General features: G+C 48.5%; 4 protein-coding genes across 4 annotated transcripts; 2 read left to right on the top strand and 2 right to left on the bottom strand.

The window, feature by feature from the left end:
• Positions 1-9,732: 9,732 nt before the first annotated feature.
• LOC146334598 (uncharacterized) lies at positions 9,733-10,643 on the bottom strand. The gene has a single exon (XM_084824746.1). It carries the CDS (start codon positions 10,641-10,643, stop codon positions 10,173-10,175), a length of 471 nt encoding a protein of 156 aa, XP_084680872.1. The 3' UTR covers positions 9,733-10,172.
• Positions 10,644-20,319: 9,676 nt separating this feature from the next.
• On the top strand, positions 20,320-23,188 carry LOC146334599 (uncharacterized). The gene is made up of 2 exons (XM_084824745.1): positions 20,320-20,406; positions 21,713-23,188. The coding sequence occupies exon 2, from the start codon at positions 21,734-21,736 to the stop codon at positions 22,202-22,204; it is 471 nt and encodes a 156-aa protein (XP_084680871.1). The 5' UTR covers positions 20,320-20,406; positions 21,713-21,733; the 3' UTR covers positions 22,205-23,188.
• Positions 23,189-45,001: 21,813 nt separating this feature from the next.
• On the top strand, positions 45,002-45,793 carry LOC146334600 (uncharacterized). The gene has a single exon (XM_084824190.1). The coding sequence runs from the start codon at positions 45,013-45,015 to the stop codon at positions 45,511-45,513; it is 501 nt and encodes a 166-aa protein (XP_084680316.1). The 5' UTR covers positions 45,002-45,012; the 3' UTR covers positions 45,514-45,793.
• Positions 45,794-61,126: 15,333 nt separating this feature from the next.
• LOC146334601 (uncharacterized) lies at positions 61,127-61,921 on the bottom strand. Its single transcript, XM_084824154.1, has one exon. It carries the CDS (start codon positions 61,905-61,907, stop codon positions 61,407-61,409), a length of 501 nt encoding a protein of 166 aa, XP_084680280.1. The 5' UTR covers positions 61,908-61,921; the 3' UTR covers positions 61,127-61,406.
• Positions 61,922-71,420: the final 9,499 nt, after the last annotated feature.

Consider the following 71,420-nt stretch of genomic DNA (forward strand, 5'->3'; position numbering starts at 1 on the left):
TTGGTGGGAGGCCGTGTCCTTTGTATGCCTGAATGGGGCAAGAATATGGTATGGAGTTCTTCCATTCTGAGGCCTGCATGTTAAGAAACTGGAAAAACATGGGTGGCATTCGGCTTTTAAAGATAAAGTGATCTGACACGAGAGACGTGGCACAGCACCAAACACTGCTGATTTCTTCATGCAGTTGATGCACCTCTAGGGAAAGAGATGTCTGGTGTTACCCCAGTGGCTAAGCTGGTGCAACAGGTTTCCTGGGAAGGGCTGACATGCAAACAGATGCTATTTGTGTATCTTGATGGGTCAATCTTGTAAGCGGGCCAGCTGTGATGGATACTGACCATGAAGCACTGTCCTGAATATATATGGCAATTAAACCATGCCAGAAACTTGACCATTGAAGCACATCCGGTCTCCAGCAACCTGATGGCTGGCGAAGTCGGGACAGAGGTCATGTGGCGTCTTGTTGCAATGAAATACTGGAACGCAGCCCCTTCATGGATCACTGCCTTGTTGTGGCGAAGGGGCTTGCGTAACTCAGTGAAGCCATAAGCTATGCCGTGCAGGGCCACCCAAGACGGACAGGTCATGGCAGAGGGTTCTGACAAAATGTGGTCCACTGGAGAAGGAAATGGCAACCCACTCCAGTATTCTTGCCAAGAAAACCCCATGGAACGTATCACAAGGCTAAAAGATATGGCGCCGGAAGATGAGCCCCTCAGGTCTGAAGGTGTCCAATATGCTACTGGGGAAGAGCAGAGGGTATTTCCAAGTAGCGCCAGAAAGAGTGAAGCAGCTGGGCCAAACCCGAAAGGACACTCAGCTGTGGATGTGTCTGGCGGTGAAAAGAAAATCCGATGCTGTAAAGAACAATATTGTTTAGGAACCTGGAATGTCAGATCAATGAATCAAGGTAAGCTGGAGGTGGTCAAACATGAGATGGCAAGATTGAACATCGACATCTTGGGAATCAGCGAACTAAAATGGACAGGCATGGGCGAATTTAATTCAGGTGACCATCATATCTACTACTGTGGGCAAGAATCCCTTAGAAGAAATGGAGTAGCACTCATAGCCAACAAAAGGGTGGGAAAAGCAGTACTGGGGTACAATATCAAAAACGATAGAATGATTTCAGCACGAATCCAAGGCAAACCATTCAACATCACAGTAATTCAAGTCTATGCCCCAACCACTGATGCCGAAGAAGCTGAGGTTGATCGATTCTATGAAGACCTACAACACCTTCTAGAACTAACACCAAAAAAAGATGTCCTCTTCATCATAGGGGATTGGAATGCTAAAGTAGGAAGTCAAGAAATCACCGGGATAACAGGCAGGCATGGCCTTGGTGTACCAAATGAAGCAGGACAAAAGCTAATAGAGTTTTGCCAAGAGAACATGCTGATCATAGGAAACACTCTTTTCCAACAGCATAAGAGGCGACTCTACACATGGACGTCACCAGATGGTCAATATCGAAATCAGATTGATTATGTCCTTTGCAGCCAAAGATGGAGAAGCTCCATACAGTCAGTAAAAACAAGACCTGGAGCTGACTGTGGCTCAGATCATGAGCTGCTTCTTGCAAAATTTCGGATTAAATTGAAGAACGTAGGGAAAACCACTAAACCGTTCAGGTATGACCTCAGTCATATCCCTTCTGAATATACAGTGGAGGTGAGGAATAGATTTCAGGGATTAGACCTGATAGACAGAGTGCCTGAGGAACTATGGATAGAGGTCCGTAACATTGTTCAGGAGGCAGCAACAAAATCCGTCCCAAAGAAAAAGAAATGCAAGAAAGCCAAGTGGCTGTCTGATGAGGCTTTACAAGTAGCTCACAAAAGAAGGGAAGCGAAAAGCAAGGGAGAAAGGGGAAGATATACCCAACTGAATGCAGAGTTCCAGAGAATAGCAAGGAGAGACAAGAAGGCCTTCTTAAATGAACAATGCAAAGAAATCGAGGAAAACAACAGAATGGGAAAGACTAGAGATCTCTTCAAGAAAATCAGAGATCTCAAGGGAACGTGTTGTGCAAAGACGGGCATGATCAAGGACAAAGAAGGCAGGGACCTAACAGAAGCAGATGAGATTAAGAAGAGGTGGCAAGAATACACAGAAGAACTATACAGGAAAGATCTGAATGTCCCTGATAGCCATGATAGTGCGGTCACTGAACTTGAGCCGGACATCCTCGAGAGTGAAGTCAAGTGGGCCTTAGGAAGCATTAGTAACAACAAAGCTAGCGGAGATGACAGTATTCCAGCCGAGCTATTTAAAATCCTAAAAGATGATGCTGTTAAAGTGCTGCATTCAATATGCCAACAAATCTGGAACACTCAACAGTGGCCACAAGACTGGAAAAGGTCAGTTTACATTCCAATTCCAAAGAAGGGCAACGCCAAAGAGTGTTCAAACTACCGCACAATTGCGCTCATTTCACATGCCAGCAAGGTGATGCTCAAAATCCTACAAGCTAGGCTTCAGCAGTATGCGAACCGAGAACTACCGGAAGTCCAAGCTGGGTTTCGAAGAGGCAGAGGAACTAGAGATCAAATCGCCAACATTCGCTGCATCATGGAGAAAGCAAGAGAATTCCAGAAAAACGTCTATTTCTGCTTCATTGACTATGCTAAAGCCTTTGATTGTGTGGATCACAACAAACTGTGGCAAATTCTGAAAGTGATGGGAGTACCAGACCACCTTACCCGTCTCCTGAGAAACCTGTACGAGGGTAAAGAAGCAACAGTAAGAACCAGACATGGAACAACCGATTGGTTCAAAATTGGGAAAGGAGTACGACAAGGCTGCATATTGTCACCCTGCTTATTTAACTTATATGCAGAGTACATCATGAGAAATGCCGGGTTGGATGAATCAGAGGTCGGAATTAAGATTGCCGGGAGAATTATCAACAACCTCCGATATGCAGACGATACCACCCTAATGGCAGAAAGCGAAGAGGATCTCAAGAGCCTCTTGTTGAGGGTGAAAGAGGAGAGTGCAAAAGCTGGTTTGAAACTCAACATTAAAAAAACTAAGATCATGTCATCTGGCCCTATCACTTCCTGGCATATAGAAGGGGAAGAAATGGAAGCAGTGACAGATTTTACTTTCTTGGGCTCCAAGATCACCGCAGACGGTGACTGTAGCCATGAAATTAAAAGACGCTTGCTCCTTGGGAGGAAAGCTATGGCAAACCTAGACAGCATAGTAGGAAGCAGAGACATCACCTTGCCGACAAAGGTCCGTCTAATCAAAGCTATGGTTTTCCCAGTAGTAATGTATGGCTGTGAGAGCTGGACTATAAGGAAGGCTGAGCGCCGAAGAATTGATGCTTTCGAACTGTGGTGCTGGAGAAGACTCTTACGAGTCCCCTGGACTGCAAGGAGGTCAAATCAGTCCATCCTAAAGAAAATCAACCCTGAGTGCTCATTGGAAGGACAGATAATGAAGCTGAAGCTCCAATATTTTGGCCACCTAATGCGAAGAGAAAACTCCCTGGAAAAGACCCTGATGCTGGGAAAGACTGAAGGCAAAAGGAGAAGGGGACGGCAGAGGATGAGATGGCTAGATAGCATCACGGATGCAATGAATATGAACTTGAGCACGCTCCGGGAGAGAGCGCAGGACAGGAAGGCCTGGCGTGCTATGGTCCATGGGGTCACCAAGAGTCGGACACAACTGAACGACTGAACAACAACACTGGAACGCAGGGCATGCGGTGACTGCAGATTAGATACACAGCTCAGTGCCAGGAAAGGCATGCCTGGGACTGAGCCTTGCACGGTGGATGCAGTTATTCAGGAAGAGACTGAATTTACATTTACATTGTGTTTTGGGGGTATGTGTGTCCTAGCGCTGCTGTGTGTCACACCACTGTCTCTGCATGATACCACTACAGCTCTCTGATCTTTTCTTTCAGGCTCATCTCCAGCTCTCAGCCACAACAGACTGTGCACCCACCTGTGCCATCCCATCCTGTGCTGCCAGCCCAGTCTTTGGTTTTGGATCAGTGGGTCTTGGCTCTGGCGGTTGGGGCGGTTGGCGCCATGGGTCTGTCGTGCCCTCAGATAGTCTTGGGGTGCTTCCTGGAGTCAACCCACCATGAGTCAACTAGATCCCACCAGCAGAGGTTGTGATCCAGCCCCCCCCCCCCCCGTGTTGTGACCATCCCTGGACCCATTCTCTCTGCTGGCTGTGAGCCTGTTGCCATTGGAGGCAACAGCCTGTGTGCCATTGGACATGATGGCAGAGGATTTGATAGCACTGGTCTTCTTGGTAGGAACCGTTACAGGTCATTCGGGCCTAGAGGCAGTATCTGTTGTCCCATCTGCTATGACTAAGTGCCAAAAATACAAACAAAAAGATTCACGGCAGAACCTGCAACCCTGGCTTTCGATGTCCTGAGCAGCTTGATGTCAGCTTAAGTTGACTGGAGATGGGGGAGTGTTCAGGATCCCTGGAAACCAGGCCTGTATCTATCTTTCATGGATCTGTTCTCACTTTCAATGTATGCTACTACTATAGCCTGGAATTTATTTTCTCATCTGATCTGTCTTTATAACTCTGCCTCTGCAATTATCACCCACCTCAACTGCTGTATCAGAGTAAATGGGCATGTATGTAATGGAGGGAGGAATGAATCTGCTACAATATATGGATCCCTCTCTCTTTCTCTGTGTCCCTTTCACACATGCTTTTTCTGCTTTGTCCTGTTCAAAACTGCTTATTGGTAATGTGTTCGTTCAACAAATCATTTTCATTTCTCAGAAAGCTCATCCTGCGTCATATCCATGACCTTTTGGTTTTATATGTCAGTCCTAGTCTGTATGACACCCTCTGCTTGGTTGGATCAAGGGGTTCTCAGTCCAGAACCCTGTTTCCAACAGTAGAGAGCTGGACACTCGAGAACTGCCAGATGCTGGCAATGGTGAAGGGGGATAGCTTGTGGAGAGGAGCCCCAATGCATCTCCAGGAAGAACAACAGAGCCTACAAATTTGTGGTACATCAGCAGAAGTCCTGGAGCACCGCTGTGAGACTCCTTCGATCATAAGAACATAGTCTGAGAGCAATTGTCTTGCACTTGACTGACATGACTAACATTGGTGTGCTCCCTGCTGCCTTCCAGTCATGCATCGACTAGGATTAGCATCCACATACTCATTGCCAGGATGGCATTCCCAAAGGTGAGCTGACTCCGCATTTCATGATACTGGATTTCAGTATTTAGCTAGATCACAGATCATCAGGAAACACATCACATGCTGTATTCCAAGAGCAAAGTGCTCAGAAGGGAATTGTGAGTTCACAAAATTCCTCTTATTAACATTCGTCAGTTTTAGACGGAGGACTGTGAGGTGAATCTTTAACTCCAAAATCTGAAGCTGTGTTGACATGATTCCAAATAAGATAGAAGAGAAGGCAAGATAGACAATGGTTGCAAGCAAAACAGAATTTCAAATGGTTTTGTTGTTTGCTGTTTCTACACTTTGTTTAAGGAGTTTCTCACCCAAATAATACTTCTGAGCTAAACCCAAAAAGGGTGGCAGAAGTCACTGAGGGCATGTGCCTTAGTCCTTCGAGAGTACAGTGGTACGTCCTGTGAGAACTGATGTTGGGTTTTGAACTTACCCTTTCGTATGTATTGAGACATTCAGAAATAAAGGTGGGGTCACCACGTGGTTCCTTACATAGCGAGTACCCGGCAGAATTTGTCAGTGCTACTGATCTTGCTGTTCAAAAAATGGAATGAGCGTGACCCTAGTTCAATCCATGTATTTTCATCTCACCTCTTCATACTGGGTCTAGGTGCAACAGACATATTCTGGCCCTCCTTGACTTCCCTGACCGACCAGGAAAGAGATCTGGGGGTTGTGGTGGACAGCTCAGTGAAGACGTCAACCCAGTGTGTGGCCGGCCGCTGTAAGAAAGGCAAACTCCAAGTTCGGCATAATTAGAAATGTAACTGATAATAAAACTGCCACTATCATGCTGCCCCTATGCAAATCCATGGTGTGACCACTGTGGAATACTATGTACTGTTCTGGTCACCACCCCTAAAAAAAACGATGTTGTAGAGGTGGAAAAGGTGCAGAAAAGGGCAACTAAAATGATCAAGGGGCTGGAGCACCTCCCCGATGAGGTCAGGATACAACCGCTGGGATTGTTTAGTTTGGGGGAAAAAGAAGGGTCAGGGGAGACATGATAGAGGTCTACCAAATGATGCATAGTGTGGAGAGTGTGGATAGGGAGACATTTTTCTCCCTCTCTCATAATACTAGAGCCCAATGGGGTCATCCCATGAAGCTGACTGGTGGTGATGGGAGATTCAGGACAGATCAAAGGAAGGACTCTTCACACAGTGCATCGTCAAACTATGGAATTCGCTACCATGGGATGTAGTGATGGCCACCACCAATTTGGATAGTTTTAAAGGGAGGTTGGACAAATTCCGGGAGGAAAAGGCTATGAATGGCTACTAGTCCTCATGGCTGTGTTCTATCTCCTGTACGAGAGGCAGTGAGCCTATGTACACCAGTTGCTGGGGAACGTGGGTGGAAGGGAGCTATTGCATTCATGCCTTGTTGTGGGGTCCCAGTGGACTGCTGGCTGGCCACTGTGTGAACAGAATGCCGGACTAGATGGACCTCGGTCTGATCAGGCAGGGCTCTTCTGATCTTCTGATGTTCTCACAAGAAGATCTCTGCAGGATAACAACCAAACATGGTTAAATCATAGAATCACTGTTGACAGTGAAGATCATCTACTCCACATCCCTGCTCAAGCAGGGCATCAAGGCAGCATCCTCCCAAAGGCAAATTTGCAAATTTGCAAATTGCAAATTACGGGCAACATTTGCGCAATCTGCACCATGTGGTTGCAATTGGTGCAAATTGCGTTTTTACATAAATACATGCAAAAAAGAGAAATCTGCGAGCTGATGTCCAGGGGCCCAAGCTGACTAAAGCTCAGCGAGCTTCAGCCGCTGGATGGATTCCTCTGGCATCCCCAACTGAAACCCAAGAGGGCGACAGGCTGGCAAAGCCTGGCTCATGCCTTCTGGCTTTGTGCCAGGTAGGTTGAATGATGCAAGAATGGGTGAGCTCACTGGAGCCTGCCTCGCGCACCACTCACCCGACCCTCACCACACCCTCCCACCACTGTCTGGCGTGCTGGGTGGGAATCCTGCAAGACACTATCCTTCATTAAAAAAGGCAGCTCCACTGTTCAGGTAAGTCACCATCTGCATAATTCTAGGCATAAATGGTCTAATCAATTTCTTTACGCCTGAAATATTGCATACGATGGGCTAGGGGTGTACGAAAGTTCCGCCACAGATCTCAGGGAGGCCCAATGCCAGCACATTCGGCCCCCGAAAACGGTGGCGGAACAGCCCCCCGCCCCCCCACCGGGATGGGACTTACCTTAGGCGGATCGTCTTGGTGGCGGCGGCTCCAGCGGCGTCTCGGGCGGTGGTTCGGAATGTAATCCGGGGGCGGTTTACATTTCCAGGTAAAAAAACCCAAAAAAACGTGATAGGCTATGTAAAGATTTAGGTAGCCTATCACGGCTAGATTTTAAAAAAACACCATGAAAGGCTACGTAAATGTATATGCAGCCTATCATGGCTGATAAAAACAAACAAACAAAAGCGCGTACGCAAATGGCGGCACCCATGGGCGCCGCCATTTGCATTCCTTATTTTGGCATGTCTTAGTCTACGTAAACATTTACGTAGACTAAGATGGCGAAAATAAGGGGAATTCAAATAGCATAGACGCTACTAAAATAAGGAACGCAAATGGCGGCGCCCATGGGCGCCGCCATTTGCGTACGCGTGTGTTTTTTTGTTTTTTGTTTGATCAGCCTTGATAGGCTACGTAAACATTTACGTAGCCTATCACGGCTGACTGCAGGGACGCAAACAGCGGCTGCTACGGCCGCCGCCATTTGCGTCCCTGCTAACCAGCGGCCGGATGTCCCTGCGCAGAATCCCTGCGGAGCGGAGCCGGCCGGCCAGGGCTCCGGGAGGGGGGGGGAGGAACAGAGCATCTCCCTCCCCAGCCAGTTTTCCGGGAGGAGGGACGGAACGCCACCCCCCAAGCATCAGCATAATCCGCGGAAAGGTAAGTACCTTTCGTACATCCCTACATTGGGCTAATGATGGCCACCACTGTATGCAAATGGTGCTCAGGTAAACAACAGAGATCCACTTTCGTGCAAAATGGTGGCTCACGCAGAAGCGGGGAACACTGTGCTTGCCTGTCTCGGAGCATGCCGAGTCGGGCAAGCATGGGCATCTGCAAACTGGCATCTGGGAGCTGAGCAGGAAAGAAACCACTGAGCCTTGAGCCCCAACAGGACTCTCACGACATCCCTAGGATGACGTCGGCCCAGGGATGTGCTACCCCACCAAAGGAAGTTCATTTCAACTGTATCTTCTCCCAGCATAGAAGGAAATCCGTTCCATCTTCCTCTCATGACCAAGTCTTATCCCTTCAGGCCTGCATATTAACCTAGTTTCTTAGAAGAGTGATTTAGGCAGCCAAGAAACTCCCTCATGAAGGCTCCTCCTCCCTCGCCTGTTACCACCTGGAGCCATGGCAGCAGGCTGCATGGAGAGAGATGAGCGGGGGAAAGAGGGCCATTCCATAGCCCTGCTGAAAGAACTGTCGTTTTCCCATGTCCCTCCCCATTCCTTTTCACTTGAGGGTCATGCCTTTTCCAACTGCAAACCTGAGGGCAGGGACTGTCTCCTCTCTGGCTGAGGAGTGGCATACAGCTACGTCAACAGATAGTAACGAAGGAATGGTGTCTAAGGGCGATTTTGTTTCACCGACTGTGTGCATTCGGGGCTGAAGCGGGGAGGACCATCGATTGGTGTTGGTGGTGGAGAATCTGCCTTGCATGGAGACAGTCCCGGACTCCCAGGGTCAATCCCAGACATTCCTGGAGACCCTAGAGAGCCACTCCCAGTCTGAGAACGCAATTCTGAGCTCGATGGCGAGCCTGCCTGAGCTGACGCAAGGAAGATTCCCATGGACCTATCTGCTCTCTCACCAGGAGATGGTACCACAACTGAAAATAGAGCCACCTTCCAGGAGAAATCTCACCACTTTCTGGTCCCCATCTCTGTCCCTCCTTTTCCTTTGTCTTTTTTTTTTTTTTTTTAATTTGGCCACTTGCAGCAGGGATTGGTTCCTAACAGTTCTTAGCAGGAGATTTAGTCAGATTTGCTAGACTGATCCTTCTTCATCACTCAGCTCCCTACCACAGTCTCTAGAATTTACCTTTCTGACTGGGTGAGGGGACGCATTTCGACATCGGCACACATCCATGCAAGTACACATTCCTGAATGGGATGCATCGCACATCATGGCATGTCACACACACTGCAGCTGTGCAGACCTATTTGGAACTCTGTAAGAAACTCCACAGGACGCTTGGGTGTATCTCGAGCATATCTTTAGCCCCAGGAATAGCACACCATCTGGGCCCCTGGCGCGAACACACAAGACGCACCCGACCAGCCTTTCTCGACCTTGGTCCCCTGACGTTGTTGGACGACCTCAGCCCCCGATCACCATGCCTCCCCCCCCTCCTTTATCTCTGGGAGTCCCAAGGCCAGGTGAAAACAAGAGGAAGGACGATAAACCCTTCTGGAAATCCACAGAGTGACCCCTCTGTGCTTCAGGTGAAAAGACCACCAGAAAACCAGTGCTATAATGCAAAGGCAGTTTTATTAGGGAGGTGGGGGTGGGAGGTATTCGACTGAATGATAAGCAGGCCAATGAACAAAGAACGCACGCCAGTGAACAGCTTCCCTGCTGAGATTGTTTCTGGAGAAAGAAAGGGGGGCTAAACGCATAGAACGGTCTCCCCTCTTTCATGGAGATGAATCCCCTGTGACCCTGATTTACCTATTCAGCTAGGTGATCTCTCTTTCGTGGCAAGGCTTAGTGGTCCCTATCCTCTTTACAGTCCTCAAGGGGAGCGTGCTGGAAGAGCCTTCGGCAAACAAGGGAAATCGGAGAAGAGCACAGACAGTGGGGAAGAGCGGGTTGAAATGAGAGCGAAACGGGTGCAGGGGAGGTATGCATATGCCTGAGTTCCAAATCCCAGCACATCTTCTGGTCATTCCTTTTGGTCGTGGATTGTCCGTGCGCGCTCAGCAGGGGGAGTAGCAGATGCTGCCTCTGCGCCCAGCCAAGCTGCCTTTGCCTCCAAGGTAACCGAAGCGGCTCCTACCACCAAAAGAGCCCAGAAGGCCAGGGCCAGCTCCACCATAGAACCCTGTGCCAAGTCCTCCTCCAAAGCCCCCGACGGCACACGGGGTGTTGCCTCCGACGGCGACAGGGTCACAGCTGGCTGAGAGGATGGGGCCGGGGATGGTCACGACGCAGGGAGCGGGCTGGATCGTGACCTCTGAGGGTGGAATCTGGTTGACGCAGGAAGGGTTGACTCCAGAAAGCACGCCCAGATCAGCTGAGGGCACGGCAGATCCGGAGCCATAGCCATAGCCAAGGATGGAGCCAAGGCCATAGCCATAGTTCCCCCAGCCACTACCCCCAGCTCCAAAACCAACAACGGGGCTGGAAACACAGGAGGGGACGGCGCAGACTGGTCCACAGTACTTCATGGCTGAGAGACGGAGGCGGGTCTGAAAGGAAACACAAGGGAGAGGTGCTAATGACCCACATGGGTTGATTTATTACCCCATCCGTTTTTAGGATGTGTGAGTTTTATTGCTGGACACCACCTGGGGAGGGGTTCCTGCCCTGAAAGGCGGCCAAGACATATTGTAAATATTTCAAATGAACAAATAATGCATAAGAAGATCTTGGATGCACAGGAACAAAAGAAGCCATCAACTCCCGTAATAGTGTAAAGGGAAAAGAAATCCCTTCATGGAGACCAGCTTCGCAGGCCCAACTTTCAGTCCCCTCCCCAACACATGTACCCCCGAAGGACCATATTGAAGTGGAAACAAACTCCAGGGAAACTGTTTCCCCTCTTTTCCTTTCCACCGGGATGAATGAATTCAGATGGACTCCAGCGAAGAGCATCGCAAGCTGTTTTCCTACTGAATCAGCGCATTGGCCCACCGAGACAATGCTCTGACTGCTAGAGGCTCTGCAGGTTCGCAGACACAGATCTCCCTGGCAGAAGATGGCCTAGCGTGGGCCAGGGCCAGGGGAAATGATACGGATGGTGAGGGTGACATGATGCAGGAGGGAACAGGAACAGAAGAAACAGGTTGATGCATATTACTCGAGGAGATCTTAACAGTTCAGGAAGTGCTCCGATGTAAGATGCATGCCTCCATAACCCATGCTGTAAAGAGCATGAGATCCCTGGCCCATGGTGAGGGTGACATGATGCAGGAGGGAACAGGAACAGAAGAAACAGGTTGATGCATATTACTCGGGGAGATCTTAACAGTTCAGGAAGTGCTCCGATGTAAGATGCATGCCTCCATAACCCATGCTGTAAAGAGCATGAGATCCCTGGCCCATGGCTCAAAGGAAATACATTTGATTCAGGACTTGAAGGGCTCATTCGCTAAGCTCAGCTATTCCTCCGTGGCAGAGGATGTGTCTGTGCTGCAGAACATCTGGTTTTACACGGTGCTCGTCTGTCTCCTGTGTCTTCTCCTCACCCCACCCTCCTGCAATACTCTTGTAGTTCAGCGGCAGAGCACATATTTGGCACGCATATTTTGATTCTATCTCTGGAAATTCCTTTTAGTGCTCGAAGAAATCCTGCCTGAGACCCTGGAGAGCCACTGCCAGTCGATGTCAACAATACTGGGCCAGCTGGCACAATGGTCTGGCTCAGTAGGACCCTCCAGAAGGAGTCCAAACGATCAAAAGCCATCAGAAGGTTCAAGACGTTAATCCAAAAGGGGCCCCGCAGGGACTCTCCCTAAGAATCATGTAGCAAAAGTACACAAGAAAGGCTTAGTGTGTGTGTGTGTGTGTGTGTGTGTGTGTGTGTGTGTATATATATACATACATACATATACATACATACATACATACATACATATGCAATAGCATGTCCTAGAGCTCGCAGGGATATCCCATTGGAGTAGTTTTAACAAGGTAAAGGACTTGGACAAATCAAGCACACCTGTTCTTCTGCGGTGCTGATGGGAGAATGGGATGAAGCTGTTGGAAAACTGTACAGGGACAAGTCCTTTTATACTGTGTCCGTGGCAGGCCTGGTGGCTGAGAGACGCCTCTTTAAACTTAAGTGCTTTATTATCTGCCCTGGGAAATCTGTGGCTGCCAATAGAGTCAAAATTACTTTAAGAACCCGAAGGCCAAGAACGATGCTGTCATCAGCTCATTATAGCTCATCAAAGGCGATGGAACCATGCCGAATGCTTTCCTTGTCCTTTTGCATCCCACTGGGAAGGTTTGCTTCTGCTTCTGGTCCCGTCTCCGTTGTCTTGGGAAGAAGACTTCGGGGTCAACAGCACGCCTTTGCTCAGGGCTCTTAATCTGGGGAGCTGGGTGGGGAATCGGGATGTATGAGAATGTCATTTGTGTGTGCAAAGCTGTCGAACAAGCCCCGTTCACAGCGCGGAATGCTGACAACAGCAAGAGAATGTGTTCCACAAGGAAGTTCCCAAATAGTCAACCACGCGGTCACATTCAAACAATTCACATTTAGTTTTCAATCAAACAAGCAGTTTGCAATTGTGCAAATTTAAGATTGTGCCATTTCATGTTTTAGTCCATATTTAAAGTTAAACCATATTGGAAAAATACACCCCATTTTGGGACACTCATTCCGTTCCATCGTGTTCAAATTGTGCAGTTTCCCCATTTGCAGAAACTGAACGGAGATCACAAACGACTGCAGTAAATGGGATGAGAAGAACAACATCAAACTGTTCAGAGAATATGTGCAAATGCAAACAATGCTTGTTCATCCATCTGTATTAGGGGAGAATTTCAAACTTGTGAGTTCCTATCATACAGCTGTTTCCACCACACCATAGATAAGGGCATAAGTGGGCTCCTGCTGGATCAGACCAAAGGCCATTGAGTCCACTATCCTACTTTCCACAATGGTCAGAAGGGGAAAGGAAATGAAAGACATGAGGAAGATGGAGTCTCCAAGGGGACACAACTGGCGATTGAATGGCCTAACATGTCTGAGTGATATTCAGGGCCAGCCGAAGCCACATTGCTGCCTGGGGCCATTAACAAGATGTTGCTGCCACCACGACCACCACCACCACATTTCTTCCACACAGAAGCCAACAGGACTTGCAGTGGAATCTTACTTCTGCGCTGGGAACAGGAAAGCATCCCCCAGCAGCGCAGCCAAGTGACTCCAATTTCAGGATCCAAGGTGCTGAATCCATTTGGGGTATGGGGTTCGGCACTTTGGATACCTGCTTTAGAGTTCTGGCTGGTTCTGACAGAAACCCAGAAGGGATTCACAGCCCTCCAAAATCAGAGATGCCAGCTTCTACTGTCCCCCACTGTAAAGGAAAGCAGCACCCGATCTTAGTAGGTCCTAAGGCAGCTTGGTAGAAATGGCAGGAGAGGGTATTTCCCTCAGAGTCCTGTAAAATATATGGGAAATACGTCTGTCATGGACTAAAAGAGAGTTACATCCTGGGCGGTGTCCCATCCTCCATATATTACTTGGGAGTTGGGACTCCTCCCGACCCCGAGTAATATATCACAAACTCCTCAAGCAAGATTTCCAAATGAGCTTTTCAAACCACAACATAGTTACTCTAATGGAGACTTAGAAATAATTAGCTGAAGAGTACGATAATCCACAGTGAGATGACATAGTCAGCAAGACCTATAAAGGGAGAAATCACAAGCAATTTGTGTTGGGCATCATTCTATGTGCTTTGATGTCTTCCCCTGCCGTGGGTTGGGGATCGTTTCCTGGTAGAGAAGGCGTCATCACTTTCCAAAATTGTTGCCGAGACCACAACTCATGAACAAACAAGAAAACCAGGAAGCCTACAGTGCTTTGACCCCACAGGAGAGATGCTGACATCAAATTCTCAACTCTGTTTAAGATAGCATCCTAGATTACATTTACTATGCGCTGCCTTATGTATAATGATATACCCATAACATTGGGCATAAATGTAACTTTACACTCTCAGCAATATCCCTTTACTCAAATAGCTTGAATATTTCCCCCTGGTCTAATACAAGACACATTTTATGTCTGCAGAGGTCTTGCTTAGCAATTCTTCCCCCTCTTTTTCTTTTCTTATCTTTTTAAAATGAATTTAATCGAATATAACAGTGATAAAAACGTAATATTGGTTACTGTGATGAAGGGCGACATGCTCCTACCTTCCTTGCAAGATAGGAGAGCCTGGGAGATGCCCATCCGGTGATTTACCCATGAGTAGACCTGTCAACATCCATGCATTTTTCCGTTAGTCTGCACATGAGAATTCAGACTGGTTGATGGAAAACAGGCAGACTGAGGCTCCTTCCTTTTATTTAAGCACATAAGAAGAGCCCTGCTGGATCAGGCCAAGGGTTCCTGTAGTCAAGCCTTCTGTTTGCACAGTGGCCAACCGGATGCCCACGGGAAACCCACAAGCAGGACTTGAGTGTAACAACCCCCTCCCAGCCATGTCCCCCAGCAAGCAACTGGTGTACATCGGCATACTGCCTTTGATACTGGAGGTAGCATAGAGCCATAAGGACTTCTAGCAATTGATAGGCTTCTCCTCCAGGAATTAGTCTAATCCCTTTTTAAAACCAACCAAATTGGTGGCCATCACCTTGTGGAAGTGAATTCCATAGTTTAACTATGCCTGAAATTCTTAGAAAGCAACAAAGCAACAGGCTCTCCTATCTTGCAAGGAAGGTAGGAGCATGTCGCCCTTCATCACAGTAACCAATATTACGTTTTTATCACTGTTATATTCGAATTAAATTCATTTTAAAAAGATAAGACAAAGAAAAAGAGGGGGAAGAATTGCTAAGCAAGACCTCTGCAGACATAAAATGTGTCTTGTACTAGACCAGGGGGAAATATTCAAGCTATTTGAGTAAAGGGATATTGCTGAGAGTGTAAATTTACATTCATGCCCCATGTTATGGGTATGTTGTTGTTGTTCAGTCGTTCAGTCGTGTCCGACTCTTCGTGATCCCATGGACCATAGCACGCCAGGCCTTCCTGTCCTCCGCTCTCTCCCGCAGTGTGCTCAAGTTCATATTCATTGCATCTGTGATGCTATCTAGCCATCTCATCCTCTGCCGTCCCCTTCTCCTTTTGCCTTCAGTCTTTCCCAGCATCAGGGTCTTTTCCAGGGAGTTTTCTCTTCGCGTTAGGTGGCCAAAATATTGGAGCTTCAGCTTCATTATCTGTCCTTCCAATGAGCACTCAGGGTTGATTTCCTTTAGGATTGACTGATTTGACCTCCTTGCAGTCCAGGGCACTCGTAAGAGTCTTCTCCAGCACCACAGTTCGAAGGCATCAATTCTTCGGCGCTCAGCCTTCTTTATAGTCCAGCTCTCACAGCCATACATTACTATTGGGAAAACCATAGCTTTGATTAGACGGACCTTTGTCGGCAAGGTGATGTCTCTGCTTCTTACTATGCTGTCTAGGTTGGCCATAGCTTTCCTCCCAAGGAGCAATCGTCTTTTAATTTCATGGCTACAGTCACCATCTGCGGTGATCTTGGAGCCCAAGAAAGTAAAATCTGTCACTGCTTCCATTTCTTCCCCTTCTATATGCCAGGAAGTGATGGGGCCAGATGACATGATCTTAGTTTTTTTAATGTTGAGTTTCAAACCAGCTTTTGCACTCTCCTCTTTCACCCTCAACAAGAGGCTCTTGAGATCCTCTTCGCTTTCTGCCATTAGGGTGGTATCGTCTGCATATCGGAGGTTGTTGATAATTCTCCCAGCAATCTTAATTCCGACCTCTGATTCATCCAGCATTTCTCATGATGTTATGGGTATATCATTATACATAAGGCAGTGCATATTAAATGTAATCTAGGATGCTATCTTAAACAGAGTTGAGAATTTGATTTCAGCATCTCTCCTGTGGGGTCAAAGCACTGTAGGCTTCCTTGTTTTCTTGTTTGTTCATGAGTTGTGGTCTCGGCAACAATTCTGGAAAGTGATGACGCCTTCTCTACCAGGAAACGATCCCCAATGCATGGCAGGGGAAGACATCAAAGCACATAGAATGATGCCCAACACAAATGGCTTGTGACTTCTCCCTTTATAGGTGTTGCTGACTATGTCATCTCACTGTGGATTATCGTACACTTCAGCTAATTATTTCTAAGTCTCCATTAGAGTAACTATGTTGTGGTTTGGAAAGCTCATTTGGATATATTGCTTGGAGGAGTTCGTGATATATTACTCAGGAGGAGTCCCAACTCCCAAGTAATATATGGAGGATGGGACACCGCCCAGGATGTAACTCTCTTTTAGTACATGACAGACATATTGCGAGTGGACAGGGGAGAAATGACGAGACGACACCAATCAATTTGGGATAAAAAGGGCCACATTTATTGATAGATTACAATCTGCAAAGAAAGCACCGATGGGCACACCACAACAAGACCAACATGACAGGTGTGGAGTGAGGCATTCGTTGTCTGTGGCGAGGCGTCCGCCCTCGCCAACCAATCGGACATACCCAGTTGTGGGCTGGGAGACCTTCCCCTGTCACCCCTCCTCGAGCCACAGAACCTGAGTGGGTGAGGAGGGTTGGCCTCAAAGGTAAGCTGTATCTCCCAACTGGGGCCAAAAAACCCTGAGCCGGAAGCCTCGGGCCTTACCAGTCACCTGAAACAGTGCCTGCGAATGCTCACCTGGCCACTCCCCCAGTGGAGAGCCCACCCGGAGCCGCCGGTGCAGCTTTGTGACTGGAAGTTCATATTGTTGAGTGCTAGCTTAACGTATGCAGCTCGATGTGGGAACTGCAGTGTGAAGTAGGCAAAAAAAAACCAAAGCCTAACCAATGCGGCTAGGAGCCAAAGTTCCTACTCGGCCCCCAAAATAGGATGACCAGTAAACAACCCACACTGCAGAAAGGGCGGGAGGGAGGGAGCTGGAATAGCCAGAATGAGGAGGCTGCGGGGCAGCGCGGCCTAAATAGTGGCCGGCTAGACCCGCCTCTTGGAGACCCCAGGGGCGAAGGCCAATGTCCTTCGCCCTTGCCCCGTCCTCCCCCCACCACCCGCAACAGCCCCGCCCCGCGGCCAGGCAAGCCGAGCGCGGGGTGAGGGCACTTTCCAATATATTTTACAGGACTCTGAGGGAAATACCCTCTTCTGCAATTTCTATCAAGCTGCCTTAGGACCTACTAAGACCGGCTGCTGCATTCCTTTATGGTGGGGGACAGTAGAAGCTGGCATCTCTGATTTTGGTGGGCTGTGAACCCCTTCTGGGTTTCTGTCAGAACCAGCCAGAACTCTAAAGCAGGTATCCGAAGTGCCGAACCCCATACCCAAAATGGATTCAGCACCTTGGATCCTGAAATTGGAGCCACTTGGCTGCGCTGGTGGGGGATGCTTTCCTATTCCCAGCACAGAAGTAAGATTCCACTGCAAGTCCTGCTGGCTTCTGTGTGGAAGAAATGTGGTGGTGGTGGTGGTGGCAACATCTTGTTAATGGCCCCAGGCAGCATTGTGGCTTCGGCTGGCCCTGAATATCACTCAGACATATTAAGCCATTAAATCGCCAGTTGTGTCCCCTTGGACACTCCATCTTCCCCATGTCTTTCATTTCCCCTTCTGACCATTCAGGGATGGACGAAAGGGACTTACCTCATCCGGCAGCTTGCTTCGTGGTGGGGGGGAGGAGCCCCGTCCCTCCCCCCGAGGTTCAGGTGAGGGGGGGAGGTGCCCCACCTCACCCGGACAAAATTCAGGCCGGGTAGGAGTAGGGGTGAACGAAAGTCGCTTACCTTTTCTCGCAGCTTTTTCGCGGTGGGGGGGAGCAGCGAAGCGAAGTTCAGGCCGGGGGGGAGGCTTCCCGCCTCGCCCGGCCGAAATTCAGGCCGGGGGGGGAGGCTTCCCGCCTCGCCTGGCCGAAATTCAGGCCGGGGATGAGGCTTCCCGCCTCGCCCGGCCGCGAACACGAAAGTAAAAAAAAAAAAAAAAAACGTCCCCTGATAGGCTACGTGACGATTCACGTAGCCTATCACGGCTAGATCTGCGAAGTCAGATCGAAGTCAAATAGCGTTGCCCTTATTTTTGCCGTAGTCTAGGTAAACATTGACGTAGACTACAGCAACTAAATAAGGAACGCGAATGGCGGCTCCCTATGGGGGCCGCCATTCGCGTACGCGCTTTTTTTTTTAAAGTCACCCGTGATAGGCTACGTGACGATTCACGTAGCCTATCACGGCTGACTTTGCAAATCTTGCCGTGATAGGCTACGTGAATCATCACGTAGCCTATCAGGGGACTTTTTTTTTTTTTCTTTCATTGCAATGGCGGGGGTGGCAGCCTGTCAAAAGCCGCTCGAACACCGGACGAACCGCCAGCCGGACCCGCCGCCGGGAGGGACATTCAGGGAAGGTAAGTCCCGTCCCGGGGGGGGTGGGGGGCGGGGGGGGCGGAGGATTTTCCCCCGAAACTTGTTCGGGGGGCCGAACACGTTGGCGCTCAGCCCCCCGAAGTTTCAGGGAGAAATTCTCCGCCATCCCTAGGTAGGAGTGCCCCGTCTACCCGGCCATGAAAAAAAAGTAAACACACACACACGTGATAGGCTACGTAACGATTTACGTAGCCTATCACGGCTAGATTTCCAAAGTCAGCCATGATAGGCTATGTAAATCGTCACGTAGCCTATCACGGGTGACTTTGGAGGGGAAAAAAAAGCGCGTACGCAAATGGCGGCTCCCATGGGGACCGCCATTTGCATTCCTTATTTTGGCACGTCTAGTCTGCGTAAAGATTGACGTAGACTACAGCGAAAATAAGGGCAACGCAAATAGCGTTCCCTTATTTTTGCCGTAGTCTACATAAATCTTTACGTAGACTAGACGTGCCAAATTAAGGAACGCAAATGGCGGCGCCCCATGGGAGCCGCCATTTGCGTGCGCGCTTTTTTTTTTCTTTTTTCAAAGTCACCCGTGATAGACTACGTGACGATTTACATAGCCTATCATGGCTGACTTTGGAAATCTAGCCATGATCGTTACGTAGCCTATCAGTGTGTGTGTGTGTGTGTGTGTTTTACTTTTTTTTTGCAATGGCGGCAGCGGCAGCTGGTCGGGAGACCGGCCGCCGCCCCCCCCGCCGAACCGCCGCCGAACCGCCGCCGGGAACTGCCGCGGAAAGGGACATTCTCCGAAGGTAAGTCCCATCCCGGGTGGGGGGCGTGGGGCCAGCGGAGAATTTCCCCAACACTTTTGGGGGGCCAAATGCATCAGCATTCGGCCTCCCGAAGATTCGGGGAGAAATTCTCCACCAACCCATTGCGGAAAGTAGGATAGTGGACTCAATGGCCTTTGGTCTGATCCAGCAGGAGCCCACTTATGCCCTTATCTATGGTGTGAAGGAAACAGCTGTATGATAGGAATTCACAAGTTTGAAATTCTCCCCTAATACAGATGGCTGAACAAGCATTGTTTGCATTTGCACATACTCTCTGAACAGTTTGATGTTGTTCTTCTCATCCCATTTACTGCAGTCGTTTGTGATCTCCGTTCAGTTTCTGCAAATGGGGAAACTGCACAATTTGAACATGATGGAATGGAATGAGTGTGCCAAAATGGGGTGTATTTTTCCAAAATGGTTCAACTTTCCCGCATAGACTAAAACATGAAATGGCACAATCTTAAATTTGCACAATTGCAAACTGCTTGTTTGATTGAAAACTAAATGTGAATTTTTTGAATGTGACCGCATGGTTGACTATTTGAGAACTTCCTTGGGGAACACATTCTCTTGCTGTTGTCAGCATTCATGGCTGTGAACGGGGCTTGTTTGACAGCTTTGCACACACAAATGACATTCTCATACATCCCGATTCCCCACCCAGCTCCCCAGATTAAGAGCCCTGAGCAAGGCGTGCTGTTGACCCCAAAGACTTCTTCCCAAGACAACGGAGACGGGACCAGAAGCAGAAGCAAACCTTCCCAATGGGATGCAAAAGGACAAGGAAAGCATTCGGCATGGTTCCATCGCCTTTGATGAGCTATAATGAGCTGATGACAGCATCGTTCTTGGCCTTCGGGTTCTTAAAGTAATTTTGAATCTGATGGCAGCAACAGATTTCCCAGGGCAGATAATAAAGCACTTAAGTTTAAAGGGGCATCTCTCAACCATCAGGCCTGCCACAGACACAGTATAAAAGGACTTGTCCCTGTACGGTTTTCCAACAGCTTCATCCCATTCTCCCATCAGCACCGCAGAGGAACAGGTGAGCTTGATTTGTCCAAGTCCTTTACCTTGTTAAAACTACTCCAATGGGATATCCCTGCGAGCTCTAGGACATGCTATTGCATATGTATGTATGTATGTATGTATATGTATGTATGTATATATATATATGTATGTATATATATATATATACACACACACACACAGACTAAGCCTTTCTTGTGTACTTTTGCTACATGATTCTTAGGGAGAGTCCCTGCGGGGCCCCTTTTGGATTAACGTCTTGAACCTTCTGATGGCTTTTGATGGTTTGGACTCCTTCTGGAGGGTCCTACTGGGTCAGAGCATTGGGCCAGCTGGCCCAGTATTGTTGACATCGACTGGCAGTGGCTCTCCAGGCTCTCAGGCAGGATTTCTTCGAGCACTAAAAGGAATTTCCAGAGACTGAATCAAAATATGCGTGCCAAATATGTGCTCTGCCGCTGAACTACAAGAGTATTGCAGGAGGGTGGGGTGAGGAGAAGACACAGGAGACAGACGAGCACCGTGTAAAACCAGATGTTCTGCAGCACAGACACATCCTCTGCCACGGAGGAATAGCTGAGCTTAGCGAATGAGCCCTTCAAGTCCTGAATCAAATGTATTTCCTTTGAGCCATGGGCCAGGGATCTCATGCTCTTTACAGCATGGGTTATGGAGGCATGCATCTTACATCGGAGCACTTCCTGAACTGTTAAGATCTCCCTGAGTAATATACATGAACCTGTTTCTTCTGTTCCTGTTCCCTCCTGCATCATGTCACCCTCACCATCAGCATCATGCCCCCTGGCCCTGGCCCATGCTAGGCCATCTTCTGCCAGGGAGATCTGTGTCTGCGAATCTGCAGAGCCTCTAGCAGTCAGAGCATTGTCTCGGTGGGCCAATGTGCTGATTCAGTAGGAAAACAGTTTGCGATGCTCTTTGCTGGAGTCCATCAGAATTCATTCATCCCGGTGGAAAGGAAAAGAGGGGAAACAGTTTCCCTGGAGTTTGTTGCCACTTCAGTATGGTCCTTCGGGTTTACACGTTTTGGTGGGGACTGAAAGTTGGGCCTGCGAAGCTGGTCTTCATGAAGAGATTTCCTTTCCCTTTACACTGTTAGGGGAGTTGATGGCTTCTTTTGTTCCAAGACCTTCTTATGGATTATTTGTTCATTTGAAATATTTACAATATGTCTTGGCCGCCTTTCAGGGCAGGAACCCCTCCCCAGGTGGTGTCCAGGAATAAAACTCACATCCTAAAAATGGATGGGGTAATAAATCAACTCATGTGGGTCATTAGCACCTCTCCCTTGTGTTTCCTTTCAGACCCGCCTCCGTCTCTCAGCCATGAAGTACTGTGGACCAGTCTGCACCGTCCCCTCCTGTGTTTCCAGCCCCGTTGTTGGTTTTGGAGCTGGGGGTAGTGGCTGGGGGAACTATGGCTATGGCCTTGGCTCCGTCCTTGGCTATGGCTATGGCTCCGGATCTGCCGTGCCCTCAGCTGATCTGGGCGTGCTTTCTGGAGTCGACCCTTCCTGCGTCAACCAGATCCCACCCTCAGAGGTCACGATCCAGCCCGCTCCCTGCGTCGTGACCATCCCCGGCCCCATCCTCTCAGCCAGCTGTGACCCTGTCGCCGTCGGAGGCAACACCCCGTGTGCCATCGGGGGCTTTGGAGGAGGATTTGGCAGAGGGTTCTATGGTGGAGCTGGCCCTGGCCTTCTGGGCTCTTTTGGTGGTAGGAGCCGCTTCGGTTACCTTGGAGGCAAAGGCAGCTTGGTTGGGCGCAGAGGCAGCATCTGCTACTACCCCTACTGAGCGCGCATGGACTGTCCACGACCAAAAGGAATGACAAGAAGATGTGCTGGGATTTGGAACTCAGGCCTATGCATAACTCTCATGCACCCGTTTCGCTCTCATTTCAACCCGCTCTTCCCCACTGTTTATGCGCTTCGCCGATTTCCCTTGTTTGCCGAAGGCTCTTCCAGCACGCTCCCCCTGAGGACTGTAAAGAGGATAGGGACCACTAAGCCTTGCCACGAAAGAGAGATCACCTAGCCGAATAGGTATATCAGGGTCACAGGGGATTCATCTCAATGAGAGAGGGGAGACCGTTCTATGCGTTTAGCCCCCCTTTCTTTCTCCAGAAACAACCTCAGCAGGGAAGCTGTTCACTGGCGTGCGTTCTTTGTTCATTGGCCTGCTTATCATTCAGTCGAATACCTCCCACCCCCACCTCCCTAATAAAACTGCCTTTGCATTATAGCACTGGTTTTCTGGTGGTCTTTTCACCTGAAGCACAGAGGGGTCACTCTGTGGATTTCCAGAAGGGTTTATCGTCCTTCCTCTTGTTTTCACCTGACCTTGGGACTCCCAGAGATAAAGGGGGGGGAGGCATGGTGATCGGGGGCTGAGGTCGTCCAACAACGTCAGGGGACCAAGGTCGAGAAAGGCTGGTCGGGTGCGTCTTGTGTGATCACGCCAGGGGCCCAGATGGTGTGCTATTCCTGGGGTTAAAGATATGCTCGAGATACACCCAAGCGTCCTGTGGAGTTTCTTACAGAGTTCCGAATAGGTCTCCACAGCTGCAGTGTGATAAATCAGGGTCACAGGGGATTCATCTTAATGAGAGAGGGAAGATTGTTCTATGTGTTTAGCCCCCCTTTCTTTCTTCAGAAACAATCTCAGCAGGGAAGCTCTTCATTGGCATGGGTTCGTTGTACTTTCCCTGGTTCAGAACTGTGTATGGTTCAGTCAAATACCTCCCTCCCACCCCCACATCCCTAATAAAACTGGCCTTGCATTATAACACTTGCTTTCTGGTTTTCTTTTTACCTGAAGCATGGAGGGATCACTGTGGTGGATTTCCAGAAGTGTTTATCATCCTTCATCCTGTTTCCACCTGGCCTTGGGACTCCTGGAGATTAAGGGATGGAGTTTGCTGGGGGAGAGGAGTCATGCTGGTTGGGGGCTGAGATACTGCAACAGCTTCTGGAGGTCCAAGGTCGAGAAAGGCTGGTCGGGCGTGTCTTGATAGTTCATACCAGGGGCCCAGATTGTGTGTTTTCCTTTGGTTCAAGATATACTAGCAAAAGCCCAATTATCCTGCAGGTTTTTAATAAGGAGTTTTGAAAGTGATCTCCACAGCTGCCAGGTGTGTGATGTTTCACGATGTCAGGAATGTGGATTTGCATGGATGTGTGCTCAAGGCGAAATGTGTCCCTCACCCAGTCAGAAATGTACATTCTAGGGACTGTGGTAGGGAGCTGAGTGATGAAGGAGAAGTCCAGTAAATCCCACTTAGATCTCCCGCTGAGAACATTTAACACCACAGCTCTGCAAGTGGCAAAAAAGAAAGGACAAACTAGGGAGAGAAATGGGGACCAGAAAATTGTGACATTTCTCCTGGACAGTGCTTCTATTTGCAGTTGTAGCTCTGTCTACTGGAGACAGATCAGATAGGTGCATGGGAACCTGCCTTGTACCAGCTCAGGCAGGCTGTCCATCTTGTTTAGAATTGCCTGCTCAAATTGGGAGTGGCTCCCTCAGGCCTTCGGAGATGTGTGAGGTTGAACCTGGGAACTTATTCATGCACGGCGAATCCACCTCAGACATGATTTGCTTCTTACTATTTCTTGAAGAAGTTGTATACCATACGTCAGCCAAGAAGGAGACATTCCCTGCCCTCAGGTTTACAGTCTGAAAAGACGTGATACTCAAGAGAAAAGAAATAGGGAGGGAAGAGGGGGAAATAGTAATTCTGTCAGCTGGGCTATGGAATGGCCCTATTTCCCCCTCTCATCTCTCTCAATACATCCTGCTCAAACTGCTCCTGGTGGTAACGGAATGCAATGGTTTGGTTTTTTTTTTCCTTTATGCAGTTCTCCGGTTTTTGCGATGCACTTCTCTGAAACACACCCACCCACACATACATGCATATGTATATACATGTATATATTTGGGGAAATTCCATGCAACAATGCACGATGTAGGGAAAAGTCCATTAAAAAGACATATATTATGGGAACATCCAAACAAACAATAAATGTGTATACATTACGAGCAATTGTGTACAAAAATGCACAAGAATTTTCATACCTATGAAAATGCACACAGGAATGCATGAAATTCCATGTGGACATCATCATCATAGAAAACTGATATGGAAATAGGGCAGAACAAATGACCGCTTTAAAATTGGTTAGAACAGACAGATTCATCCATTATTATTGCTGGCAAAATAATAATACAAAAGTGCATTCACTTAATCTTTAATCTGTCGTAGCATTGAGAGTGGGGTATGTGGCATAAAGCATGCAATCCACCAGTCAGGGAAGATTGACTGGTGAATCACCCCAATCCCTGACACATGGGAAGAAGAACCTGTGGAAATGAGCCACTGACACTTCCCAACCACCTCTGAAATCACTGGCAGCCAGGCTACTGGGTGGGACAGTGCAGGAAAAGCTTTGCAAGTTAGAGAATGTCCCTTATAGTTGAGCATCACAGTACTAGAGCTGTGTGCATGCCAATGGCCTCTCAAAATTCTTCACCCCTCTTGCATGTAGAGAAATTGGAGGGGACTATTTCACTAAATTTCTTCAGGGGGAGGAGAAATGGATCATGGGTGGGGGTCACTGTCAGCCATAGCAAGGGATGTATGGACTGTGTAAAATCCACTCCATCTGTGTTTCGTGGATTGTCAGGCACTGTTTGTTCTGTCATCCTCCCACAGATCAATGCAAATATATATATATATATATATATATATATATATATATATACACACACACATACACACACACACACACACACATACACATACACACACACACACACACACACATACAAAAAAATACTCAAATAATGATGCAAGGCATTTTGTAAGAATTTACACAATTTACCATTTAGCGTATCATCCCCCATTCCATTCGCTTGTCCTCAGCAGAAACCTGCATATCTTCCTACGATAAATATGCATAAATTTTGGGAAATTAAAAAAGAAAAAAATCATCCAAAAGTCCATGGACTCCTCAAGCCTGAGGGGGTCACTCCTAGGGATGTACGAAAGTCACTTACCTTGAACGAAACTTTATTCGCGGTGGGGGGGAGGCGCTCCATCCCTCCCACCAAAATTCTGGCAGAGGGGATGCGCTCCGTCCCTCCCCCACCGAAATTCTGGCCGGGGGGGAGGTGCTCCGTCCCTCCACCCCCAAATCCTGGCCAGCCGGGACGCAAATGGCGGCGGCTGTAGCCACCACCATTTGCGTCCCTGCAGTCAGCCGTGATAGGCTACGTAAATGTTTACATAGCCTTTCTTGGCTGAGTTAAAAAAACAAACAAACAAACCGCACGTACGTAAATAGTGGCGCCCATGGGCGCCACCATTTGCGTTCCTTATTTTGGCACGTCTAGTCTACATAAACATTTACATAGACTATGGCGAAAATAAGGGGAATGCAAATAGCATAGATGCTACGCTATTTGCATTCCCCTTATTTTCGCCGTAGTCTACGTAAATGTTTACGTAGACTAGACGTGCCAAAATAAGGAATGCAAATGGCGGCGCCCATGGGTGCCGCCATTTGCGTACGCACGGTTATTTGTTTTTGTTTTTTACTCAGCCGTGATAGGCTACGTAAACATTTACGTAGCCTATCACGGTATTTTAAAAAAAAATCTAGCCGTGATAGGCTATGTAAATCTTTACGTAGCCTATCACGTGTTTTTTTTACTGGAAATGGCGGCGGCGGCGGCAGCCGGTCGGAAGACCGGCCGCCACCGCACCACCGCCACACCGCCGCCAGAGCTGCCGCCACCAGAAGGATTCACCCAAGGTAAGTCTTCTCCTGGGGGGGTGGGGGGGCAGACCGTTTCACCACCAATTTTGGGGGGGCGAATGCACTGGCATTTGGCATACCCGAGATTCGTGGCGAAATTCTGACATCCCTAGTCACTCCACAGCGGATTCCAGAGGTCGAATTCTTAGAAATCTGAGCTCATTTTAGTCCATCTTGAATGTCTCCAGCATCACTAGCCATAGCAGGACACCTCTTCTTATTTTTTCCTTGATCAGAGAACTGCCTCACGAAATTCAGAAAAATACAGAAGGAGAAGAATAAAGAGATTCCAGTTTGTATATTCATTTGGAAAATAGGAATTAAGTTGATTTTTCAAGTGGCCACAGCATCAACTCTGTTGACAGTTGGCCCCCATTTGGCATCCTCCAAAATGAAGCTGTCAGGGAGGCAGTGTTGTCGTGTCAAGCTCCCAGGAAAAGGTGGAGCTGGTAATGTGCCAAAATCTGTCCTCTAATTCCCTGAAAATTCTCTTTCCCCATGAAAGAGGCTTCATTCGTGCCTCATTATCAGGGCATTTTACTAACATGGATGGTGTTTTTGAGCTTGCCTAATGGCTGTGAGGTGGGCAGCCGTGCATGCACTGTCTGTGCCTTTTCTTTCTTTCTTTCTTTCTTTCTTTCTTTCTTTCTTTCTTTCTTTCATTATACATATCTCAATTGTTCCGCAGGGTCCCAGGCTGCCTGCACCTCCTATAGGGCTCTTCCTGAAAGAGCCATATAGGACGAATTACCTCATGGTTTCTTCCCTAGGCTTTAACTGAAGTGTGGGAAGCCAAGAAGGCTACAGGGTGATTGCACAATGAAAGACAGGCCACTCCTTGGCCTCTTCATAAGTAAGGCAAGCACAGGATCCAGAACCTCAGCAATGAGAATTTTCCAAAATTTTCTTCTTTGAATTTATTTTCAAAAGCCATTTATTTTCAATCCAACTGAATGACAATTACCAAAAAAAGATGTGGTATATATACACACTGCAATGAAGATGGACTTGAGCACGCTCCGGGAGAGAGCACAGGACAGGAAGGCCTGGTGTGCTGTGGTCCATGGGGTCATGAAGAGTCGGACACGACTGAACGACTGAACAGCAACAACTATATATACACACAGTATGACCTAATCCTTTAGAGAAGTAGTGGGATTTCTCTTGCCAGAAGAAGAGGCTGGACAGCCATCATCTGGGGATGCTTTAGTTCTGCATTTCCTGCATCGAGATGGGGTGGGGGTAGATTAGATGGCCAACAAAAAGACCTCTAAAACTCTATGGTTCTCTGATATAAGGACATTCACTGCTCTAGATTTGTGCTCTTCCATTCAGACTTTGCATCAGGTGGGATTGGGTCACTAAACTATCCCCACCATGACCACCACTATACAGTCTCAGCAGAAAGATCCGACTTCCGAGGAGTCTTCCTGCTGTGCCTCTGTGTGGATTTCAACTCTGGGCTTGATAGCTTCCAATGATACCACGTTTCTGAATCAGGTGGGACTGGTTGAGTCAATGCAGGGGTTCAGCAGCAACATCCCAAAGGGAGTGGCAGTTGCATCTCTGCATGATTTTTCCTCCTTTTTGTGGACTTCTTCCTGGGCCAGACTATTCTGCCCCCATCAGTGCAACAGGTGTGATGGGATCATGTGGAGACTCAGTAGAATTACTCACCCTCACAAGAGGCTGCAATTAATTCTCTGAATGAATTGTTGTTCTGGACAACCAGAGTGTCTAAAGACAAGCAGAAGGCAAGGCCAGAGCTCACACAGAAGCCGAGGGCAATGGCATCAGGTCCTCTGATGGCACACATGTCTTACTCTTTCACATGCTAGAAATCAAACTTCTGGGGTGTGTGGCATACACTCCCCTCCAATTTTAATTTAGGGGGGAAACAAGAGGCAGTGAAGACACTCAACATATACAGCTGTGAGTTGGCCCCTGTGGCTCTCAAAGCAAAGATGGGGAGTGGAGAGGGGAAGAGAGTCTGACCATTCAGCGGGATTTTCTTGGGCACGGTTCTTCTGACCTAAGCCCTAGAATACTCAGCGATGGTTCCGTATCATCTTCAATCCTTGGTTGTTTCTCTTGTCATGGGGATATTCTTCTCACATTTAATAGGTCTAGAAACACATGCTACCACGTCGGCCCAGGAGAGACTTCCTTCCAAGAAATGTACTGTTCCTCAAGCCCGAGGCCCCATAAGAAAAGTTCCTGGGGCCAAAGCTCCAATAGCCAAAGCCCCCATAAACTAATCTCCCCATAGAAGCTTCCTCCCAGCCCAGAACCAGCAATGCCACATGGGGTATTGCCTCCAACGGCAACGGGCTGGCAGCTAGCAGAAAGGATGGGTCCTCCTGAGATGGTCACAATGGAGGGAGGTGGCTGGACCATGACCTCTGCTCATGGGATCTGGTTGATGCATGATGGGATGACTCCAAACAGTACATTGAGACAACCTGAAGGCATACTGTGGCCTAACAGAACACCTGAGTCATAGCCATGGCCAAGGTCACCCAAGCCACCATAGCCAAGACCTGCTGATCCAAAACCAACAACTGGGCTGGAGGCACAGCTAGAGATGTACGGACTGTGTAAAATCCACTCTGACTGTGTTTCATGGATTATGAGGAACCTTTTGTTCTGCGTCTGCTCATGGACAGATGCGAATATTATTATTTATTCGACAGGGGGGAAAAATACACAAATAATGACATAAGAGTTTTCACAAGAATTTACAAAATGTACCTTAGTATGTAACACTGAGCACATTATCCCCCATTCCATTCAACTTCTCCTCAGCAGAAACTTGCATATTTTCCTAAGAAGAAACATGCATAAGTTTGGGGAAGTAAAAAAAAAACCCAAATCACCCAAAAGTCAATGGACTCCGCATGGCCTGAGCGGGGCGCTCTGGACAGGATTCCACAGAATGGGTTCTGAGAAATCCGAGCTCATTTCAGTCCACTCCATCTCGATTTTCTCCAGCATCCCTAAGCACAAGTTGGGATGGCACAGGCTGGTCCACAGTAAGACATGGTTGAGTAACAGAAGTGAATTGGAAAATGGAGAAGCAGAAGTGGGTGTGAATATCATATTTTGTTTTAACTCCCGGCTTCATGATAACCCTTGGCAAGAGACAAAGTGCAGGATGTGTCCCCTGGTGGCATCTTGAAAGTCTCCCAAGTATTTCCTGGGGAGCCGCTGCCAGTCAGTGTCGATGATGCTGGGCTATATGAACTAGGCATGGACGAGCCTGTCTCTGTCTGGGGCGGGGGGAGATTGTCGAACTGCCCCCCGCAGCTCATGCAGACCGAGCCAGCGAGCTTCCTAAATTTAATTTAGACTAAGCTGGGGTGCCACCATTGCCCTTCTTCCTCGTGCCGGCTGTCAAGGGCTGGTGTGGGGAAAAAGGTCCTGGGTGGCCAGCCCCCTGACTCTCACCCTGGCCTCCAGCAAGTGGGACGGAGGTTGAAGAGGCTAGGTGCCTCCTTCTTTGTCCCCACCTGCTACAGTGGCGATGGCAAGGGACAAGCTGGTCGTTTTCCATAAGGCCAGGAAAACTTATGGAAAACGAGCAGCCCATCCTGTGTCATTGCCGCTGTAGCAAGGATGGGGGAAGGAGTTGAGGAGGCATTGCCTTCTTCCCCTCTCCTTGCTGATGGAGATGGCACCTGATCTCTTGTTGGCTCAGCACGCCACGTGTCGGGCAAGAGCTCATGTCCACAAACTGGGGTCTGGGGGTTGGGGGGGACCAGCAACTCCTAGCCAGGTTTCGAAGCCCAACTGGATGCTCATGCCACCCCAAATATGAGCCAAAGACCTGATTCAGTACAAGGCAGCTTCCTGCAGTCCTATGTTCTCCTCATCCTCATATTTCATTTGGGTTTCCTGCTCCTCGGCTATGGCAGCTTGTCCAGCTCGATTTCTCAAGGGTAAGAAGGCAAAGTCATCCTCTCCAGTTTCATTTCTTCAGGTTTGAAGCAGTAGTTTTGGTTTTGAAGGAGGAGGGTAGATCAAGAGAGAGAGAGAGCCAGTAAGAGCAGAGACAGCCAGATTTGGAGAAACAGAGCCTGAGCCTGTAGTGAGAGCAGAGTCTGAAGAGTGAGCAGGAAGGAGCAGCCTAGAAAAGTCTAAGGACAGCTAGGGTGAAGGAACCTGCCTTTCACAACTTTTATTTTCTTGTAAGCCCTTTTGGATCACTCAGCTCTACTGCGTGAATACCGTTAGTTGTACTTTGATTCTTTGCATCTACTAAGTAGACTGTTGTGGTTAAATCCTGTGTCTAATGCGTCTGTCACCACACTGTGGGGTTTCTCCCATCCACTTGCTTGCATAGGAGTAAACCACCGCACACAATGAATGCACACTGGTTCCACACATACACGCTGGTGATGGAGATGGAAGAAAGGCACGGGCCAACCAAAGATGCCAAAAAGTTCTGCCAGGATGAAATTTACCCTGCGAAACCTTCTTCTCCAAAGAACAGAATATGTGATATAATGCACTGCCCCTAAGGTCAATATCTTCGATCTCAATTCTGTGATGAAACTGAAAGTAGATACTGTGGCTTTACACCTCGTGCAGAAAAGCCCTTCAGCTCACTTCTGGCTGGAGCCATGTCATCCTGGCAGTGATATGCAGAGCTCCAAAGGTTGCGTATCTCAAACAGCTATGAAAAGGTTGAGAAACTTTTTTAAATTCCCCTGGAATTAAAAGGGGAATCTTACAGTACCACCCGGTTGAAATCTTGGAAGAACAGCTGCTTTTGCACTGCATCAGAAGGGCCGCAATCTAAGGTCAGTGGCCGGAGTTTCATCTACTGAACACTGTTTGAAACTCCTAAGCAATTAGGAGACTACAGGTAGGGATGTCAGAGAATTCCGCCACGGATCTTAGTGAGGCTGAATGCCAGTGCATTCAGCCCCCCGAAATCCATGGTGGAACTAGGGATGGATGAAAGGGACTTACCTGGTCCTGCAGCTTGCTTCGCGGTGTGGGGGAGGGAGGCGCTTCGGTTCTCCCCTCGAAGTTCAGGCGAGGGGGGGAGGTGCCCAACCTCGCCTGGCTGAAATTCAGGCCGGGGGGAGGCGCCCCATCCCTCGCCACCGAAATTCAGGCTGGGTAGGAGCACCCCGTCTACCCGGCCATGAAAAAAAAAAGTAAAGTAAAAAAAAAAAAAACACCCATGATAGGCTACGTAACGATTTACGTAGCCTATCATGGCTGACTTTGGAAATCTAGCCGTGATAGGCTACGTAAATCATTACGTAGCCTATCACGGGTGTGTGTGTGTTTTGTTTTTACTTTTTTTTTTCGCGGCCGGGTAGACGGGGCGCTCCTACCCGGCCTGAATTTCGGCGGCGAGGGATGGGGCGCCTCCCCCCCCCAGCCTGAATTTTGGCTGGACGAGGTGGGGCGCCTCCCCCCCCTTGCCTGAACTTTGGGGGGAGAAGCGAAGCACCTCCCCCCCACCGCGAAGCAAGCTGCGGGACGAGGTAAGTCCCTTTCGTCCATCCCTAGCAAGAATGCAAATGGTGGCTGCAGAAGCCCGGGCCGGCTGGGAGACCAGCTGGAGCCGCCGCCGGAGCTGCCACATCCGCCCCAGATAAGTTCTGTGCCGGGGGGATTCGGGGGGGGGGCAGGAGGCCATTCTGCCATGTTCTTTAGAATTCGACCTCCCTGGAATCTGTGGTGGAATTTTAGATTTAGATTTTTGTATTTTTTATTTTAAAGGGGGAAAAAGTTAGTTTCAAAGAAGTTATGGAGAAGGGCCTCTGAAATCAGACATGTGACATCATGGTACATGTGATTCTCTCCAAGCTACCCCAGCATTTACTAAAGTCTTCAAACATTTTCTGCTGCTACAACCCTTCCCACTTCTACTTTTATGTGCCTCTTTCTCCTTGTCTGATAGGTTGTTCTTGTTGTTATGTTGTTCTTGTTGTTGTTATTATTATTTCTACAATCATGACATTAAACATAATTCTATGCAATATTACACACTGTAGTGAAAGGAGAGTTGAGGGCAATGGAGACAATAATGTCACGGGTTTAATAGCCATAAACGATTCTGATCTTGGACTGTATGCAGGACTGTATAAGTCACTTTGGGTTCCTCGCAAGTGGAAAAACTGTGGGAGATAAAAGTAGTAATAAATAATTTAATGAAGAGTCAATGGCTCATGAGTCTGAGAGGGAATTGTTGCCAGGCATGCAGGAACAGAGTGTAGGAGAGCATTCAAGCAGTAGGTGTGAGGTGGTGGGGAAAAGGATCTTGCTGGGTGAAGGATGAAGTGTCACACACCTCAGTTGGTGGGGATCAGGGCAAGATAATAGATGTGTAACATAACATCCAGTCCTACTTCACCAGAAAGAGGGGATGACTGCAACAACAATCCTCTACTCAACTATGGCCCATGTAATCAGTGATGTGCGAACTCACCCAAGTCCAGGTTCTGCTGATGCCCGCCAGGCCCCTGCCCCCACTTGCTGTTCCCCAGATGGCTCTGGAGCCCCTCCCATGCTTGGGGAGCAGCCCACACTCACCCCAGAGGCCACGTTGAGCTCTGCGGTTGCCACTTCTTGGAAAAATATAATGGCTAGAGGACAAAAAGTGCAAGTTCCGTATGCGTGAAAATGCGCATTTTTGCAAAGGCACTCACTTGTGTGTGGGCAAAAATGCACATTTTTCAAAAGCATGCCTTTCCGCCCATACTCAAAGCTGCGCATTCGCAGAATGGGCATATTCACATGTGTGGAAGTAATGCGCATTTTGGGGGCCACCGTTTTATTTCTCAAAAATGGCAACCACGATGCTTGATGAGGCCACCGGGGTAGATGCAGGCCATATACCCCACGTAGGCAGGGGTGAGCAGGGGCAGAGGCTTGGCGAATGGGGTGCAGGGTTGTGGGCAGAGGCAGTTCTGCTGGATTCCCGGAATGAATCAGATGACCGTGCCATCCCTTCGTGTAATTCTGAGGTGCCATTGCGCAAGGGGGAAGTCCTTCTTGTGTCTCCTTTCATACTGTATTGTACACATAGAAATCACAAATCTATTAGCTAGAAGAAGAAATAACAGCAAAATCTGTTAAAGCACAGCAGAGGCATCTTGCTGTTTTAACTTAAATCTCATGCATCATAGAGAGGCTGACTTGAAAAGACAAGCAAAAGTTGACATTTAAAAAAGGAGATTCAAATGAGGGATGCACGAAAGTCACTTACCTGGTCTCGCAGCTTGCTTCCCGGTGGGGGGAAGGAGCTTTGCTGCTCCCCCCGAAGTTCAGGCCGGGGGGGGAGGCTTCCCTCCTCGCCTGGCCAAAATTCAGGCCGGGGAGAAGCGCCTCGTCTCCCTGGCCGCGAACTTCAAAAGAAAACAAAAACAAGAACGCCCCTGTGATAGGCTACGTAACGATTAACGTATCCTACCACGGCTAGATCTGCAAAGTCAGCCGTGATAGGCTACGTTAATCGTCACATAGCCTATCACAGGTGACTTTGAAAAAAAAAAAGCGCGTACGCAAATGGGGGCCCCCATAGGGAGCTGCCATTCGCGTTCCTTATTTGGTCCCTGTAGTCTACGTAAAGATTTACGTAGACTACGGCGAAAATAAGGGCAAAGCTATTTGTGTTGTCCTTATTTTCGCCGTAGTCTACGTAATCTTTACGTAGACTACAGGGACCAAATAAGGAACGCGAATGGCGGCTCCCTATGGGGGCCGCCATTAGCCGTACGCGCTTTTTTTTTTTTTAAGTCACCCGTGATAGGCTACGTGATGATTAACGTAGCCTATCACGGCTGACTTTGCAAATCTAGCCATGATAGGCTACGTTAATCATTATGTAGCCTATCACAGGGGCGTTTTTGTTTTTGTTTACTTTTCTTGTAATGGCGCCGGTGGCAGCCGGTCGAAAGACCGGCTGCCACCCCCGCCCCTGGCAAAGACCTGCCGAACCGCCGCTGGGACCCGCCACCGGGAGGGACATTCGTGAAAAGTAAGTCCCATCCCGGGGAGGGGGCGCGGGACGGAGGGGGCAGAGAATTTCTCCCCGAACAACCTTTGGAGGACCGAATGCATTGGCACTCAGCCCCCCGAAGTTTCGGGGAGAAATTCTCCCCCATCCCTAAATACCTTGGGGAGAAATTCAATTATTTAAAAACAGTATTAATAAAATCTGCTGTTTGAGCCATGTGACCAATGATGACGTTGCACAATTTCACAAATTGGGCTAATGTACAGCGAATCCCCCTGTGCACTAGCCTGTTAGTTTCGTCTTTCAGGCACAAACCCAGACTGGGAGAAGAGAGCACCAGGACCAGCAAAAATTTGTCACACAGACATGGCTCTGATTGCCTTGTGCACAGACAGGGGGAAGACATGTGGGCAAAGAGCCATGGCAGTAAGAGTGCATAGGTTAGACTAATTCACCCACTAGCCATAGACATTTTCAGGGGAAAATGTGGAGCACACCCTTCCACTCTCCAATGTGAATTCAGAGAAAAGGCTGCTTCACCTCCCAGACATCTGGGGGAATCTTGCTGCAAGGAATTGAGATCATAGGTTCAAAAACAAAGAGACATTGCTTATAATCATGCAGCAGAAGCTTTATTGGAAACGCCAAACAAATGGCAATCGCAGAGGTAACAGAGGCAGTGAACGCACCCAATACAGACAGATCTAGCTTTCTCCTGCATATTTAAAAGCAAAGCAGAGGAAGTGGTGAGGGGGAGAGAGCTCCACAGTCATTCAGGGGTTGTTCCGGCCCAGCTCTTCTGAACCAAGGCCTAGAATGGTCAGCAATGCACCTCCTTCTTCTCTCTCGTTCCTTTCGCATCTCTTCTCATGAGGATAATATTTGCTTGTTTCATAGCCTAGAAACACATGCTACCACAGCGGCCGAATTTTCTTCCAAGAAGTCCAGGCCTCCTCCAGCTCAGGCCCCCATACAGGCCTACTCCCAGCCCAAGGCCTCCACCTACACCAGAACCAGCAGCGGCACAAGGGGTGTATCCTCCGATGGCAACAGGCTCACAGCTAGCAGACAGGATGGCCCCTGGGATGGTCACAACACAGGGGGATGGCTGGATCATGACCTCTGCGGGAGGGACCTGGTTGACAGGCTGAGGGAGGACCCCGGACAGGGTTCCCAGCTCTCTTGAAGTCGTGCTTCCTCTATGCAGGGCACCAAACCCAAATCCTGGAAAGCCATAGCCCGATGTACCATAGCCATAGCCAAGACCGCCGTACGGGAGACCTCCGAAGCTGAGACCTCCATAGCAAAGATCTCCATAGCTGAGACCCACAGACCCAAGACTAGGGATGTCCGAGAATTTCTCCCTGAAACTTTGGGGGGCTGAGTGCCAATGCATTCGGCCCCCCAAAATCGGCGGTGAAATTCTCCGCCACCTCCCTGCCACCCCCCGGGATGGGACTTACCTTTGGCGAATGTCCCTCCCGGCGGCGGGTCCCGGCGGCGGTTCGTCGGCCTTTCATCAGCTGCTGCCGCCGCCATTTCCAGTAAAAAAAACCACAAACAAACCTGATAGGCTACATAATTTTTATCTAGCCTATCACAGCTAGATTTTTAAAAAATACCATGATAGGCTATGTAAATGTTTACGTAGCCTATCACGGCTGATTTAAAAGAAGAAGAAGAAAATCGCACTTATGCAAATCGCAGCGCCCATGGGCGCCGCCATTTGCATTCCTTATTTTGACATGTCTTAGTCTACGTAAACATTTACGTAGACTAAGACAGCGAAAATAAGGGGAACACAAATAGCGTAGACGCTACGCTATTTGCGTTCCCCTTATTTTCACCGTAGTCTACGTAAATGTTTACATAGACTAAGACATGTCAAAATAAGGAACACAAATTGCGGCGCCCATGGGCACTGCCATTTGCGTACGCGTGTTGTTGTTTTTCTTTTAAATCAGCCATGATAGGCTACGTAAACATTTACGTAGCCTATCACGGCTGACTGCAGGGACGCAAACGGCGGTGGCTACAGCTGCCGCCACTTGAGCACCCAGCCGGCCAGGATTCGGGGGGGGGGAGGGATGGGGAGCCTCCCTCCCCGGCCAGAATTTTGGGGGGGAGGGACAGAGTGCCTCCCCCCCAGCCAGAATTTCAGGGGGAGGGACGGAGTGCCTCTCCCCCACCGCGAATCAATTTTGTAAGAAAGCAAGTGACTTTCGTACATCTCTACCCAAGACCAATGACTGGGCTCGATACACAGGACGGGACAGCACAGACTGGAGCACAGAAAGTCATTGTCTGAGGGATGGCGGGATTCTGGAATGGTATTTGAGAAACAGGAATGAATGAGAGCCACATATAGTATAACATGGATTCTCTCTTCCTAGCTCAGCCATCTCACTATAATCGATACACTGTTAAATGACACTGTCTGTTGTTGTTTTCAGAATATCACAGATAGGGATGTTGGGGAAATCCACAATGGATGAGTTCAGATTTCGACAAATCCAACTGGCAGATTCCTCAGCGGAATGGTGTCACCCCTGTACGGCAGATTCTGCCAACTTGCATATAGGGATGTAAGAGAATTCCGCCATGGATCTCAGTGAGACCGAATGCCAGGGAATTCGGCCCCCCGAAATCCATGGTGGAACAAAGCTCCCTGCCCCCCCACCCCATGAAAGGCATGCAAAACGGAGCACTTACCTGCTGCCGTTGCGCTGAACTTGCAAATGGTGGCCACGTCATTATACTGGATGGAGCGCCTCCCCCCTACTGCGAATGTCACCCTTCGAAAAGGTTAGTGTCTTTCGTGCATCCCTACTTGCACACTCATTTTCTAACTTTCCCAAATTTGTGTAAATGTCGTTGTTGAGAGATAGATAAAAAGTAATGCAAAATCTGTCCAAAAGTGTGCATTTCCCCATAGACTAAAGCATGAGACTGGACATTTGAGGGGATTTTGCATGTACAGGGGAAATCTGCACATTTTCGCATAGGCGATTTTGCGCAAATGTACATTTGTAGACATTCAGGAACTCTAAAAAGGAAGAGAAAAATCCTAACGCAGTGGTCTCAGCTTCAGAAGGTTGCTATAACCATGCCATACTATTCTCATCTCTAGTCACCAATACAGACAGATGTTTGGGAAGAAAGACAGCGAAGAATAGAAGAGCTCTGCTAGATCAGACCAAGGGTCCATGAAGTGCGCCATCCCATTTCAGCAAGTGGCCAGCATTAGAACATCACAAGACCCAATGCAGATCAGACTGGAGCCTTGTCTCATCCAGCATTATGTTCAAACTGTGGCCAAACAACAAGTGCCTGTGGGAAACCCGTAAGCAGGACATGAATGCCAGACGGAGCACTCTCCAGCTCAGCGTCCACAGCAACAGGCATGCTGCCCCTGATCCTGGTAGCTATGCTGTGTCCTCCTTTTGAGAGACCTGAATTTCTGACTATTCCATTTCCCTGGATGAGCCCAGTGCATTCTAGTATTATGAGCAAGGGAGGGACCAGCCAATGGTCTCCCAGAAGCCCACAAGCAGGGTGGGGAGTGATTCAGAGTAGGGATGGGAGAGAACTTCATTTCACTTTGGCATTGGCAAGAATTGACCAAAGGTCAGGAAGTTCTCCATATTCAAGAGAAAGAAAAAAAAAAAGAACTCAAGGTTGTGTTTTGCTTTTTAATGAATATTTAATATTTAAATATTTACATAGGCTAAAATGAGGGGGAAGGAATGCAAGTGACGCCCACAATGCTATTTGTGTTCCCCTTTTTTTTGCCATAATAGCCTGTGTAAATATTTACGTAGTCTTTACAATTACTCCACGCAGGGGCATCCGCGGTATGGGGGAGGCGCTCCATCCATCCCCCCGGAATCCTCCCTGGCTGGCTCCGCTCCATGGCGGCTCCACAGAGCCACCGTCTGGGGCCGTCCGTAGCCGGATTTCAGGCCGCCATTTGCGTCCTTGCTAGTAGCCGTGATAGGCTACGTAAGCATTTACGTAGCCTATCAGGGCAAAGAGCAGGGACACAAATGGCGGCCGCTATGCCATTTGCGCCCCCGGTCTTTGCCGTGATAGGCTACATAAATACTTACATAGCCTGTCACGGCTGCAAGGTCGCAAATGGCGGCTGCAGCAGCCTGGCTGTGGCCGGCCGGGAGACTAGCCACTGCCACTGCTGGAGCCAGAGCTGCAGCCGCATCCTCCCCAGGTATGTTCCGTCCCAGGGGGATTCCGCGGGGTGGCGTGGGTGGGAGGCCGTTCTGCCACGGATTCTGGGGGGGGGGCAGATTCTGAAGAATCACTGGAATCCATGGTGGAATTCTCTGCCATCCCTACTTTCCTATCTTGCAAGGAAGGTAGGATCATGTGACCCATCATCACAGTAACAAATATAACTCCTGTAACTCTTAAATTAGAAGTAAATTCATTTTAGAAAGAAGGGAGAGAGAGAGAGAGAGAGAGAGGGCAGGGGGAAAGAGGGGGAAGAATTGTTAAGCAAGACCTCTGCAGACATACACGTGTATCTTGTATTAGACCAGGGGGAAATATGTAAGCTATTAGAGTAAAGGGTATAGCTGAGTTTTTAAAGTTACATTTATGTTCAATGTTATGGGTATATAGTTATATATAAGGCTTCACATTTTTAATTCAATCTATTTTAAACAGAGCGGAGGATTTGATGTCAGCACCTCTCCTGTGGGGTCAAAGCACTTTAGGCTTCCTTGTTCTCTTGTTTGTTCATGCGTTGTGGTCTCGTCAACAATGTGGGGAAGCGGTGACGCCTTCTTTACCAGGAAATGCAAATGATCCCCAACCCATGGAAGTGGAAGAGATCAAAGCACATAAAATGATGCTCAACACAAATTGCTTGTGATTTTTCACTTTGTAGATGTTGCTGACTATGTCATCTAACTGTGGATTATCAGCTGATTATTTCTAAGTCTCCATTAGAGTACCTATGTTGTTGTTGGAAAAGCTCTTTGCGGTATATTCCCCTGAGGAGTTCATGATATATTACTTGGCAGGAGTCCCAAGCTCCGGAGGATGGGACACCGCCCAGGTTGCAACTCTCTTTTAGTGAACAGCAGACATGTTTCTAACGTATTTCAGCTTTCGGGGTTTGTTCCCCAAATCCGGGAACTTTTTAGAATTTTTTTTCTGCCTATAAAAAGCAATTTGCGCTAATTAGGACTGTAATTGGCTCAAGTTAGGCAACTCTGGGGTGCGATTTCTGCAAACGATGGCCAGAAGGTCCGCAAACTAAGCATAACATGGCCACAATTTCCATAATTTGTGCAAATGCAGCTGAAATTTGCAGAATTTGCACAAGGTGTGGCTGAAATTTCTGCCATTTGTGCAAATTCAAGTGTTAATTTGGGCAAACTGCTTTACACCAATTGTATTTTTTCTTCTTCTTTTTTTAAAAAAGGGAAATCCGTGAACTGGACCAGCTCAATGCAGCTGAAGTCTGGGAGGCTGAGCTGACTAAAATTCAACACACCCCACCCCACGGATGTGTTCCTTGACACCCCTAGGTGTTCAGCCCAGCGTCATTAAGGACCTGTGAGGAAAGTTATCATCAAGGCCAGCCCTACCATCAAGCAGAGGGAAGAAGCTGTTGTCTCTGGTACAGCAGCCTTTCTCCTGCCAGTTCCGGTAAGTGGCCACTGTACCCACTAAGATAGGCTGCTGCCCTTGGGTATGGAGGGGGACCGTGGAGGCTGGTGGCTCTGATTTCGGTGGGGCTGTGAATCCATTCTGGGTTTCTGTCAGAACCAGCCAGAACTCTAAAGATGCTGTCCAAAGTAGTGTTGTGCCAAACATTTCTCCAACATTTTTTTTTCAACCATTCCCATTCACTTTTCAAAAGCAATTCACCGGTGAAGAACTTGTGGAGAAATTCTCGTCGCTGGGCTTGGGTTTCTTGGGCGCACCTCGCTCAGGAGGTGGCTGAGGAATGAGCACAGGTCCCCTGTCTTTTGTTGTGCAATCACCTCTCTGGCAGCCTGCAGCCCCCTCAGCTTCCCACACTTCAAGGAAAGCCCAGTGCAATGCACCATGCAGTAATGCCGCCAATAAGGCTTTTTTCAGATCAAGATGTGCAGGCAACCTGGGAGGCTCGCTGTGATTAGGTGAGCTCAAAAACACCTCAAAAACAAATTATAAAATAATATCCTGAATGAGGCAGAACAATGGAAGCCTCTTTCTTAGGGCGGGGGGAGAAGGAGTCCATATTTGCCCTTATCTGTGGTGTCATGGAAACAGCTGTATGATAGGATATCACAAGTTTGACATTCTCCCTGAATACAGATGGCTAAACAAGCCATGTTTGCATTTGCACATATTCCTGAACATCAGCTTGATGTTCTTGTCTCATTTACTTAGGGATGTACGAAAGTCTTACCTGGCTCTGTGCGGGGCAATCTGCGGTGGGGGGGAGGCGCACTATCCCTCCCCGGAATCCTCCCCGGCTGGCTCCACTCTGCGGCAACTCCGCGGAGCTGCTGGCCAGGGCCGCCTGCAGCCGGACATCCAGCTGCTGGGCTGCACAGGGACACAAATGGCGGCTGCCATAGCTGCCACCATTTGCGTCTGTGTCTTTAGCCGTGATAGGCTACGTATATATTTACATAGCCTATCACGGCTAAAGACACGGATGTAGGGATGGCGGAGAATTTCTCCCCGAAACTTCGGGGGGCCGAGCGCCAACATGTTCGGCCCCCCAAACATGTTTCGGGGAGAAATTCTCTGCCGCCCACCGCCCGCACCCCCCCCCCGGGACGGGACTTACCTTTGCCGAATGTCCCTCCCGGAGGCGGGTCCGGCCGGCGGTTCGTCGGGTCTTCATCAGGGGCGGGGGCGGCAGCCGATCTTTCGACCGGCTGCCGCCGCCGCCATTCCAATAAAAGAAAAAAAAAACCACCCCCGTGATAGGCTACGTGATGATTAACATAGCCTATCACGGCTAGATTTGCAAAGTCAGCTGTGATAGGCTACGTAAATTGTCACGTAGCCTATCACGGGTGACTTAAAAAAAAAAAAGCGCGTACGGATAATGGCGGCCCCCATAGGGAGCCGCCATTCCCATTCCTTATTTGGTCGCTGTAGTCTACGTAAAGATGTACGTAGACTACAGCGACGAAATAAGGAACGCGAATGGCGGCTCCCTATGGAGGCCGCCATTAGCGTACGTGCTTTTTTTTTTTTTTAAAGTCACCCGTGATAGGCTACGTGATGATTTACGTAGCCTATCACGGCTGACTTTGCAAATCTAGCCGTGATAAGCTACGTTAATCGTCACGTAGCCTATCACGGGGGCGTTTAAAAAAAAAAAAAAACTTTTGAGTTCGCGGCCGGGCGAGGCGAGGCGCCTCCTCCCCGACCTGAATTTTGGCGGGGCGAGGCGGGAAGCCTCCCCCCCAGCCTGAATTTCGGCCGGGCGAGGCGGGAAGCCTCCCCCCCGGCTTGAACTTCATGGGGGGAGCAGCGAAGCGCCTCCCCCCCACCGCAAACAAGCTTCAAGGACAGGTAAGTGACTTTCGTCCACCCCTACACGGAAGGTAACTTCATTCAGCCCCTGGGGTCATATGCGTCCTACACAAACCCCCCAAATAGTAATGAGATTTGCCAGCAGGAGGATGTAGAATTAAGTCCAACAGCTTGGCCTATTGAACAGTGGCCTGGACCCCGTCGGCACCCTCCACATTCAGGAGGTTCATCTTTGTCCAGCATTGGGAGGACCTTGAATCACCATGCACTTGTCTGCATGCAGCCATTAAAGATGAGGAGTTTCAGGAAAACAAACACAGAGAACACATAGACACACAGACACACAAACACAACAAGGTGGGAAAGGGATGGTAACTTCATTCAGCCCCTGGGGTCATATGCGTCCTCTCAGCCAGGAAGCTCACAGGGCCAGTCACTAACTCTGGGCCTTGTCTGCCCCACAAGGTTGTGGTCTGGATGCAATTGCTATGGAGAGGCTTATGTTAGGTTATGTGTGCTCCTTGGGGGAATGGCAGAATAGAAAAGTACTGACAGTAGCAATGTTCTAAATGTCATAACCCCGTAAGGATGCTGATGACCATTCTCAGCCCTCGTGGGCACCAAGGTCCTGATGATGGCCCAGGGGTTGAAGGAAAGTCAACAGAGAAATGCAGGCAAGTCACAAGAGGGTAGAACCCAGCTGAACATTGGAAGACAGCTGCTCATGGTGAAACCAGTGACCTAGAGCGGGTAGGGGCTCTCCCTTGCAGGAAATATTCATGCAGAGGTCCGGCAGCCATTTGCGGGGGATGCCCTGGCTCTCAATCCCCTTGCTCAACGTCAGGAGTTAACCGCAGGAGACACCATATTGTGTTTCAACATGTCTTCTTCACGATGGAACAGTGGAATAGCATGACTTCTCCAAAACACATGGGTGCTTCCTGACAAAGCATTTTGGAAGACAATGACAAATGTATTTCTCTTGATTTCATCATTCTTGGGATGAAGACTACAAACTATAGCTACATTAGATCGCATGGGTGATGGAAAGATGGAATAAAAAAGGGGAGAGTCACCCAAGGAAACAAAAAGAAGAAGCATGACATGCTCCCAAGGTTTTAATGAAATCTGTTTGAAGTTCTTTGATGATCTCTTATCTAAATTGTGGGTGTTTCCAATGCCCTTTTCTAATTGTTTCCTCTTCTTTATGCTGCATAAATGGGAATACTTTTGTGCTGAGGTCAATAAAAGGCAGAAGACACCTATTTCTGCTTAGCAAAGTCAGTTTGCACATGAAGAAAATTGTCTGCACCATATTAAAATCTTAGCTGGAAATAATAGGTGGTGTCTAAACTACTTGGGACGCTGACAGAACTGCATAAAAGCTCAACCATCCCTCTGCTATTCCAACAGCTTCATTTGACATCTCAGTCTTCACCCCATCTACTTTGAAGACCAGGTAAGTCCATTTTCTTGGGCATATCTTCATGCTTGTCTGAAATTCAAATCAGTGTAGGCCTAGAGTCCTCCAGCAAATGTCAATGGTCGTGTAATTCACCTGCAGAAACCAAGCAATATGATTCAGACTGACTCTCAGTTAGGGAAGGGTGAACATATCAGTTTCAATTTCTCCAGGGATTTTTTTAAAAAAATCTCCAATTCTTGCTCTCCTGAATATGAACAATTTAGGATTTTTTTAAATAACAGGTCCTATAAAACGTTTCTAAAAAAAAAAATTTTAATGACATCATCAGTTTCACTTTCCCCAGAATTTGGCTGTGCTGTTGTTGTTGTTTGTTTGTTAAATCTCCAGTTCTTCCTCTCCTGAATATGAAGCATTTAGCATGTTTTTTTACAAAGAGCTTTATAGAACTCTTCTAAAAACGAATGGTAATGACATGCTCATCCATCTGGATGACTTAAATTCAGTAGGTACAGCGGTTCCGAGCCTGGAGAAGTCCTTGCCGTACCTCGTTGTCATAAAGCTGTTAATGATGAGGAGCCAAAATGTGTTGGCAACAACAACACGGCACTAACATGCTTCAGTAGCAGAAATTAAAACCCAGGCTTTTAGAGCAAAGCACTCACAACACTGTTCCTGTGTGGATGCAATTGTAATTTCTGGATTCTCCTGTATTCATTTAAAAGCAAAACACAACCTTGAGTTCTTCTCTTCTCTTCTTTCTCCTGAACATGGAGAACTTCCTGACCTTTGCTCAATTATTGCCAATGCCAAAGTGAAATGAAGTTCTCTCCCATCCCTACTCTGAATCACAGTTCCCAGGGAGCTGGGAACTGCCTCTCTGCCCTGCTTGTGGGCTTCTGGGAGACCATTGGCTGGTCTCTCCCTCGCTCATAATACTAGAATGCACTGGGTTCATTCAGAGAAATGGAATGGTGGGAAATTCAGGTCTATCAAAGGGAGGATACAGCATAGCTACCAGGATCAGGTGCAGCATGCCTCTTGCTGTGGACGCTTGGCTGGAGAGTGCTCCGTCTGGCATTCATGTCCTGCTTACGGGTTTCCCACAGGCACTTGTTGTTTGGCCACAGTTTGAACATAATGCTGGATGAGACAAGGCTCCAGTCTGATCTGTATTGGGTCTTGTGATGTTCTAATGCTGGCCACTTGCTGAAATGGGATGGCACACTTCATGGACCCTTGGTCTGATCTAGCAGAGCTCTTCTATTCTTCGCTGTCTTTCTTCCCAAACATCTGTCTGTATTGGTGACTAGAGATGAGAATAGTATGGCATGGTTATAGCAACCTTCTGAAGCTGAGACCACTGCGTTAGGATTTTTTTCTCCCTTTTTTGAGTTCCTGAATGTCTGCAAATGTACATTTGCGCAAAATTGCCTATGCGAAAATGTGCAGATTTCCCCTGTACATGCAAAATCCCCTCAAATGTTCAGTCTCATGCTTTAGTCTATGGGGAAATGCACACCTTTGGCCAGATTTTGCATTACTTTTTGTCTGTCTTTCAACAATGACATTTATACAAATTTGGGAAAGTTAGAAAATGAGTGTGCAAGTTGGCAGAATCTGCCATACAGGGGAGACACCATTCCGCTGGGGAATCTGCCAGTTGGATTCATCGAAATCTGAACTCATCCATTGTGGATTTCCCCAACATCCCTATCTATGATATTCTGCAAACAACAACAGACAGTGTCATTTAACAGTGTATCGATTATAGTGAGATGGCTGAGCTAGGAAGAGAGAATCCATGTTATACTATATGTGGCTCTCATTCATTCCTGTTTCTCAAATACCGTTCCAGAATCCCGCCATCCCTCAGACAATGCCTTTCTGTGCTCCAGTCTGTGCCGTCCCATCCCGTGCATCCAGCCCAGTCGTTGGTCTTGGGTCTGCGGGTCTCGGCTATGGAGATCTTTGCTATGGAGGTCTCGGCTTCGGAAGTCTCCCGTACGGCGGTCTTGGCTATGGCTATGGTACATCGGGCTATGGCTTTCCAGGATTTGGGTTTGGTGCCCTGAGTGGAGGAAGCACGACTTCAGGAGAGCTGGGAACCCTGTCCGGGGTCCTCCCTCAGCCTGTCAACCAGATCCCTCCCTCAGAGGTCGTGATCCAGCCATCCTCCTGTGTTGTGACCATCCCAGGGGCCATCCTGTCTGCTAGCTGTGAGCCTGTTGCCATCGGAGGATACACCCCTTGTGCCGCTGCTGGTTCTAGTGTAGGTGGAGGCCTTGGGCTGGGAGGAGGCCTGTATGGGGGCCTGCGCTGGAGGAGGCCTGGACTTCTTGGAAGAAATTTCGGCCGCCGTGGTAGCGTGTGTTTCTAGGCTATGAAACAAGCAAATATTATCCTCATGAGAAGAGATGCGAAAGGAATGAGAGAGAAGAAGGAGGTGCATTGCTGACCATTCTAGGCCTTGGTCCAGAAGAGCTGGGCCGGAACAACCCCTGAATGACTGTGGAGCTCTCTCCCCCTCGCCACTTCCCCTGCTTTGCTGTTATATACACAGGAGCAAGCTAGATCTGTCTGTATTGGGTGCGTTCACTGCCTCTGTTACCGCTGTGATTGCCATTTGTTTGGCGTTTCCAATAAAGCTTCTGCTGCATGATTATAAGCAATGTCTCTTTGCTTTTGAACCTATGATCTCAATTCCTTGCAGCAAGATTCCCCCAAATGTCTGGGAGGTGAAGCAGCCTTTTCTCTGAATTCACATTGGAGAGTGGAAGGGTGCGCTCCACATTTTCCCCTGAAAATGTCTATGGCTAGTGGGTGCAATAGTATAACCGATGCACCCCCACTCCCATTGCTCAATGTCATCATGCATTCTCCCTGTCTTTGGATTGCCTGGAACACGAGTCACCAGCCATGCAGTAAGGCACACACATTTCACAAGGCAATACAGAGCCATGTCTGTGTGATGCATTTTTGCTGGTCCCGGTGCTCTCTTCTCCCCGTCTTGGTTTGAACCTGAAAGACCAAGCTAGCAGGTGAGTGCATGGATTAGCCCAATTTGTGACATTGTGCAACATCATCACTGATCACATGGCACAAACAGCCAGTTACTATTAACACTCTTTTTTAATCAATGAATTTCTCCCCAAGGTCTTTGAAACTCCTTTTTTTTTTTAAGTCAACTTTTTCTTTTCATGTCAGCGTCCGTATGATACATGAGATTTAAATTAAAACAGTGATAACTGTGGGGGTCTTAAACAGCTTTTGCTCATTTGCTGTTGTTTCTTCATCTAGCTCATAGATTTATGCCTTCTGGATGTATAATGCAGCATGAAAGGAGACACGAGAAGGACTTCCCCCATCCGCAATGGCACCTCAGAATTACATGTAGGGATGCCATGGGGCTGTCACCGCTACATGTAATTGAGTTACGGCCTCCTTCCCCTCTCCTTGCTGATGGAGACAGCACCTGAGCTCTTGCCAGCTCAGCATGCCATGAGTTGGGCAAGAGCTCATGTCCACAAACCGGCGTCTGGGGGGCAGGGGTGAACCGGCAACCCCTAGCCAGGTTTTGAAGCCCAACTGGATGCTCATGCCACCCCAAATATGAGCCAAAGACCTGATTCAGTACAAGGCAGCTTCCTGCAGTCCTATGTTCTCCTCATCCTCATATTTCATTTGGGTTTCCTGCTCCTCGGCTATGGCAGCTTGTCCAGCTCGATTTCTCAAGGGTAAGAAGGCAAAGTCATCCTCTCCAGTTTCATTTCTTCAGGTTTGAAGGAGTAGTTTTGGTTTTGAAGGAGGAGGGTAGATCAAGAGAGCGAGAGAGCCAGTAAGAGCAGAGACAGCCAGATTTGGAGAAACAGAGCCTGAGCCTGTAGTGAGAGCAGAGTCTGAAGAGTGAGCAGGAAGGAGCAGCCTAGAAAAGTCTAAGGACAGCTAGGGTGAAGGAACCTGCCTTTCGCAACTTTTATTTTCTTGTAAGCCCTTTTGGATCACTCAGCTCTACTGCGTGAATACCGTTAGTTGTACTTTGTTTCTTTGCATCTACTAAGTAGACTGTTGTGGTTAAATCCTGTGTCTAATGCATCTGTCACCACACCGTGGGGTTTCTCCCATCCACATAAGCTGTGGAGATCGCTTTCAAAACTCCTTACTAAAACCCTGCAGGATCATTGGACTTTTGCTAGTATATCTTTAAACAAATGAATGACACGCCATCTGGGCCCCTGGCGTAAACACACAAGACACGCCTGACCAGCCTTTCCCGACCTTGGGGCCTTCTGGCAATCCCCCAGAGTGATCCCCCCGTGCTTCAGGTGAAAAGAAAACCAGAAAATTAGTGTTATCATGCAAAGGCAGTTTTATTAGGGATGTGGGTGTGGGAGGGAGGTATTTGAGGGAACCATACACAGTTCTGAACCAGGGAAAGCACAAAGAACCCACGCCAATGAACAGCTTCCCTGCTGAGATTGTTTCTGAAGAAAGAAAGGGGGACTAAACACATAGAATAGTCTCCCCTCTCTCGTTTAGATGAATCCCCTGTGACCCTGATTTACCTATTCAGCTAGGTGATCTCTCTTTTATGGCAAGGCTTAATGGTCCCCATCCTCTTTACAGTCCGCAGGGGGAGCGTGCTGGAAGAGCCTTTGGCAAACAAGGGAAATCGGAGAAGAGCACAAACAGTGGGGAAGAGCGGGTTGAAATGAGAGCGAAACGGGTGCATGAGAGGTTCGCATAGGCCTGAGTTCCAAATCCCAGCACATCTTCTGGTCCTTCCTTTTGGTCGTGGACAGTCCATGCGCACTCAGCAGGGGGAGTAGCAGATGCTGCCTCTGCGCCCAGCCAAGGTGTCTCTGCCTCCAAGGTAACCGAAGCGGCTCCCGACACCAAAAGAGCCCAGAAGGCCAGGGCCAGCTCCACCATAGAACCCTGTGCCAAGTCCTCCTCCAAAGCCCCCGACGGCACACGGGGTGTTGCCTCCGACGGCGACAGGGTCAGAGCTGGCAGAGAGGATGGGGCCGGGAAGGGTCACGATGCAGGGAGGGGGCTGGATCGTGACCTCTGAGGGTGGGATCTGGCTGACGCAGGAAGGGTCGACTCCAGAAAGCACGCCCAGATCAGCTGAGGGCATGGTAGATCCAACCAGGGCACTGGGGCTGGAGCCATAGCCAAGGCCGGAGCCAACGCCATAGCCATAGGGCCCCCAGCCGCTACCCCCGGCTCCAAAACTGATGACGGGGCTGGAAACACAGGAGGGGATGGTGTGGACTGGTCCACAGTACTTCATGGCTGAGAGACGGAGGCAGGTCTGAAAGAAAACACAAGGGAGGTAGTAATGTCAAGCATGGGTTGATTTATTACCCCATCCATTTTTAGGATGTGAGTTTTATTCCTCAACACCACCTGGGGAGGGGTTCCTGCCCTGAAAGGCAACCAAGACATATTGTAAATATTTCAAATGAATAAATAAGGCATAAGAAGTTCTTGAATGGACTCAGTGGCTTTTTAGGCCCCTTCCAACCCTACTATTCTATATTTCTACTATTCTACGAAGGCACAGGAACACCAGAAGTGATCAACCCCTGCCATAATAGTGTAAAAGGAAAGGAAATCTCTTCATGAAGACCAGCTTTATGAACACGAATGCCATCCCAACATTCAGCCCCCTCCCAATACATGTACCCCCCAAGGACCATATTGAAGTGGAAACAAACTCCAGGGAAACTGTTTCCCCTCCTTTCCCTTCCACCAGGATGAATGAATTCAGATGGACTCCAGCGAAGAGCATCGCAAGCTGTTTTCCTACTGAATCAGCGCATTGGCCCACCGAGACAATGCTCTGACTGGTAGAGGCTCTGCAGGTTCGCAGACACAGATCTGCCTGCCAGAAGATGGCCTACCATTAGCCATGGTGACTAGGGGTGTACGAAACCCTGCTTATCTGGTTCCGCCAGGTTCCGCAGGTGCGGGGAGGTGATCAGTTCCTCCCCCTGGAATCCTCGATGGGGGGGAGAGGCAATCCATTCCCCCCCCAAAAAAATCCTGCCCGGCCAGCCAGGCCAACCCGCAGCAGGGCCTTCAGCCACTGCCGGGCTGCTGCGGACACAAATGGCATCCTGCGTAGGGGACACCATTTCCGTCCCTATGTAAGCCCGTGATAGGCCACGTAAATATTTATGTAGCCTATCATGGCTAAAGCAGAGAGGCAAATGGCGTAGCCGCTGCCATTTGCACCTGTGTCCTTGTCTTTAGCCGTGATAGGCTACGTATATATTTATGTAGCCTATCACGGCTAAAGACACGGACGCAAATGGCGGTGGCTACGGCAGCCACCATTTGCGTCCCTGTGCAGCCCAGCGGTTGGATGTCCGGCTGCAGCCAGCCCTGGCCAGCAGCTCCACTGAGTTGCCACGGAGCGAAGCCGGGCGCGACGGATTCCGGGGGGAGGGATGGAGCACCTCCCCCCCACTGCGGATTGCCCGGCACAGAGCCAGGTAAGCCTCTCGTGCATCCCTAAGTAAATAATATGAGAAGAACATCAAGCTGATGTTCAGGAATATGTGCAAATGCAAATATGGCTTGTTTAGCTATCTGTATTTGGGGAGAATGTCAAACTTGTGAGATCCTATCACACAACTGTTTCCTTGACACCACAGATAAGGGCAAATGTGGACTCCTTCTCCCCCTCCCCCGAGAAAGAGGCTTCCATTGTTCTGCCTCATTCAGGATATTATTTTATAATTTGTTTTTGAGGTGTTTTTGAGCTCACCAAATCACAGCGAGCCTCCCAGGCTGCCTGCACGTCTTGATCTGAAAAAAGCCTTATTGGCGGCATTACTGCATAGGGATGTACGAAAGTCACCTTACGTGGCTCTGCTGGGTTCCGCTGGGGGGGAGGCACTCCGTCCCTCCCCCTTGGAATCCTGGCCGGCCGGCTCTGCTCCGCAGGGATTCCGCAGAGCCGCCGGCCGGCTCCGCCAGCAGCCAGACATCCAGCCACTGGCTAGCAGGGACGCAAATGGCGGCAGTCGTAGCTGCCGCCGTTTGCATCCCTGTAGTCAGCTGTGATAGGCTATGTAAATCTTTACGTAGCCTATCACGTCTGACTTAAAAACAAAACAAAAATGCGCGTACGCAAATGGTGGCGGCTACAGCCGCCGCCATTTGCGTTCCTTATTTTGGCCCGTCTTAGTCTACATAAATATTTACGTAGACTAAGACGGTGAAAATAAGGGGGAACGCAAATAGTGTCCGCTACACTATTTGCATTCCCCTTATTTCTGCCATCTTAGTCTACGTAAATATTTACGTAGACTAAGATGGGCCAAAATAAGGAACGCAAATGGCGGCGGCCGTAGCCGCTGCCATTTGCATACGCACTTTTTTTTAAAAAAAAAAGTCAGATGTGATAGGCTACATAAAGATTTACGTAGCCTATCACATCATTTTTTTTTATTTTTTTAACCTAGCCATGATAGGCTACGTAAATCTTTACATAGCCTGTCACTTTTTTTTTCTTTTTTTTTTAACACTGGAAATAGCAGCGGCGGCAGCCGGTCGGAAGAAATAGAAATATGATGTTTTTACTGTAGAATTTTATGGTTTTAAACTGTTTTATTATACACTCTGTACATCTCCCAGAGTGGCTGGGTGACCAGCCAGATGGGCGCTTAATAAATTTAATCAATCAATCAAGGGGATGGAGCAACTCCCTTAGGAGAGAAGGTTGCAACACCTGGGATTGTTTAGCCTAGAAAGGAGGCAATTTTGTCTGGCGATTGGTGGGAGATTCAGCCAGGGCACATAAAAGGAAGCACTTCTCCACACACCACAGAGTTAAGCTATGGAATTCACTTCTGCAAGATGTAGTGATGCCCACAATTTGGTTGGTTTAAAACAGGATTAGACAAATTTCTGGAGGAGGTGGCCATCAATGCCTACTAGTCCTGATGGCTATATGCTACCTCCAGTATCAGAGGCAGTATGCCCATGTGCACCATGTGCTGGGGAACATGGGTGGGAGGCGGCTGTTGCACGAAAGTCCTGCTTGTGGGTTTCCCATGGCCAGCTGGTTGGCCACTGTGCAAACAGAATGCTGGATTAGAGGAACCCTCGGACTGATCCAGGACAGCTCTTCTTATGTTCTTATGTTCTTAAATTAAAGAAAGGAGACCTAGGTCTGTCTAACCTAAATGCCGCTGCCATTTGCATACGCGGTTTGTTTGTTTGTTTTAAGCCAGACGTGATAGGCTACGTAAGTCTTTACGTAGCCTATCACGTCTTGTAAAAAAAAAAAACCTGACAAGACTGCAAATGGCGGCAGCGGCAGCCAGTCGGAAGACCAGCCGCCGCAGCCGCTACCGCCCCCGCCACCGCCACCACCGCAGTCGCCGCCACCCAGAAGATCTGCCCCAGGTAAGTCTCATCCGGGGAGGGATCCGCAGGGGGGCGGGGGGGGGTGGCAGGCCGTTCCGCCACAGATTTCGGGGGGCCGAATGCACTGGCATTCGGCCTCAACGAGATCCATGGCGGAATTCTCTGCCATCCCTATTACCGCATGGTGCATTAAACTGGGCTTTCCTTGAAGTGTGGGAAGCCAAGGGGGCTGCAGGTTCACTCAGTTCACTTCATCTTTCAACTTTGAAAATTTCTCCAGTCTTCAGTTCAATCCATCAAAATCAAAAACCATCAGGATGTTTAAAAAAAAATAAATACATGAACTTAAAATTCATAAGCATTTTTGTGCACATTTCTTCTAATAGCTGTATTTTGTATGCATTTCTGCCCTTCTAGTAGTAGTAGTAGTAGTAGTAAATTAATTGTTTTCATTTCTATAATGCGCAGCAGTCAAAGTCTCTGAGCAATTCCCAACAAGTTCTCTTTGTGGTTCACATCAGTGTGTTATATGCACATTTTTTGCAACCGGTTTTCCTAACATAAGGCATTTTTAAATGTTACTTTCCCTAATACATGCATTTTTGGACTCCCTTTTTTGATAGGAGGACTCCATTGCAAAATTTAGAGAAGTGCAAATTTTGAAGCACAATTGAGTTTCAGTTGACATAGTGCTTCAAAATGTGACTAGAACAAATTTCTCTCCTATTCCTACCTAATTACACTAGAAACTACAGTTGACAGGGACAATGGAAGTATGACTATCCAATTAAAAGGCAATAGATGGTGCATGAGCTCTTTGGCTTGAAGGTTCCTCAGATCAGAGAACAAGCTGTAATGTCATGTCACAGCTGGTCTTCTGTAGGGAGGACTGAAGAACTTAGCTTGTTCTTTCTTTCTTTTTCCTTTTTCCTTTGGGTTTTTCTTGGGGGCGGGGAGAAGACCTTACTCAAAATTGCTACTTCCTTCATCAACAGGATGGAAAGAACTTGAAATTAAACAAATTCAAATGTGGGAGATCAAGAAAATGTCAATCCATCCCCAGGTCTACTATATATGAGCTCAAGTCCTACTCCGTCTGACAAAATACAGATCAGGGCATTTTGGGGTCTGGTGAGGAATGTCTTTCTCTCACTTCCATATCCCCACCCCCTTTGACTTAACAGTTAGCATGGTTCCTTCCTGAATATGAAGATTTTTGTGAACTTTGGAAATTTCTATTGAAAGTAGGGATGGCGAAGAATTCTGCCATGGACTCCAGTGAGGCCAGATTCTTAGAATCCACCCCCCCCCCGGAGTCCGTGGTGGAATAGACCACCCCACCCCACCACACCACGAAGTCCAACCCAGCCAGATCCTACCTGGCAGGCTGGCCGCCGGCTCCAGCCCCGGCTGGGTCCATTCACTGCCCCATGTGGATGCAAAATGGTGTCTGGCATATTGGACGCCATTTACATCCTTCCCTTTTTTGCTGTGATAGGCTACATAAAGATTTATGTAGCCTATCACGGCCAAGGGAGGCACGCAAATGGCGTTGCACTATGCCATTTGCGTGCCTCCCTTTGGCCATGATAGGCTACATAAATCTTTACGTAGCCTATCACAGCCAAAGGGAGACATGCAAATGGCATCTGCTATGCCGGATGCCATTTGCATAGGTAGACCAGCCGCGGCTGGAGGTCTGGCAGCGGCTGGCCCCGGCTGGCAGCTCCGCAGACTCACTGTGGAGTGAAGCCAGCCAGGGAGGATTCCGGGGGGGGGGAACCAGATCGCCTCCCCCCCCCCCGCTGCAGACAACTCAGAGGACCCAGGTAGGTGGGGTCCGTACACCCCTAATTGAAACTGAATTGAATTGAAATTCTCACTGATCTGTGCAGACCTCATTCCAGAGGTGCAGCTATTTCTGGCATGGAGATGACCATGACGTACCTGCCTGCCATATAGCTGTTAAATATGAGGAGCTTCTCAGTAAGATCACCTTAGTTTATTTTGTAATGGTGCACCACAAAGATTCAAACCTAGACTTGTCCATGGGGATCAGGAGAAAGATAAATTACAAGTGTTCACTGAAGTATTGGAAAAAGAAAAGATGTTGTTGTTTTGCAGAATTCTACACATGGAATTGTCTTTGTCAAATGTTACTGTCATGCATCAATATTCCTGAGCTAGTAGTACACACATATTCCTTCTAGATTAGTGTCAAAAATAGGGATGTCAGAGGATTCCGCCACGGATCTCGGGGAAGCCGAATGCCAGTGCATTCGGCCCCCTGAAATCGGTGGCGGAACGGCCTGTCCCCCCGCCCCCCCCGGGACGAGACTTACCTGGGGTGGATCTTCTGGAAGGCGGCGGCGGTTTGGCGGTGGCGGCAGCCGGTCTTCTGACCGGCCGCCGCCACCACCATTTCCAGTTAAAAAAAAAAAAGACGTGATAGGCTACGTAAGGATTTACATAGCCTATCACGGCTAGGTTTAAAAAAAAAAAGTGATAGGCTACATAAATGTTTACGTAGCCTATCACGTCTGACTTAAAAAAACACACAAAACCACGTGTACACAAATGGCGGTGGCTACGGCTGCCTCCATTTGTGTTCCTTATTTTGGCACGTCTTAGTCTACGTCAAGATTTACGTAGACTAAGATGGCGAAAATCAGGGGAACGCAAATAGCATAGCGTCCACTACGCTATTTGCGTTCCCCTTATTTTCGCCGTCTTAGTCTACGTAAATCTTGACGTAGACTAAGACGTGCCAAAATAAGGAATGAAAATTCGCATACGCGCGTTGTTGTTGTTTTCTAAGTCAGACATGATAGGCTATGTAAACATTTACGTAGCCTATCACGGCTGACTTCAGGGATGCAAACGGCGGCGGCTACAGCCGCCGCCATTTGCGTCCCTGCTAGCCAGCGGCCGGATGTCCGGCTGCTGGCAGAGCTGGCCGGCAGCTCCGCAGAATCCCTGTGGAGCGGATCCAGTCGGCCAGGATTCCGGGGGGAGGGACGGAATGCCTCCCTCCCACCATCAACATAACCCGCAAACAGGTAAGTGACTTTCGTACATCCCTAGAAAAACAGTATGGTTGGTGCATATATTATAATTTGCCTGTAATGTATAAAAGGCATGATTTTTCAGTTTACAATTTTAAAAACAAACGAACACCATGAAGTTAACAGGAATTGCTTTGGTTTGCATACACCATGCAAGGGCTCAACCATAAGTTTGAGTAAGAAGACACAAAGCTATATCAGAAGCCTAACAAAAGAAAATACATGTACACGTAGATTGACAGTTATCAGTCCTAAGGTAAAAGTGTTACATGCTTTACAACCACAATATAACATTATTAATAATTAAATATGGTTGTATATGACCAACAAAGGTTTCATAAAAAGAAATGAGTTGGTCATTTTAGCATGAAGTGCTATAACATTGAGCTTTGCATGTGACTGTAGGTTTAATAATAGGAGAAGTTTAAGGACTATAATGGGCTCCTGTGTTTAGACCAAACAAAGGCATTTGAAATGTGGATCTGTAGAAAATACATGACAATATTAAAGATATGCTGGCATGAAATGTCCTCCCTCCCAATGCCATGATCTTATTTACAAGCTGTAGAAATGGGTGAGGGGAGAGGGCCTGTTAGCTATTTGCAATTGCATGGGGGGGGGGGATTGAGCAATACTCTTCCGAATTTCTTCCATCTTGTGGTTGGCATTTTAGTTTGCCAGAGTACCTCTAAACAATATTTCATCCTGGCATAGTGCCATTCCAGCACATTTTGGACAACCTTCCACTGGGAAGAACAGCCCCCTCCAAAAGTTCTGCTTTGAGAACATTTGGTCCAGCCGGACTGGAAACAGAGCTGAACCTCTTCTTGCTCTGATGGATTCTCCCCGTCTCAGACTGTGATTCTTGCTGATATTTGATTGTTGTCGACCTCTTATCCCTCCCAAACCTCTCTCCTGCTGCTGCCTGTCTGTTTTGCCTTTTAACTGACTCTTCAACCCCAACCCCAACCCCAAATTTGAGATATTCCAACTGCTTGGAACACTTTGAGTTGAAGTCGAAGGGCAGGATCCAAATGTTTCAACAGAATGACTACAAGGAAACATCTACTAAATTTGCCAAAGGAGTTTCACCTATCTTGACAGTAGCAGCAGCACACACACACCCCTTCCATGGTTAATTTTGCATATTTTGTGGTGAATGTCCAAAGAAATCTGATACGGTTATTAGAATCTAAATAGAGTGTTTTATTATATATCTCTTCTTGTGACTATCCTTTTTTAAGGGGTGCTCAATTTGCCTTCTGTTTGTCTTTATTCCAGTGTTTTACTTTTGTTAACCATCCATCCAGCCAAGTCATCCTTGAGAGGTAGATATCTCTATAGCTCAACCCAGTGGAGACTGGTGGCTCCCATTTCAGTGGGGCAGTGCATTCACTCTGTGTTTCAGTCAGAACACCCAGAATGCATACATCAAGGAGCAAGAAGAAGAAACAACAGCAAAAGCTGTTAAAAGGCACCACAGTCCTAGTTTTAATTTAAATCTCATATATCATATAGGCCGACTTGGGGGGCGGGGAAGGTTGATGTGGGGGGAGACAGATTCAAACACTGTGGGAAGAAATTCAGTGATTTAAATATCTATCTATCTATCTATCTATCCCTGGTATTTTAAGAGCAGAGTTAAGACTATTGCATGTTGGCTGAAGCTCCACAAAGGGAGTAAACTGGAAGCTCAACCACACTACAAGCGAGAAGGATCTTGGAATTGTTGTAGATCACAAGCTGAATATGAGCCAACAGTGGGATGGCTAGAGAAAAGGCAAATGCTATTTTGGGCTGCATTAATAGAAGCGTAGCTTCCAAATCCCGCAAACTACTAGTTCCCCTCTACTCAGCACTGGTTAACAGGGTTGTACGAAGCCCCCATCTTCCGGTCCAGGGGGGGCGCTGCAGAGGGGCCAGTTGCACAGCTCCTGGCCCTGAGAAATCCTCCGGAGCAGCTCCGCATCCGGAAGATTTCATGGAGCGGCACTCTGGCTCCCTAACGCAGGCAATATGGTAATGGCGGCTGGCATTACTGTATTACTGGGAGAAATACAGCTGCAAATGGCATGTTGGACACCACTCACAGCTGTAAAGTGCTGAGGGTTTTTTCCCCTAAATAGAGCCATAAAGAGCTTCAATTAGGTGAAATGCAGGACCTATCGTGGGGAAAAATGCAGACGTAACTAACATGTTGGATGCCACTTGCGGACTTTGACCTACTTTCAGCCGTTTACGGCTGTATTTAGGCCAAAATCAGTGCTTTACAGCTGCAAGTGTCGTTCAATATGCCATTTGCGGCTGTATTTGTCCCAGTGATAGGCTATAGCAGCTGCCATTGGTGTATTGCTTTGTATAGGGATCTGGAGAGCTGCTCCGGACAAAATCCTGTTTGTTTTATTGTGTGTTGTTTGGTTTTAATTTTTGTGAACTGCCCAGAGAGCTTTGGCTATTGGGGCGGTATAGAAATGAAATAAATAAATAAATAAATAAAATAAATCCTCCAGAGCGGGAGGTAAGTGGTGACATTCCACTCTGGAATCTGGCCTCAATTGAGTCCAGGGCAGAATTCTCTGACATCCCTACTGGTAGGGATGGTGGAGAATTACACTTAGGGATGTCAGAGAATTCCATGACGCATCTCGGTGAGGCCGAATGCCAGTGCATTCAGCCCCCCGAAATCCATTGCGGAATGAAGCCCCCGCCCCCCCAACCCACGAAAGGCACGCGGGATGAAGTCCTCACCGCCCCCAACCCACAAAAGGTGCACAAAGCGGAGCACTTACCTGCTCCCGTCCGCGCTGCTTTGCGAATGGCGGCCGTCCTGCGGCTGCCATTCGCTTCGTCTTCATAGCCATGATAGGCTACATAAATACTTACGTAGTATTTACTACATAAGTAGTAAACCCAGCATATGCAAAAAAAACCCAGCGTACGCAAATGGCGGCGGCTACCACCATTTGCTTATGCTGGGTTTTTTCCCCCCTGCCGTGATAGGCTATGTAAATATTTATGTAGCCTATCACTAGGGATGGCGGAGAATTTCTCCCAGAAACTTTGGGGGGCCGAGCGCCAACGTGTTCGGCCCCCCAAAGAAGTTTCGGGGAGAAATTCTCCGCACCCCCCCACCCCCCGCACCCCCCCCGGGACGGAACTTACCTTTCCCAAATGTCCCTCCCGGCGGCGGGTCCCGGCGGCGGTTTGGCAGGTCTTCATCAGGGGCGGGGGCGGCAGCCGGTCTTTTGACCGGCTGCCGCCGCCACCATTCCAATAAAAGTAAAAAAAAAAAAGAAAGAAAAAGACCCCGTGATAGGCTACGTGACGATTAATGTAGCCTATCATGGCTAGATTTGCAAAGTCAGCCTTGATAGGCTACGTAAATCGTCACGTAGCCTATCACGGGTGACTTTTAAAAAAAAAAGCACGTACGGCTAATGGCGGCCCCCATAGGGAGCCGCCATTCACGTTCCTTATTTGGTCGCTGTAGTCTACGTAAAGATTACGTAGACTACGGCGAAAATAAGGGCAACGCTATTTGCCTTGCCCTTATTTTCACCGTAGTCTACGTAAAGATTTACGTAGACTACAGCGACCAAATAAGAAACGCGAATGGCGGCTCCCTATGGGGGCCGCCATTAGCCGTACGCGCTTTTTTTTTTAAGTCACCCGTGATAGGCTACGTGATGATTTACATCTTTGCAGATCTAGCCGTGATAGGCTACGTTAATCGTCACGTAGCCTATCACGGGGGAGTTTTTTTAAAAAAAAAACTTTTTATTTCACGGCCGGGCGAGGCGAGGCACCTCCTCCCCGGCCTGAATTTCAGCCGGGCGAGGCGGGAAGCCTCCCCCGCCGGCCTGAACTTCGGGGGGAGAGCAGCGAAGTGCCTCCCCCCCACTGCGAACAAGCTGCGAGACCAGGTAAGTGGCTTTCGTGCACTCCTACCTATCACGGCTCAATACAGGGACGCAAATGGCGGTGGCTACGACAGCCACCATTTGCATCCCTGCAGGGCTGCCCAGCGGCCGGATGTCCAGCTGTGGGCAGCCGGGCAGGATTCCGGGGGGGAGGACCAGATCGCCTCCCCCCTGTCAAGGATTCTGGGGGGAGCAATGGAGCGCCTCCCCCGCCACTGCAAATCAATTCGCAAAACGGTAAGTGACTTTCTTACATCCATACCTACAGGTTAGGCCTCATCTGGAGTACTGTGTCCAGTTCTGGGCACCTTAAGAAGGATGCAGACAAGTGGGGGAGGGTTCAGAGAAGGGGAATGAAGATGATGGGCACTGGAAACAAAGCTCTATGAGGAGAGACTGAAAGAACTGGGCATGGTTAGTCTTGAGAAGAGACAACTGAGGGGAGATAGGATAGTGCTCTTCAAGTACTTGAAAGGTTGTCACAGAGAGGGAGGCCAGGAGCTCTTCTCAATCATACCAGAGTGCAGTACACGGAATCATAGGCTCAAGTTGCAGGAAGCCAGATTCCGGCTGAACATCAGGAGAAACGTCCTGACTGCTAGAGCGATACGACAATGGAACCCATGACCTAGGGAGGTGGTGGGCTCTCCCACACTGGAGGCATCAAGACGAGGCTGGACAGCCATCTGTCAGGGATGCTCTGACTTGGATTCCTGCATTGAGCAGGGGGTTGGACTCAATGGTCTTTTAGTCTCCTTCCATCCCTTCTATCCTATGATTCTATTATTCTAAGCTAGGGCTTGACTTGACGTGCCATGTGATCAGTGATGATGTTGCACAATTTCACAAATTGGGCTAATGTACAGCAAATCCCCCCTAGGGATGTATGAAAGTCACTTACCTTTATGCGGATTATGTTCATGGGGGGGGAGGCGTTCTGTCCCTCCCCCCAGAATCATCAATGGGGGGAGGCGATCCGGTCCTCCCCCACGGAATCCTCGATGGTCGGCTGTGCTCTGCGGCGGCTCTGCGGAGCAGCCGGACAGGCCCAGGCCAGGGCCATCCACAGCTGGATTTCCGGCTGCGGAGGGCTCTGGGTAAAAAAAAAAAAAAAATGCGTACGCAAATGGCCGCTAAAACGGTGAATCAAAAAGGGACGCAAATAACGCCCGCTACGCTATTCGCATTCCCCTTTATTTTCGCCGTCATAGTCTATATAAATATTTACGTAGACTAAGATGGCGAAAAATAAGGAACACAAATGGTGGCGGCTGTAGCCACCGCCATTTGTGTATGCCTTTTTTTTTTTTTACCCAGACGTTTTAGGCTACGTCAAAACTTACGTAGCCGATCACATCTGGGTAAAAGAAAAAAGAAAAAAAGACAAGACTGCAAATGGTGGCAGAAGACCAGCGACAGAAGACCACCTGGAAGACCAACCGCCGGAACATCCACCCCAGGTAAGTCTCGTCCCGGGGGGGATCCATGGGGGGGCAGGGGGAGCAGGCCGTTCCACCACAGAGTTCAGGGGGCCAAACGCACTGGCATTCAGCCTCACCGAGATCCATCGTGGAATCCTCTGACATCCCTATTAGCTTGATCTTTCAAGCTCAAACCCATTCGGGGAGAAGAGAGTGCCAGGACCAGCAAAAACGCATCACACAGACGTGGCTCTGTATTGCCTTGTGAAAGATGTGTGCCTTACTGCATGGCTAGATGACTCATGTTCCAGGTAGGGATGTCAGAGAATTCCATGATGGATCTCGGTGAGGCCGAATGCCAGTGCATTCGCCCCCCCAAAATCCATCGCAGAATGGCCTGCCACCCCCCTGCCCCCCGTGGATCCCCCCCGGATGAGACTTACCTGGGGCGGATGTTCCGGACAGCGGCGGCTGCCGTGGAGGCTGTGGCAGTGGCGGCGGCGGCGGCGGCAGCTGGTCTTCCGACCAGCTGCCGCCGCCGCCATTTGCAGTCTGGTCTTTTTCTTTTTTTTTTCCCCATAGACGTGATAGGCTACATAAAGACTTACGTAGCCTATCACATCTGCATTTAAAAAAAACACACACAACCACGTACCCACTATGCTATTTGCGTTCCCCTTTCTTTTCTTCGTCTTTGTCTACACAAATATTTACGTAGACTAAGAGAGTGAAAAATAAGGAACGCAAATGGTGGCGGCCATAGCCGCCGCCATTTGCGTACGCGTTTTTTTTTTTTTTTTACCCAGAACCCTCTGCGGCCTGAAATCCGCCGAGCACAGTCGGCCGTCGAGGATTCCGGGGGGGGGGGGAGACCAGATCGCCTCCGCCCCATCGAGGATTCCGGGGGGAGGGATGGAACGCCTCCCCTACACCATGAACAGAATCCACACAAAGGTAAGTGACTTTCATACATCCCTAGTTCCAGGCAATCCAAAGACAGGGAGAATGCATGATGACATTGAGCAATGGGAGTGGGGGTGCATCGGTTATACTATTGCACCCACTAGCCATAGACATTTTCAGGGGAAAATGTGGAGCCCACCCTTCCACTCTCCAATGTGAATTCAGAGAAAAGGTTGCTTCATCTTGCTACAAGGAATTGAGATCATAGGTTCAAAAACAAAGAGACATTGCTTATAATCATGCAGCAGAAGCTTTATTGGAAACGCCAAACAAATGGCAATCACAGCGGTAACAGAGGCAGTGAACGCACCCAATACAGACAGATCTAGCTTGCTCCTGTGTATATAACAGCAAAGCAGGGGAAGTGGCGAGGGGGAGAGAGCTCCACAGTCATTCAGGGGTTGTTCCGGCCCAGCTCTTCTGAACCAAGGCCTAGAATGGTCAGCAATGCACCTCCTTCTTCTCTCTCGTTCCTTTCGCATCTCTTCTCATGAGGATAATATTTGCTTGTTTCATAGCCTAGAAACACACACTACCACGGCGGCCGAAATTTCTTCCAAGAAGTCCAGGCCTCCTCCAGCGCAGGCCCCCATACAGGCCTCCTCCCAGCCCAAGGCCTCCACCTACACCAGAACCAGCAGCGGCACAAGGGGTGTATCCTCCGATGGCAACAGGCTCACAGCTAGCAGACAGGATGGCCCCTGGGATGGTCACAACACAGGGGGATGGCTGGATCACGACCTCTGCGGGAGGGACCTGGTTGACAGGCTGAGGGAGGACCCCGGACAGGGTTCCCAGCTCTCCTGAAGTCGTGCTTCCTCCACTCAGGGCACCAAACCCAAATCCTGGAAAGCCATAGCCCGATGTACCATAGCCATAGCCAAGACTGCGGTACGGGAGACTTCTGAAGCCGAGACCTCCATAGCAAAGATCTCCATAGCCGAGACCCGCAGACCCAAGACCAACGACTGGGCTGGATGCACGGGATGGGACGGCACAGACTGGAGCACAGAAAGGCATTGTCTGAGGGATGGCGGGATTCTGGAACGGTATTTGAGAAACAGGAATGAATGAGAGCCACATATAGTATAACATGGATTCTCTCTTCCTAGCTCAGCCATCTCACTATAATCGATACACTGTTAAATGACACTGTCTGTTGTAGGGGTGGACAAAAGTCACTTACCTGTCCTCAAATCTTGTTCGCGGTGGGGGGGAGGCACTTCGCTGCTCCCCCCGTGAAGTTCAGGCCGGCTTCCCGCCTCGCCCGGCCAAAATTCAGGCTGGGGGGAGGCTTCCCGCCTCACCCGGCCGAAATTCAGGCCGGGGAGGAGGCGCCTCGCCTCGCCCGGCCGCGAACTCAAAAGTTTTTTTTTTTAAAAAAAAACGCCCCCGTGATAGGCTACGTGACGATTAACGTAGCCTATCACGGCTAGATCTGCAAAGTCAGCCATGATAGGCTACGTTAATCGTCACGTAGCCTATCATGGGTGACTTTAAAAAAAAAAAAAAGCGCGTATGCAAATGGCAGCCCCCATAGGGAGCCGCCATTCGCGTTCCTTATTTGGTCGCTGTAGTCTACGTAAATCTTTACGTAGACTACGGCGAAAATAAGGGCAACGCAAATAGCGTTGCCCTTATTTTCGCCGTAGTCTACGTAAAGATTTATGTAGACTACAGCGACCAAATAAGGAACGGGAATGGCGGCTCCCTATGGGGGCCGCCATTATCCGTACACTCTTTTTTTTTTTTTTTAAGTCACCCGTGATAGGCTACGTGACGATTTACGTAGCCTATCACGGCTGACTTTGCAAATCTAGCCGTGATAGGCTACGTTAATCATCACGTAGCCTATCATGGGGGCATTGTTTTTTTTTTTCTTTGATTGGAATGGCAGCGGCAGGAGCCGGTCAAAAGACCGGCTGCCGCTCCCACCCTGCACGAACACCCACCGAACCGCCGGCCAGACCCGCCGCTGGGAGGGACATTCGGCAAAGGTAAGTCCCGTCCCGGAGGGGGCGCGGGAGGCGGGGGGGTGGAGAATTTCTCCCTGAAACTTGTTCGGGGGGCCGAACACGTTGGCGCTCGGCCCCCCGAAGTTTCGGGGAGAAATTCTCCACCATCCCTAGTCTGTTGTTGTTTTCAGAATATCACAGATAGGGATGTTGGGGAAATCCACAATGGAACCAAGTGAGTTCAGATTTCAATGAGTCCAACTGCCAGGTTCCTCAGCAGAATGGCATCTCCCCTGTAGGGTGGATTCTTCCGACTTGCACACTGATTTTGTAACGTTCCCAATTTTGTGTAAATGTTGTTGTTGAGAAATATACAAAAAGTAATGCAAAATCTGGCCAAAGGTGTGCATTTCCCCATAGGATAATGCATGAAATTGCACATTTGAGGGGATTGTGTGCTTTCAGGGGAAATTTGTATGTTTTCGCATACGCACATCTGGGCAAATGTACATTTGTAAAAATTCCGGAATGAAAAAATCAGATCCTAACGCAATGGTCCCAGCTTGGGGAAGGCTGCTATGCCATTTGCCTCTGTAGTCACCAAGTAAGTAGCTACTGATAGAGACAAATGTTTCAGAAGGAAAAAAACCAAAGAATAGGGGAAGAGCTCTGTGAGATCAGACCAAAGGTCCATGAAGTGCACCAACCCGTTTCAACAAGTGGCCAGCCAGAAGAACTAGACCTGAATTTCCCACCATTCCATTTCCCTGGATGAGCCCACTGCATTCTAGTACTATGAGCAAGGGAGGGACCAGCCAATGGTCTCCCAGAAGCCCACAAGCAGGGCGGAGAGGCAGTCATGCCCCCTGCTGTCTCTCACTGGGAACTGAAGTTCGGAGTAGGGATGGAAGAGAACTTCATTTCACTTTGGCATTGGCAAGAATTGACCAAAGGTCAGGAAGTTCTCCATATTCAGGAGTTCTCCATATTCAGGAGAAAGAACAAAAGAAAAGAACTCTAGGTTTTGTTTTGCTTTTAAATGAAAATGGGAGAATCCAAAAATGACAATTGCGTCCACCCAGGAACAGTGTTGCGAGTGCTTTGCTCTAAAGACCTGGGTTTTAATGTCTGCTATTGAAGCATGTTAGCGCCGTGTTGTTGTTGCCAACACATTTTGGCTCCTCATCATTAACAGCTTTATGACAACGAGGTGCCACATGGACCTCTCCAGGCTCAGAATGGCTGTGGCTTAGCGGTTAAGACGCTGAACTGCAGACTGGAAGGTCGGCAATGAGCAGTTCGAGACCCGAGTGCTGCGTGACGGAGTGAGCTCCCATCTTCAGTCCCAGCTCCTGCCAACCTAGCAGTTCGAAAGCAAGAAATTGCAAGTAGATAAATAGGTACCGCCTCGGCGGGAAAGGTAACAGCGTTCCGTGCACCTCGGTGTTCAGTCATGCCGGCCACATGGCCACGGAAGCGTCTTCGGACAGCGCTGGCTATTCGGCTTAGAAACGGGGATGAGCACCGCACCCTGGAGTCGGACACGACTGGTAGGGGACACCTTTACTTTTTACTGAATTTAAGTCCTCCAGATGGATGAGCATGTCATTACCATTTGTTTTTTTAGAAATGTTTTATAGGACCTGTTATTTAAAAAAATCCTAAATTGTTCATATTCAGGAGAGCAAGAATTGGAGATTTTTTAAAAAAAAATCCCTGGAGAAATTGAAACTGATATGTTCACCGTTCCCTAACTGAGAGTCAGTCTGAATCATATTGCTTGGTTTCTGCAGGTGAATTACACGACCATTGACATTTGCTGGAGGACTCTAGGCCTACACTGATTTGAATTTCAGACAAGCATGAAAATATGCCCAAGAAAATGGACTTACCTGCTCTTCAAAGTAGATGGGGTGAAGACTGAGATGTCAGATGAAGCTGTTGGAATAGCAGAGGGATGGTTGAGCTTTTATGCAGTTCTGTCAGCGTCCCCAGTAGTTTAGACACCACCTATTATTTCCAGCTAAGATTTTAATATGGTGCAGACAATTTTCTTCACGTGCAAACTGACTTTGCTAAGCAGAAATAGGTGTCTTCTGCCTTTTATTGACCTCAGCACAAAAGTATTCCCATTTATGCAGCATAAAGAAGAGGAAACAATTAGAAAAGGGCATTGGAAACACCCACAATTTAGATAAGAGATCATCAAAGAACTTCAAACAGATTTCATTAAAACCTTGGGAGCGTGTCATGCTTCTTCTTTTTGTTTCCTTGGGTGACTCTCCCCTTTTTTATTCCATCTTTCCATCACCCATGCGATCTAATGTAGCTATAGTTTGTAGTCTTCATCCCAAGAATGATGAAATCAAGAGAAATACATTTGTCATTGTCTTCCAAAATGCTTTGTCAGGAAGCACCCATGTGTTTTGGAGAAGTCATGCTATTCCACTGTTCCATCGTGAAGAAGACATGTTGAAACACAATATGGTGTCTCCTGCGGTTAACTCCTGACGTTGAGCAAGGGGATTGAGAGCCAGGGCATCCCCCGCAAATGGCTGCCGGACCTCTGCATGAATATTTCCTGCAAGGGAGAGCCCCTACCCGCTCTAGGTCACTGGTTTCACCATGAGCAGCTGTCTTCCAATGTTCAGCTGGGTTCTACCCTCTTGTGACTTGCCTGCATTTCTCTGTTGACTTTCCTTCAACCCCTGGGCCATCATCAGGACCTTGGTCCCTACGAGGGCTGAGAATGGTCATCAGCATCCTTACGGGGTTATGACATTTAGAACATTGCTACTGTCAGTACTTTTCTATTCTGCCATTCCCCCAAGAAGCACACATAACATAACATAAGCCTCTCCATAGCAGTTGCATCCAGACCACAACCTTGTGGGGCAGACAAGGCCCAGAGTTAGTGACTGGCCCTGTGAGCTTCCTGGCTGAGAGGACGCATATGACCCCAGGGGCTGAATGAAGTTACCATCCCTTTCCCACCTTGTTGTGTTTGTGTGTCTGTGTGTCTATGTGTTCTCTGTGTTTGTTTTCCTGAAACTCCTCATCTTTAATGGCTGCATGCAGACAAGTGCATGGTGATTCAAGGTCCTCCCAATGCTGGACAAAGATGAACCTCCTGAATGTGGAGGGTGCCGACGGGGTCCAGGCCACCGTTCAATAGGCCAAGCTGTTGGACTTAATTCTGCATCCTTTTGCTGGCAAATCTTGTTACTGTTTGGGGCCTGGGGGGTATGTGTAGGTTCATGCTTACTCCTTGGAAACTTGCTTGCCCTGAAGACTTGCTTGCTTTGACTTTCCCATGATTATCTTTTGCTGCACTGTTCTGTTTGTAGCTGCAACTGTCTGTCAGGCTTTTAGCATTGTCTAGGCCAAACGTTTTATTCTGGTGGTGGTTGTTTTTTATGACTTCTTTGCTGATTTACTACTGTATCCACCTATTTTACTGTTGCAAGCTGCCTTGGGAGGGCTGCTGCCCTGAAAGGCAGCATAGACGTGTTTTAAACGACTACATAGGTTGACTGAGAACATGTCTCCATCCTTGTGTATATGATTTTGGGCTGGAAGAAGTGCAGAAGAAGGCAACTGAAATGATCACGGGGCTATGAGGGAAGGTTACAACAGTCACAGTGGGGATTGTTTAGCTTGGAAAGGGGAGACATGAGAGAGGTGTGCAAAATTACGCCTGGTGTGGAGGAAGTGGACAGGGAGACATTTTCCTCCCTCTTTCCTAGTATGATGGGTCATCCCATGAAGCTGATTGGTGGGAGATTCAGGACAGATGAAAGGAAGTACTTCTTCACACAGTGCAGAGTTGAACGGCCCACCGATTTGGATGGCTTTAAAATTCAGACAGACAAATTCATGGAGGAGAAGGCTATCAGCAGCTACCAGTCCTAATGGCTCTATGCTACCTCCAGTACCAGAGGCAGTATGGTGATGCATACCAGTTGCTGGGGAACATGGGCAGGAGGGTGCTGTTGCACTCATATCCTGCTTGCGGGTTTCCCGAGGGCAGCTGGTTGCCCACTGTGTGAACGTAATGCTCCACGAGATGGGTCCTTGGATTGATTCAGCAGGGCTCTTCTTCTGTTCCTTCATTCTTACGTCAAGATTCAAGAACGACTATTTCCTGCACATGGGATAATCGATTGGAAACCTGCATGCACAAGTCAATCGAGTAGGCAATTGGGAAAGTCCCATGTCCAGCTCCTTCGAGGACTCCACAGTTCTTGTCCATCAAACTGTCGGGAAGGAACAGGACAAGCCAACATGCAAAAGGATGGAAGTGAAAAGATCAAGGTGTCTGAATATGCCAGCCGCATTGTGCAGAGGTGACAAAATGTTCCCTCTTTGTCTCATGTCTGTTGCTTATTAAAGTGATTTGCAGGCTTGGCGTGTCTCACAAATTGCTTGGTATAACGCCTCGGGCAGAAAGGGGCATCTCTAACCAGAAGCGGGGCCAGCTATGGATGCAGCGAACATGGGATAGGAAGTTGTAACCTGGCTTGTGCTCCGTCTCTCAATTTCTACTCCATTTCTGCCTTTCAGAGAAAGCTCCTCAGTATGGGGATGCTTTTTATAACAATATGTCTTTCTTGTAATGTGTGAAGCATGCTTCCAAAAGCATGCATCTTTGTTCTCTTGGGAGGGGAGAAGAAGCACATCATTCTCACTCACAGAGTGAACCTGGCAGTATGCAAACCCACCGTTCCCCACTGCCAGGATGGATGTACACGAAAGTACACAGCTGACTCTTTTCCAGATGTTACCAAGGATGTCACTTTTGGAAGCATTCAGTGCTGTGGCTAGGGCTGGAACTTGGAGCCAAAGCCCAGCGTCCCACATTCCATTGTGCTCCCGAAATGATGATAGAGAGAGTGGTAGGTGCAGAAGTAAACGCCATTGTATTTCTGTCGTCATGATGGTGCGATGATTTAAGCGAGTTCATAATGCAAAAGTCCACATGCTCAGACTCTGTTTCTCTCTCTCTCTCTCTCTCCACCACCTTCCCTCCCCCTCCCTCTCCTCTCTCTCTTTTTAAATCAGGGGTTGGCAAAGAGTTTTGTAGTTCTTCTAACTTATCGAGAACGTAGAAACAGTTTTATATCATGCATTTATTTCTGTATTCATTTATCACATTTCTATACCACCCAATAGCTGAAGCTCTCTGAGCATTTCACAAAAATTAGAACCTCAAAATATAGCATAAAATACAATGTAATCACTTAAAACGGCAGTATAAAAGTACAACTAGAGTAATCCTAGCAGAGATTTAAAATGCAACAGCAGATTTATAACAACAGAGCTAAAAGACTGGAATGCTAAAACGCCTGGGAGAATAAAATGGTCTCCACCTGGTGCCAGCAAGAGCACAATGTTGGCTCCAGGTGAACCTCTTTAGGGAGCTCATTCCACAGCCAGGGTGCCAGAGCTGAAAAGACCCTGTTCCTGGTAGCTACCCACCCACTTCTTTTGGCAGGGGCTCCTGGAGAAGGACCACTGGAGATGAGCTTAAGCTTGCATAATGGTTGGTGGGGGGAGACGACAATGCTATCTGTGTGCTTTGCAACTGAACTAATATACATGGCGAGCTCAATGTCCCATCCCCCCCACCCCAGAACATTAAATCCAAGGTCTAAAATTACCTAGCTGCACCATTGCAAGGGTTCACACAATCTATGTGACAAGGAGAATGAAAAAAGGTCACAGGGGGAAATAGATAGCAGTTGCCCAGACTCATAGGAAAACTTCGCTTGAGAAAGATGAGCAACGAAGGGGAGAACAATCAAGAATTCATCAACTGGGGTTGAACCTCTAAAGAAGTATGGAATAAAACTGACTTTAATTGTATGATGGGGAGTGGGGTGGGGGAGCTGAGGTGGATGAGCAGGGAATGGGGCAAATATTCCAAAAATATTCCAAAAAGCATTATCACGAGAAGTTCCCCTCCACTTCCATTTAACTAACAAACACTCCACTCATTGCTTCCCTGAATGCTTGGTTTCATAGGCAGCTGATGTCAGGGTGGCAACTGAGCTGATAGAACCCCAGAGCAGTTCTGATTCTGAAGAGGAACAGCAATCCATGGGAGAGGAACCTGCTCATCCCTCACAGGCCCAGCAGCTGGCAGAGATTCCTCCTGCCAGCATTCCTGGGATAGACAGTGACCCTGGCAGCGAGAGAGTGCAGGAGGGGGGCTTGCTGGATGCTCGATGCCGGCGCAGAGAGCGACGACAGATGGAGTGCGCCAAAAGGAGGCGTAGCTCTCGTTTGGCGCGCAAGCAACGGTCACCTCCTGAGGACCCAAGGGAAAGAGGGAGGATCTCTCCCTAGCCCATAAGTTCAGGGTCTTCCCATGATTCTCCTTCAAACAGGGACCAGCTGCCTTACCTGGAGCTTAGGCTACTCTGCTATCTTTCCCCAGTGCTGTTCCTTGCTTAGTCGCTGGTGATTAGCATCTGAAAGAGTCATTAAGTTATAAAAGGAAGAAAGCCTTGAAAAGAATCCTTTTCGTCTGTGTCTTGAGTTGGCTACTGGAGTAGACCGTAAGAGGCAGCTAGAGCGCTCCTGACAGCTCCATCAAACGATGTCTCACTGTGGTCCAGTGTGTGCCGTCCCATGCCGTGCTTCCAGCCCTGTTCTTGGATTTGGATCAGCAGGTCTGGGAGGTCTCGGCTGTGAAGGTCTCAGCTACGGCTGTGGTGGTGCAGTGGCTGAATCACCCGGCAATCTTGGCACCCTGGCTGGACTCATCCCCTCATGCGTCAACCAGATCCCACCAGCAGGGGTTGTGATCGTGCCCCCCTCCCTCCATTGTGACCATCCCAGCACCCCTCCGTTCTGCTAGCGGTGATGAGCCCATTGCTGTCGGAGGCAACACTCTGGGTTCCATTGGTGGTTCTGGGCTGGGCAGAGGATTCCTTGGGAGCAGTGCCCATGGGGGCTTTGATAGCGGTCTGAGGAGGGGTGCATTACTTGCAGACAGGTCTCCCCTGGGGTGTTGTGGTCGTGCGTGTGTCAAGGCCTATGTAACTTGAAAAGAGTGTCCACGAGATAGGAGCAATGACCACAAATGGCCAAAGATGACACAGACAGAGCCCTTGGTGAGAGCCTTGCCCCGGAATCTGAAACGCTGAGCTTCTGGAAGTATTGCTGAAGCCAAGAGCTTGCCCATGGGCACTGGCTATTATTCCTTTCCACTCCATTGGCTTAAAGTTTTGAAATGAAGAATAAGAGACAGGAGCTATGTCTTGCCTTGCTTTGCCTTGCCATGTCTTGAATTGCCTTATCATCTCTTTCTTGTACAAATGTCTATTTGGCTCTTTCCACGTTTTTCATAAAACTCATGCTGCTTTCTAATTTGTCTGAGGGATATGTGTCCCTCTGGTTTTGCAACTTTTGCACACGTTTCTTATAGTGTGACTAGAGACAGCACAAACCTATTGGGGGCAGGGATGTGGACAACCTGTCTAAGAGAGACCACTAATGCCCAGGGAGTGGGAGGACAGGGGGGCATCATTGGAAGCAGACCTAAATCAAGTCAGACAATTATCTATCTATCTATCTATCTATCTATCTATCTATCTATCTATCTATCTATCTATCTATCTACTCTCTCTCTGTCTATCTGGGAAATGGGGACCAGAAAATGGTCACATTTCTCCTGGACGGTGCTTCTATTTGCAGTTGTAGCTCTGTCTACTGGTGACAGATCAGATAGGTGCATGGGAACCTGCCTTGTACCAGCTCAGGCAGGCTGTCCATCTTGTTTAGAATTGCCTGCTCAGATTGGGAGTGGCTCCCTCAGGCCACCGGAGATGTGTGGGGTTGAACCTGGGACCTTATTCATGCACGGCAGATGCCCAAGCACCACCCCCTGCCCCCTAATGCAAGCATTAGGTTAAAAAATCCACTTCAGACATGATTTGCCTCTTACTATTTCTTGAAGAATGTGCATACCAAATTCAATACCGGTGTAGAAATGTAATAAGTAAGTGAGTAAGTAAGTAAGTAAGTAAGTAAATACATGATTTAAAACTGTGTCTACATTCTTGATAAGTTAGAAGAACTACAAAACTCTTTGTAAACCCCTGATTTTAAAAGAGAGTGGAGAGGGCGAGGGGGAAGGAGGGAGGAGAGAGAGAGAGAGAGAGAGAGAGAGAGAGAGAGAGAAACAGACTCTGAGCTTGTGGACTTTTGCATTGTGAACACTCTAAAATCATAGCACTATCATGACGACAGAAATACAATGGCGTTTATTCTGCACCTTCCATATTCTGCACCGAACATGCAAGCCGCATTGTGCAGAGCTGACAAAATGTTCCCTCTTTGTCTCATGTTTCTTGCTTATTAAAGTGATTTGTGTGGGTTTAGCGTGTCTCACAAATTGCTTGGTAATTAACGCCTCGGGCAGAAAGGGGCATCTCTAACCAGAAGCGGGGCCAGCTAGCGACGCAGAGAACATGGGATAGGAAGTTGTAACCTGGCTTGTGCTCCATTTCTCAATTTCTACTCCATTTCTACCTTTCAGAGATTTTGTAAAGTCAAGCTGATCATGGATTTA

Source organism: Heloderma suspectum, chromosome 17, assembly GCF_057233095.1.
Source record: "Heloderma suspectum isolate Gila_16-S chromosome 17, 16-S_ref, whole genome shotgun sequence".
NCBI lineage: Eukaryota > Metazoa > Chordata > Lepidosauria > Squamata > Helodermatidae > Heloderma > Heloderma suspectum.

Bases quoted from the DNA above. Each gene is read 5' to 3' on its own strand.
- LOC146334598 (XM_084824746.1), bottom strand. From the start codon at position 10,643: ATGAAGTACTGTGGACCAGTCTGCGCCGTCCCCTCCTGTGTTTCCAGC.
- LOC146334599 (XM_084824745.1), top strand. From the start codon at position 21,734: ATGAAGTACTGTGGACCAGTCTGCACCGTCCCCTCCTGTGTTTCCAGC.
- LOC146334600 (XM_084824190.1), top strand. From the start codon at position 45,013: ATGCCTTTCTGTGCTCCAGTCTGTGCCGTCCCATCCCGTGCATCCAGC.
- LOC146334601 (XM_084824154.1), bottom strand. From the start codon at position 61,907: ATGCCTTTCTGTGCTCCAGTCTGTGCCGTCCCATCCCGTGCATCCAGC.